Source organism: Grampus griseus (genome assembly GCF_964374135.1).
Source record: "Grampus griseus genome assembly, chromosome: 17".
In the NCBI taxonomy this organism is placed as follows: domain Eukaryota; kingdom Metazoa; phylum Chordata; class Mammalia; order Artiodactyla; family Delphinidae; genus Grampus; species Grampus griseus.
This window is the reverse complement of record NC_139011.1, coordinates 13,356,365-13,428,453: the sequence shown is the minus strand read 5'-3', so window position 1 is coordinate 13,428,453 and position 72,089 is coordinate 13,356,365. Positions and strand designations below refer to the sequence as shown.

Genomic DNA, 72,089 nt, shown 5'->3' with positions numbered 1-72,089 from the left:
ACCCAATGCAACCAAAAATAAATAGATAAATAAAAATTAAATTAAAATTAGAAATTAAAAAAAGAAGGCATCAATGGGCTCCCTTGCCATTTGGCTTCTAACTGGCTTTGGCCAATTTTAAACACCAGCAGAAGAAAGAGGGAGGGAGGAGAGTGAGGTGGGTGTTTATTCTCAGTCGCGCCTGGAACTGGCCACCTCTCTCCGCCTTGGGTCTGGCTCAGGTCACGCAGCTTTCCCCATACAGGCCCCCTCTGTCCCTGCTCCATATACCACAGACCTTGGGGTGAGAAAGGAACCTTGCTCTTAATAGCCCTGGTATTGCTTCTTCCATCAGGGTTTCCTTATACACACTCACAGCATCATAATCTCTCAACTGAACTCTCCTTGAGCATGACTAACCTGAAGGCGATGTCTTCTCCCAGGACCCTGACTGATCCTGGCTTCGTCACTCTGCCTTAGATGCTGCTTTCCCTGACAGAAGGTCAGGGTCCAATTCTGAAGCTCTTCTGGCTTGAGTCTCTGTAGAGAATGAAGTACTAGTTAAAATACATGATCCTGGAGTGGACAGCTCAGGCCCTGGAGGAATGGAGGGGAGTGTTGCAGAGACTTTAGCCCCAGAGATGAATAAAGCCTAAGGAAAGAGCCGATGATTGGAACTAGGAACAACCTACATCAATTCTCTTGCCTCCCAGAATCACCCACCACACCTTCCTCCCAGTCTGGCACCCCCAGGTTCCCTCCCAGGACTCCCAAGAGTAGATCCGGACCACACTGGATCTGGCAGGGGGGCGGGGTGCTACAAATGACCGATGAAGAGCAGAACAGAGGTTCAACTTCACTAGAAACCTGCGGAAAGGAAACTAAATAACAATAACTGTTTAAAACAAAGGAGGAAAGCTTTCTAAAGCAGGGCACATTTTTATTTTATTTATTTATTATTATTTTTTTTTTTGCGGTACGCAGGCCTCTCACTTTTGTGGCCTCTCCCGTTGCGGAGCACAGGCTCGGGACGCGCAGGCTCAGCGGCCATGGCTCACGGGCCCAGCCGCTCCGCGGCATGTGGGATCTTCCCGGACCGGGGCATGAACCCGTGTCCCCTGCATCGGCAGGCGGACTCTCAACCACTGCGAGCAGGGCACATTTTTAGATTCACAATTTTAATGCAAAGACTTCTGGTTTCAGCTCAGAGATAGAGAAAGCTGGAATGAACATTGCTCCAATCTTTACAACATGAAAAAAGATGGACAAGCTGCAAGTTAACAACTTTTCTTAAACCCATCAAAGAACTGAGGCTATGAAGCTAACCTGAAATCTGGGGAGAAATAGACATCTGTAGAGGAGACACAGGAACGAAGCATTTCCTCATTCACTAACCTGGGACAGATGCCATGTAAGCTGGTAGAAGATTCAGTTAAAATCATGTGTGTAAAAAATATATATATATATATATAAAATTATACATGATTATATATGTTATGTAAAAAGATATAGAGGGACATATACATATATGTATAGAAATCCACATGCATGCACAAGGTGTGTTTATATGAATTTGAGTTAAGGGTAGTATAAATTATACCATGCTTAGTTCATTCACAAAGTGAATTTAATCATTCTCATTTAATCCTTTGTTACCTTTACTCTTATGTTACTTTTCATTTTTAAATATTTCAAACTTCCAAAAAATTACAGAGAATAAGACAAACATCCATAGATCACCTGTTGCCCAGATTTAACCAATGCTGACATGAGCCACCTCCCACATTTGCTGCCCTTCCTCTGTCTGGATGAGGGTGACCCAGCTCCTGGGGCTCAGCAAACTCCAGGAGCCCAGGACAATGCCTGCTTCTCTTTGCTGTCCATGCCTATCTCTCCATGCCTGGAGAACTGTAACCCACCACGTTCTCCTCGGTTTAGCGATTCATCCCCTTCCTCTGCAAATGGGACTCAGTGTGGTGAGAAACAACATCAAAGTTCAGTTTTGGTTTACTTGCAGCTGGTGAGTGTTTGTTTGTTTTGTGCATGAAAAAGCATCTGCTCTCAGCCTCAGCTTTGAAACAAAAACTGGCCTGTAACCAGAATGAAATAGCATGCTCCCTGTTACACGAAGACCTTAATAATAAAAGAAAGCTCTGGGTTTTGTTAACCCATTTAATGTATCGTACCCTTTGTTTTTCCAGAAACACTGTGAGTGTGTGAAGTGACACTCGTATCACAGACAGGAAACAGAGCTGGAGAGGTTACAAGCTTACCCAGGCTCGCTTGCCCAGTACATGCAATAGGGGTCATTCATTTGTGTATCTGTCAGGCACCAAAACCTCACTTGTTTTCAATGATGAAAGTACAGACTGCCTTTCATTTTACAATATCTAAATCGGTTACATGTAGGCCTTTTCTATATTCGTGGCTGTATTCCAGATAACTGAGGTTGAGAGGTAAATGACCTCCATATTATTTAAATGGATGTTTCTGTAAGCAAAGCCTTTAATTCCTGGAGATGTATATATATATATATACATATATACACATACATACATATGTATTTTTTTTAACTTAGATATTGGAATGGTACAGCAGAACTTCTTTACTATCTGTCTTAGGTCACTGCCATCGAAGCAGCACCTGAGACAGTGATTTGGGTGAATGTGATTCACTGAATTATATTCAGTGAATGTGGAGGGCGCTCAGGAGACAGGAAGTACAGGAAGGATGGGCAGGGGAGGCAGCTAAGCAAATATGTGGTCCCAGCTGGATCCAGCCTCAGCCCGACCACACAGGGAGCTCTGGAGCATGAAAGCCACCCAAGTTACTGCCACTTTGAGGCAAGGGGGCTGGCCTTTCTAGAAGGTGAGAACCACCTTCTCCCAGCAGCTGGGGAATTGGTACAGGGCCCAGGTAAAAGGAATCTGGAGAGGGAACCAATATCCCTTCTCTGCTGCCCTCAGAAATTTGGAGAATTGATTAATGCAGTCTACAAACAGCCATGTGCATTGCTGTAGAAAGACACAGAATAATTAAAAGGGTTGAATTGGAACTAATGAAACCCCATCATCTTTTAAATGATTGGATATACTGAACCAGGAGATTAAGTATAGGAAGGTTGGAAAGCTGGTCTTAAATGGTTAATTTTTTCTACCACTTGCAAAATCATCAAATTCAAGTGAGAGTGAGTTTGTTCGATGTCTGGCTACCTTCAGAACCTTCTGCTGTTCCTTCTGATGACGTCTTCACTGAGGCCCCACTGCCAGCCTCGAGACTGCTGATTTCAAGGCCCTTTGAAGAAAAAAAAAATTCCATTTACTTTCTGCAGGAGACGACTGTCTGCTCCCCTTGAGCTGGGCCAGAGGGAGCATTCAGAATACATTGCTGGAAGTAAATGGAATTTTTCAGCTATTTAAATTGCAATTCACCCCTGAAAGCTCCATTTTATCAAAACTCCTGGTTTCTATGCTCAGGTATTCTTCCCAAATACACATGCAGGAGATACAGAAGCCGAGAGGGAGACTGTTTCAGAGACAAAGTCCCTTAAAGAAGCCTCAGGTACTAACATCCTCATTGCCATGTAACAAAACTCAAAGGACTGAACAGGCATGGGGTAGGGCAGAGGGCACTCTACCTAGAGTCTGAGGAATTAATTTGCCCCCCACTAGCTGTGTGTCCATGAGCAAATCATATAATCTCTCTGAGCCTTTTGGTTCACAGCTCTAAAATGGGATTAGGAACACCGTCCTTGCCTATCTCAGAGGGTTATTGTAAAGATTATATTAGATTAATTTATATGAAACAGTTCTAGACAAATGAAGTAGAGCTGGAAATGATATCTTTTGTAGCCAAATGCTTAAAAGCCCACAATTAAGCCTAACGAAGGCAGAATTCTAAGATGGCCCCCAAGAATCTCACCTCCTAGTAAATATACTTTATATACTCCCCTTTCTTTGAGAATGTCCTGTGAATATGATAGGATATTCACTCCCATGATTAGGTTATATAAGGCTCAAGCTTAACAGGCTGGAGAAATATTCTTCCTACTGGCTTTGAGAAAGTAAGCTTCTAGGTCATGGTTTAGACCTAAAGGTGGCTTCCAGGAGCTGAGATGAATCAGCCAGCAGCAAAACAGGGACCTCAGTCCTACAACAACAATTTAAATTCTGCCAACAACCTGAATGAGTGTGAAAGAAGACCCTGGGCTCAGGAAGAGAACATATAGTCCAACCAAAACACTGATTTCTGCCTTGTAAGACCCAGTTACTCTGTGCCAGGACTTCTAACCTACAAAAACTATAACATAATACCTGGGGGTTGTTTTAGCTGCTAAGTGTGTGATAATCTGACATATAGCTATAAAAACCAAACATACAATCAACTGATCTTAAAACGGCAGATTGAGGGCGACCTCTGAAATATACTCCTCCATAAAAGCAATGAGAACCCTGTATAACTGTCAAAATAAACTTCTTTACAACTCTGAAAAATCACCAAAGGCTTGCAACAATCCAAGGAGCATTTATTGAAGAAAAATGGCTGAATCTCAGCAAGGACAGTGAGCCTTATGGCATTTTAACCTGTGCCCATCACCCTCTCCCTAGCTCTTCAGCAGCACTGAAAGCCAACAGGCTCACAACTACAATAGATGTGAAAAACAGCAGCTAAATTGTTACCGAAGGAAGTAAAATGGGTTTGGAGCTCCCCAGAAGCCCCATTTCTAGAAAACTATCACTATTTGACCTGTCTGGCAGTTCACTAAAAAGCTCCATTTTCAGGGATTGTCTTTATTTGACCTAATCAGAGCTTGCTTTTTGTGAAGAGCCCTCTACCCACTGACTATTTGTCAAATACAATTAGTGGCAATTGTTTAATATCACAGCTACCTGAGGATACTTTAATAGTTGGCGCTAACAGTTGGGGCTAACCAGAAATTTTAAAAAGAACAACTGGATAATGAGATGTCCATAGGGGTCTTTGAAAAGCTCCAGCGTATTCCTGGAAATCCAGAAACCCATGTGCATTTTCAGAGCTGCATACATCTAGGGAAGACTCGATAAGGTCTACTCTCTCACCTATGGTTATCTTGAGTCTCTGTATGAGCAAGAAGTTTAGGATAAGTTGGAGTTGTAAACTGGCTGCTAGAGCACTTAAAACATAATACATTACACATACACACACACACACACACACACACACACACATACACAGAGGCCTTAAAAATGCTGGGAGAAAAATATACAAGCAGCTCATGCAGCTCAATATCAAAATAACAAACAACCCAATCCAAAAATGGGCAGAGGACCTAAATAGACATTTCTCCAAAGAAGATATACAGATTGCCAAAACACACATGAAAGGATGCTCAACATCACTAATCATTAGAGAAATGCAAATCAAAACTAAAGTAAGGTATCACCTCAAACCAGTCAAAATGGCTATCATCAAACAATCTACAAACAATAAATGCTGGAGAGGGTGGAGAAAAGGGAACCCTCTTGCACTGTTGGTGGGAATGTGAATTGGTACAGCCACTATGGAGAACAGTATGGAGGTTCCTTAAAATAACTAAAAATAGAACTACCATATGACCCAGCAATCCCACTACTGGGCATATACCCTGAGAAAACCATAATTCAAAAAGAGTCATATACCAAAATGTTCATTGCAGCACTATTTACAATAGCCAGGTCATGGAAGCAACCTAAGTGTCCATCGACAGATGAATGGATAAAGAAGATGTGGCACATATATACAATGGAATATTACTCAGCCATAAAAAGAAATGAAACTGAGTTATTTATAGTGAGGGGGATGGACCTAGAGTCTGTCATACAAAGTGAAGTAAGTCAGAAAGAGAAAAACAAATACCGTATGCTAATATATATATATATAATCTAAAAAAAAAGAACCTAGGGGCAGGACAGGAATAAAGATGCAGACATACAGAGTAGACTTAAGGACATGGAAGGGGGAAGGGTAAGCTGGGACAAAGTGAGAAAGTGGCATGGACGTATATACACTACCAAATGTAAAACCGATAGCTAGTGGGAAGCAGCCACATAGCACAGGGAGATCAGCTCGGTGTTTTGTGACCACCTAGAGGGGTGGGATAGGGAGGGTGGGCGGGAGACGCAAGAGGGAGGGGATATGGGGATATATGTATATGTATAGCTGATTCACTTTGTTATACAGCAGAAACTAACACAACATTGTAAAGCAATTATACCCCAATAAAGAAGTTAAAAAAACAAACGCTGGGAGATTATTAGTTCAAGGAATTTTAAGGAAATCTCTATCCAGTCGTTAGCTAAGCACTAAGCAAACTGAATAGAGACGTTGGTGGCCACAAATGACAAAAGAATACAGGTTTTACAGAATTAGTCGAAGAAAGTCACTAAAAAAAACCAAACAGCAGCAACAACAACAAAGCACAAAGGTGAGAGAGAATCTTACTTCCAGAGTTGACACATTGTGCTATTTAAAATATCCAATTTTCAGAGTTACCATATGATCCAGCAATCCCACCCCTGGACATATACCCAGAAAAGATGAAAACTAATTCAAAAAGATACAGGGGGGCTTCCCTGGTGGCGCAGTGGTTGAGAGTCCACCTGCCGATGCAGGGGACACGGGTTCGTGCCCCGGTCCGGGAAGATCCCACATGCCGCGGAGCGACTGGGCCCGTGAGCCATGGCCGCTGAGCCTGCGCGTCCGGAGCCTGTTGTTCCGCAACGGGAGAGGCCACAACAGTGAGAGGCCCGCGTACCGCAAAAAAAAAAAAAAAAAAAAAAAAAAAAAGATACAGGGACTTCCCTTGTGGTCCAGGGGCTAAGACTCCATGCTCCCAAGTCAGGGGGCCCACGTTCGATCCCTGGTCAGGGACCTATATCCTGCATGCCACAACTAAGACACGGCCCAGCCAAATAAATAAGTATTAAAAAAGAAAAAAAGATACATGTACCCCAGTGTTCATAGCAGCACTATTTACAATAGCCAAGACATGGAAGCAACCTAAATATCCATCAACAGAAGAATGGATAAAAAAGATGTGGTATATACATACAATGGAACATTACTCAGCCATAAAAAGAATGAAATAATGCCATTTTCAGCAACATGGATGGACCTGCAAATTATCATACTAAGTGAACTAAGACAGAAAAAGACAAATATCATATGATATCACTTACACATGGAATCTAAAAAAAATGATACAAATGAACTTATTTACAAAACAGAAATAGACTCACAGACATAGAAAACAAATTTATGGTTACCAAAAGGGAAAGGGGATGGAGGGATAAATTAGGAGTTTAGGATTAACAGATGCACACTACTATATATAAAACAGATAAACAACAAGGACCGACTGTATGGTACAGGGAACTATATTCAATATCTTGTAATAACCTATAATGGAAAAGAATCTGAAAAAGAACAGACATATGTATACAGAGAGATAGATGGATAGATGTATAACTGAATCATTTTGCTGTACACCTGAAACTAATAGAACATTGCTAATCAACTATACTTCAATAAAAAATTGTTTGTTTTGATAAAAAGTCCAATTTTCAATAACAATAGCAAAAAATATAAGAAATACAAAGAAACAGGAACATATGGCCCAAAGGGAAAAAAATAGTTTACAGAAACTGTCCCTGAGAAAGCCCAGACGTTACTAGAAAGAAAGACAGATTTACTAGATAAAGACTTAAATCAGTTATCATAAGTATATTCAAAGAACTCAAAGAAACCATTTCTAAGAATTAAAGTATGAGAAAAATGTGTCCTCAAACAGAGACCATCAACTAAAAGATATAAAGTATGCCCAAATGCAGACTTGAGCAGGTCAAAGAATTAGTAAGCTGAAAGACAGGTCAATTAAGATTACTTGGTATAAATAGAAAGTAATCAAAGGAAATAAACAGAGACCTGTGGGACACAATTCTATGAGGCTTGCATTATCCTGATACCAAATCAAAGACATCACAAAAAAAGGAAACTACAGATCAATATCCCATACGAACACAGACAAAAGAATCCTCAAAAATTACTAACAAACTGAATTCACCAACATATAAAAAGGATCATATACCATGAATAAGATCATCTCAGGAATGAAAGGCTGGTTCAACATACAGAAAGAAATTAATATAACACACTATATCAATAGAATAAAGTTTAAAAATCACAGTGTCATCTCAATAGCTGAAAAAATAATTTGACAAAATCCAACACTCTTTCATGGTAAAAACACTCAATCTAAGAACAGAAAGAAACTTCCTCAAATGATGAGAGGCATCTATGAAAAAAACACAGCTAACATCTTAGATAATAGTGAAAGACTGAAAGTTTTTCCCTCTAAGTTTAGGAACAAGACAAGGTACCTGCTCTTGCCATTTCTATTCAATATTGTTCTGGAGGTTCTTGCCAGAATATTTAAACAAGGAAAAGAGATAAAAGGCATCCAGACTGAAAAGGAAGAAGAAAACTATCTCTATTTGCAGATAGCATGACTTTGTTTATAGAAAAAAGTAAGGAGTTGACTAAAAAGATATTAAGACAAATAAATGAATTCAGCAAGATTACAAGATACAAAATCAGTATACAGAAATCAAATATATTTCTGTATACTTACAATGAACTATCTGAAACTATAATTAAGAAAACAGTTCCATTTATAATAGCATCAAGAAGAATAGAATACTTAGTAAATTTAAGAAGTACAACACTTCTACACTAAAATCTACAAAACACCATTGCAGTAAATTAATGAAGACACAAATAAATGGAAAGATATCTCATGTTCATGGATTAGAAAAATTAATATTGTTAAAATGGTAATACTCCCGAATTTTATTTGCAGATTCATTGCAATCTCTGTCAAAAGCCCAGCTGGCTTTTTTGAAGAAATTAACAAGGTGATCTTAAAATGTATATGGGAATCCAAGGGCCCTGAAAAGTGAAAACAATCTTGAAATGAAAGTACACAGCTGGAGGAGTCACACTTCTTGATTTCAAAACTTCTAACACAAAAACAGTAATCGAGACAGTGAGGAACTGGCTTAATGACAGGCATACAGATCAATGGAATAGAATTGAGAGTCCAGAAATAAACCCTTACATTTATGGTCAATTGACTTTTGACAAGAGTGCCAAGATAATACAGTGGGGAAAAGAACAGTGTTTTCAACAAACTGTGCTAGGACAACTGGATAACTACACGAAAAAGAATGAAACTAGTCAACATCATGTATAAAAGTTAACTCAAAATGGATGAGAAAAATATCAGACTAAAACTATACAACTCTTAGAAGGAAACCTAAGAGTAAGTCTTCATGGTCTCAGATTAAGCAATTCATTCTTAGGACACCAAAAGCATAAGAAATAAAAGAAAAAGATACATAATTTGAACTTCATCAAAATTTAAAAGTTTTGGGCTTTGAAAGACACTATCAAACAGCAACATTATTCATCATAATTGTCAAAATGTGGAGGCAACCCAATGTCCATCAACTGTTGAATAGATAAACCCTGTCTATTTGTAAATAATGTTTTACTGGAACACAGTCATGGTCATTTGCTTACATATTATCTTTGGCTAGCTCCATGCTACAATAGCAGAGTTCAGTAGTTGCAACAGAGACTGACCACATCACCTGCAAAAACTAAAACACTTACTGTCTGTCCCTTTTCAGAAAAAAAGTTTGCTTACCCTTACTCTGGGGTAATATGGTCATTTGTAAGGCATTTCAAAATAAAACAAATGAACAAACAAAAAGAGTAATAAACTCATATTTTTCTGAGTGCTTACTATGCCCCTAAACTCTAGTAGCCAAGAAGTAGTAGAGCACATACTTGCTTAGTCACTCTTCCTTGGACAAGTTATGTGAACTCTCTGAGCCTTCATGGCCTCATCTCTAAAACTAATGTAATAATATCTGCTTCATTGGGTTGCCATGGAGATTGAATGAGGTAAGATGTACTGTGATGGGATGAATTGTTCCCTTCAGAAAATATATGCTGAAGTCCTAACCTTCAATATCTCAGAACGGGATTTTATTTGGAAATAAGGTCACTGTATCAATAGATGTAATTAGTTAAGATGAGGTCATACTGGAGTAAGGTAGGCCCTCCCTCCAATAGGATTGATGTCTTTATAAGAAGATGGCCATATGAAAACACAAACACACAGGGAGAATGCCATTTGACAATGGAGGCAGAGACTGGAGTTATCCTACCACAAGCCAAGGAACGCCTGGGCTACCAGAAGCTAGGAAGAAGCAAGGAAGAATCCTCGCCCAGAGGCTTTTAAGGGACTTTGGCCCTGTCAACACCTTGATTTCAGATGTCTAACCTCCAAAACTGTGAAAGAATACATTTCCATTGTTTTCAGCCACCCAGTTTGTGATATTTTGTTATGGCAACACTAGGAAACTAATGCACATTTGAAGCTCTTAGAACAATACCTAGCATACAATAACTCCATAATTCATGCTAGAAATTATTCTTGATGGTTTACCTTGTTGTTTCTGTTAATCTTCAAAATAATTTTATAGGGGAGGTGTATTAATGTGCTCAGGGTAACATAATGAATGAAATATCATAGACTGGTGGTTTAAACAACAGAAATTTATTTATTTATTTATTTAGGCCATGCTGCACAGCTTGCGGGATCTTAGATCCCAGACCAGGGATTGAACCCAGGGCCACGGCAGTGAAAGTGCCAAGTCTTAACCACTGGACCACCCGGGAATTCCCAAACAACAGAAACTTATTTCTCACAGTTCTGGAAGCTAGAAGTCTATGATCAAGGTGCCAGTATGTCAGGTTCTGGTAAAGACCCACTTCCTGGTTTGCAGATGGACAACTTCTTGATGACTGCTCACATGGTGGAGAGAGACAGAGAGAGAGAGGGGAAGCAAGATTTCTGGTGTCTCTTCATATAAGGACACCAATCCCATCAAGGGGACTCACCCTCACGACCTCACCTAAACCTAATTATCTCTAAAAGGCTCCACTTCCAAATACCAACACATTGGGGTAATGGGAACACAATTCAGTCCATAGTAATAGGTATTATTAACTCTCTTTGATAGGTATGAAAACTGGCCTCAGTGAGATTAATACAGAAGAAAAAATATAAAAGGGTAATGTTATTAAAAGGAGATTCCTGTATATGTGTGAATTCCTCGTGGGCATTTTCACATACAACCGTGTAGTTTCCATAGCAACTGTGGTATTATAGACCCTGAAATCAGAGAGCCTGAGTTCATTTTCACCTTCTGCCATTTACCAACTCTGGGACCTTGGGCAAGTTACTTAATGACTAGGAGTCTCAATAGCCTTCCCTGCAAAATGAATGGCTCCTAACCTCATGGAGTGTGAGCATTAAATGACAAAATGCCTGTCAAGAGTGTCCCAGAGTGCCTGGCACAAAGTAGACATCAAATACGAGTTAAAACTTCAAAGATAAATACACTAAGATGTTTGGTGGAGCTGTGATTGTTAGAACAGGTTTGGACAACTTCGATATCCAACAATAAGTTAAATAAACTATCATTCATTCATACTGAGACGCTATACAAGCATAAAACAGAATAAGATAGATATACGTTGACTTCCTGGGTTCTTTTTCCTGTCCCTACCTACTGTGTGACTTTAGGCAAGTGCTTTAACCTCTCCGTGCCTCAGTTTCCCCAGCTAAAAAATGAAAATAAAAGCAGTACGTATTTCACAGAGTTTTCATGAAGGTTAAATAACATACAGTCTACATAAGATGCTTAAAATATTCTGAGGCACATAGCAAGCACATGCTAAATATTAACCATTATTATAATTCCATGTGTATGGAAGGAAGGAAGGCTAATGACTCATTTATAGAAAAAGATACAAGAATCTGCTACTAATTGTTATTTCTTGGGAGTAAGGATGGGAAGTAGGAAGGAGAAGGGCTTCAACCTTCTCTTTACCCCTTCTGTACCATTGGAAACAAACCAACCCCACAATTATTAGCCGTCTCTTGTCCTTCCCTCTTTCTCCAGTAATGAAGAGTGGACCTGATGGTGCCTGAGCACTTTCTTTTACTGCCAGGCAGGGCTGCTCCTCAGCTGGGACTTGTGAGCACAGCAGATAAAAGATTTCCATCCCGGTTGGTCAACAGTCTCATCCTTGCCCCCCTGATCCCGCAAGGTAAAGGTTCACTCCTGGCCTGCTGGGGCCCTCCAGGAGTCTTTGGGGTGCTGATTCACAGTGACCCTGGTTTCTTTAGGGTCCTGTAGTCTAGGTTAGGAGATATTTTGGCTCTCACTCCTGGTGCCAGGCACAGAGCTTGGGACTGTGCACCTACTGTATCTGCCTCTAAATAACTCTTCAAGGTACTTATTCTCATTTACCAAATGATGAAACCAAGGTTACCTAGTACGTGATCTGCCCAATAGCACACAGCTCATTAAGTGGCGTCTCTCTGGCTCCTTTCACTATGTGTCTTTGCTTTCATTGGCTCACATTCCCTCTCTAAAAGTATCTGTATGCTCTGCTTCAACAAGTTCCTTTCAAAAAGTTTATTTTACCAGCGTTGTAGTTCTGCTTTGTCGCAGCTGGTTTAGCAGTTTCAGGAACAGAGCAGAGTGATCAACTCTGTGAATAATTAACGAGTTGAGTTTGATCTCTGGCCTAAAATTGACTGCTCAACTTATTTGCCCTGAACAAAAAGACAAGGAAAATTCCCCTATATGGGCACTGTTCAATGCCTGGAGAGAAAGGGAAGCCAAAAGAATCATTCTCACTCTGGCCCCCTCTAAAAGATGTAGTCCCCTGTCCAAGGTCACAGGGGCTGAACCACACTTAGTGACTGGGATTTGACTCCATGGAGACTGGACATGGTTTTGGAAATTGAATAGTTTCAGTTTAAGTCATTATGTGTGACCCTGGGCAAAGTTACTCCTCTCCCCTGGCTTCCTTTGTCATTTGTAAACAGGAGTCATAGTATTTATAGGCAGTAAGCTAATATTCTACAGAAACTAATATTTTTCAGAAGTCATCAACCAATCACAATGCTGCACATAGAGCTGCAGCAGGGTGCTGGAGGCCCCAGCTCCACAGGCAGCTACCTGTTATTGGACTGTAGGAATATCCATGGTGGCCTCAGGGCAGTGGCCAGGTGGTCAGGAAGATGACAGTGCTACTGTGGTGAGGGGTGGGTTTCAGGGAAGCAGCTGTTTATCAACTGATATGAAAGTGTTTCAATATTTCAACAACAGGTACAGCTGTAGAATGAACATGGGTCCTTTGCAATGTGAGTATGCATTTCCAGGGGAATTTACTCTGTGCTTGGTACCATGGCTAAACTTACCAATGATTCCATATAATCTTCACAAACACTCTGGAAAGTGCTACTTCAAGCCCCTTTTTTCAGATAAGGAAATTCTAACACTCTATTATAAAGTGACAATGGTTGGTAAGTGGTAGAACAGTGATCCAAATTCAAGCTGACCTGTGGCAGAGCCAGACTTGTATGCACAATGGGAGAGAGAAGGAAATCCTGGGCAATAATCCACAACTGAACTTGAGAACATGGGTAGGAAAGGATGAATAAGAGAGCTGGGCTGTAGGACAATTCAAATGAGGAATAAAAACGCTGCAAGACACACAGAGTCCTTGGGCAAAAATGACATTAAAAAACATTTATCTGAGAAACAAGAAGAACTACAATCCTGCAACCTGTGGAATAAAAACCACATTCACAGAAACACAGACAAGATGAAAAGGCAGAGGGCTATGTACCAGATGAAGGAACAAGATAAAACCCCAGAAAAACAACTAAATGAAGTGGAGATAGGCAACCTTCCAGAAAAAGAATTCAGGATAATGATAGTGAAGATGATCCAGGACCTCGGAAAAAGAATGGAGGCAAAGATCGAGAAGATGCAAGAAATGTTTAACAAGCATCTAGAAGAATTAAAGAACAAACAAACAGAGATGAACAATACAATAACTGAAATGAAAAATACACTAGAAGGAATCAATAGCAGAATAACTGAGGCAGAAGAATGGATAAGTGATCTGGAAGACAGAATGGTGGAATTCACTGCTGTGGAACAAAATAAAGAAAAAAGGATGAAAAGAAATGAAGACAGCCTAAGAGACCTCTGGGACAACATTAAACACAAGAACATTCACGTTATAGGGGTCCCAGAAGGAGAAGAGAGAGAGAAAGGCCCAGAGAAAATATTTGAAGAGACTATAGTCAAAAACTTCCCTAACATGGGAAAGGAAATAGCCACCCAAGTCCAGGAAGTGCAGAGAGTTCCATACAGGATAAACCCAAGGATAAACACACCAAGACACATAGTAATCAAATTGGCAAAAATTAAAGACAAAAAAATTATTAAAAGCAGCAAGGGAAAAATGACAACATACAAGGGAACTCCCATAAGGTTAACAGCTGATTTCTCAGCAGAAACTCTACAAGCCAGAAGGGAGTGGCATGATATACTTAAAGTGATGAAAAGGAAGAACCTACAACCAAGATGACTCTACCTGGCAAGGATCTCATTCAGATTCGATGGAGAAATCAAAAGCTTTACAGACAAGCAAAAGCTAAGAGAATTCAGCACCACCAAACAACTCTACAACAAATGCTAAAGGAACTTCTCTAAGTGGGAAACACAAGAGAAGAAAAGGACCTACAAAAACAAACCCAAAACAATTTAACAAATGGTCATAGGAACATACATATCGATAATTACCTTAAATGTGAATGGATTAAATGCTCCAACCAAACGACACAGGCTTGCAGAATGGAAACAAAAACAAGACCCATCTATATGCTGTCTACAAGAGACCCACTTATGATTTAGGGACACATACATGCTGAAAGTGAGGGGACGGAAAAAGATACTCCATGCAAATGGAAATCAAAAGAAAGCTGGAGTAACAATACTTGTATCAGAGAAAATAGACTTGAAAATAAAGAATGTTACAAGAGACAAGGAAGGACACTACATAATGATAAAGAGACCAATCTAAGAAGAAGATATAACAATTATAAATATATATGCACCCAACATAGGAGCACCTCAATACATAAGGCAACTGCTGACAGCTCTAAAAGAGGAAATCGACAGTAACACAATAATAGTGGGGGACTTTAACACCTCACGTACACCAGTGGACAGATCATACAAACAGAAAATTAATAAGAAAACACAAGCTTTAAATGACACAATAGACCAGAGAAATTTAAGTGATATTTATAGGATATTCCATCCAAAAACAGCAGATTACACTTTCTTCTCAAGTGAGCATGGAACATTCCCCAGGATAGATCACATCTTGGGTCACAAATGAAGCCTCAGTAAATTTAAGAATATTGAAATCATATCAAGCACCTTTTCTGACCACAACACTAGGAGATTAGAAATCAATTACAGGGAAAACAACGTAAGAAACACAAACACATGGAGGTTAAACAATACGTTACTAAAAAACCAAGAGATCACTGAAGAAATCAAAGAGGAAATCAAAAAATACCTAGAGACAAATGACAATGAAAACACGATCCAAAACCTATGGGATGCAAGCAAAAGCAGTTCTAAGAGGGAAGTTTATAGCTATACAAGCCCACCTCAGGAAACAAGAAAAATCTCAAGTAAACAATCTAACCTTACACGTAAAGGAACTAGAGAAAGAAGAACAAACAAAACCCAAAGTTAGCAGAAGGAAAGAAATCATAAAGATCAGAGCAGAAATCAATGAAATAGAAACAAAGAAAACAATAGCAAAGATCAATAAAACTAAAAGCTGGTTCTATGAGAAGATAAAGAAAATTGATAAACCACTAGCCAGACTCATCAAGAAAAAGAGGGAGAGGACTCAAATCAATAAAATTAGAAATGAAAAAGGAGAAAGTACAACAGACACCACAGAAATACAAAGCATCCTAAGAGACTACTACAAGCAACTCTATGCCAATCAACTGGACAACCTGGAAGAAATGGGCAAATTCTTGGAAAGGTATTACCTTTGAAGACTGAACCAGGAAGAAATAGAAAATATGAACAGACCAATCACAAGTCATGAAATAGAAACTGTGATTAAAAATCTTCCAACAATCAAAAGTCCAGGACCAGGTGGCTTCACAGTTGAATTCTATCAAACATTTAGAGAAAAGCTAACACCCATCCTTCTCAAACTCTTCCAAAAACTTGCAGAGGAACACTTCCAAACTCATTCTATGTGGCCACCATCACCCTGATACCAAAACCAGACAAAGATACTACAAAAAAAGAAAATTACAGACCAATATCACTGATGAATATACATGCAAAAATCCTCAACAAAATACTAGCAAACAGAATCCAACAACACATTAAAAGGATCATACACCATGATCAAGTACGATTTATCCCAGGGATGCAAGGATTCTTCAAAATACGCAAATCAGTCAATGTGGTACACCATATTAACAAACTGAAGAATAAAAACCATATGATCATCTCAATAGATGCAGAAAAAGCTTCTGACAAAATTCAACACCCATTTATGATAAAAACTCTCCAGAAAGTGGGCATGGTAGGAACCTACTTCAACATAATAAAGGCCATATATGACAAACCCACAGCAAGCATCATTCTCAATGGTGAAAAACTGAAAGCATTTCCTCTAAGATCAGGAACAAGACAAGGATGTCCACTCTCACCACTGTTCTTCAACATAGTTTTGGAAATCCAAGCCATGGCAATCAGAGAAGAAAAAGAAATAAAAGGAATACAAATTGGAAAAGAAGAAGTAAAACTGTCACTGTTTGCAGATGACATGATACTATACATAGAGAATCCTAAAGATGCTCCCAGAAAACTACCAGAGCTAATCAATGAATTTGGTAACATTGCAGGATACAAAATTAATGCACAGAAATCTCTTGCATTCCTATACACGAATGATGAAAAATCTGAAAGAGAAATTAAGGAAACACTCCCATTTACCATTGCAACAAAAAGAATAAAATACCTAGGAATAAACCTACCTAGGGAGACAAAAGACCTGTATGCAGAAAACTATAAGACACTGATGAAAGAAATTAAAGATGATACCAACAGATGCAGAGATATACCATGATCTTGGATTGGAAGAATCAACATTGTGAAAGTGACTATACTACCCAAAGCAATCTACAGATTCAATGCAATCCCTATCAAATTACCAATGGCAGTTTTTACAGAACTAGAACAAAAAAAAATCTTAAAATTTGCATGGAGACCCAAACGACCCCGAATAGCCAAAGCAGTCTTGAGGTAAAAAAAACAGAGCTGCAGGAATCAGACTCTCTGACTTCAGACTATACTACAAAGCTACAGTAATCAAGACAGTATGGTACCGGCACAAAAACAGAAGTACAGATCAATTAATGGAACAAGATAGAAAGCCCAGAGATAAACCCACGCACCTATGGTCAACTAATCTATGACAAAGGAGGCAAGGATATACAATGGAGAATAGATAGTCTCTTCAATAAGTGGTGCTGGGAAAACTGGATAGCTACATGTAAAAGAATGAAATGAGAACACTCCCTAACACCATACATAAAAATGAACTCAAAATGGATTAGAGACCTAAATGTAAGACCAGACACTATAAAACTCTTAGAGGAAAACATAGGAAGAACACTCTTTGCGATAAATCACAGAAAGATCTTTTTTGATCCACCTCCCAGAATAATGGAAATAAAAACAGAAATAAACAAATAGAACCTAATGAAACTTTAAAGCTTTTGCACAGCAAAGGAAACCATAACAAGATGAAAAGACAACCCTCGGAATGGGAGAAAATATTTGCAAATGAACTAACGGACAAAGGATTAATCTCCAAAATATATAAACAGTTCATGCAGCTCAATATTAAAAAATCAAACAATCCAATCCAAAAATGGGCAGAAGATCTAAATAGATCTTTCTCCAAAGAATACATACAGATGGCCAAGAAGCACATGAAAAGCTGCTCGACATCAATAATTATTAGAGAAATGCAAATCAAAACTACAATGAGGTATCACCTCACACCAGTTAGGATGGGCATCATCAGAAAATCTACAAACAACAAATGTTGGAGAGGGTGTGGAGAAAGGGAAACCCTCTTGCACTGTTGGTGGGAATGTAAAATGATACAGCTACTATGGAGAACAGTATGGAGGTTCCCTAAAAAACTAAAAATAGAGTTACCATATGACCCAGGAATCCCACTACTGGACATATACCCAGAGAAAACCATAATTCAAAAAGACACATGCACCACAATGTTCACTGCAGCACTATTTACAATAGCCAGGGCATGGAAGCAACCTAGATGCCCATCGACAGAAGAATGGATAAAGAAGAAATGGTACATATATACAACGGAATATTACTCAGCCATAAAAAGGAACGAAATTGGGTCATTTGTTGAGACGTGGATGCATCTGTCATACAGAGTGAAGTAAGTCAGAAAGAGAAAAACAAATATTGTATATTAATGCATATATGTGGAACCTAGAAAATGGTGCAGATGAACCGGTTTGCAAGGCAGAAATTGACACACAGAAGTAGAGAAAAAAACATATGGATACCGAGGGGGAAAGCGGCAGGGGGTGGGGGTCATGGGGGGATGAATTGGGAGATTGGGATTGACATGTATACACAGATGTGTATAAAATAGATGACTAATAAGAACCTGCTGTATAAAAAATAAATAAAATTAAATTTAAAAAAAACTGGGAGAATATATGCAGATAAACATAAATGAATGTTTACAAAAAAAAGTCTAGAAGGAACACACAATACACTTAATACCAATAACCCTTGGTTAGAGGTGGAACAGGGTGAGAAAAGGCAGTGGAGGATATCCTTCACTTTCACTATGTACACTTTGGTATTTGAACTTCTTTTATATTAAGCACATATTTTTTGTTTTGTTTTGTTTTGTTTTTTGTGGTACGCAGGCCTCTCGCTGTTGTGGCCTCTCCCGTTGCGAAGCACAGACTCCAGACGCGCAGGCTCAGTGGCCATGGCTCACCAGCCCAGCCGCTCCGCGGCATGTGGGATCTTCCCGGAGCGGGGCACGAACCTGTGTGCCCTGCATCGGCAGGCGGACTCTCAACCACTGCGCCATCAGGGAAGCCCTAAGCACATATTTTTTAAAATATTAAGTTGGGAATTCCCTGGTGGTCCAGTGGTTAGGACTCAGTGCCTCTACTGCCAGGGGCCCATGGTTCGATCCCAGGTTGGGGAACTAAGATCCTGCAAGCCGTGTGGCACAGCTAATAAAGTAAAATAAGATATAAAGTGATAAAATTACATTAATAAAAATACCCATAGGCTTAAAGGGCAGGTAGAGAGAGACATTAACTATGGAGGTAAGAAAGTGATCATCATAGTTTTGTGATGATACCAAAGTCCAGAGCTTCAATTCTTTGGTTGTCAGGTTGGGTAGAAACCAGAGTCAAATGCACTTGGGTTGTTGATATGTGTGTGTGTGTGTGTGTGTGTGTGTGTGTGTGTACACACATATTTATGATTTTCTCCCAAATACCTGGGGCCAGATGGTGTTAACCATTACGAAACCAGATGTTGCACCACCTCTGACCATCTTAACTCTGATTAAATTTGTTTGGCTTAACCTGCTCCAATCTGAAATTCATCTGTGAGATTTTGGGATTGAGTCATGAACACTGGGCGAAACAGAAAAAGAGAAAATAGATAATGACAGCAACCAATCCCTGAGCATACACCTTCCTGCCAGGACCACTTCTGGGTGATTTATGTATATTACCACTTACTCCATAACCCTGCTTGGTAGGTGACATATTATACCCACTTTACCAATGAATACAATGCAGCCTCCAAAGCCAGGGGAAGTCATCTGTCCAGGTGGTGTAGCAAGGGAGGTGCTCGGGTCTCAGCCCAGGCTTAATTCCAACCATAGGCAATGTTTTCCCCAGTGCCTCTCAGCTCCCTCAAAACACAGAGAAAGCAGCCTCAATCCTCACCATGTTGGAACGGCTTGGCTATGCCCGAAGTCAGCTGGATAACGGTGCTAAAGATAAGAGAACACTTGGACTTAATATCCTTTCAGAGTTTTCAATAATGTTCCCTAGTTAGCTGAAATCTATATCAGCACTATGAAAAAGAAAAAAGGAATTGCTAAGCAATTTATAGTATTTGTCCTCAAAACCCTCTCACCCCATCACCCACCCCAGCCACATACAAAGACAGATGTGTGTCTTACTCCTAAAATACAGGATTGATGAGATGGGAGCAGGATTATGTCAGAATTTTTCTCTGATAATACCTCCCCTTACCTGCTTAAGTCTACCCAGGAAGCCTATCCTGGACCCTTCCCCACCCCACTATGTGGGGTTAGCCACCAGACCCCCTGCCCCTCCAGTGCCACCATAATTCCTGATGCCTACCTATCCTCCAACCATCACACTTTAATCACAAGGTATTGCATTCATTGTTTGCCTGTTTTCCTCAGCGGAATGTGGGCAGGCACGCGTAGCGTAGGGACCCTGCGGCATTCCTATTTCTAGCCCTAGCAAGTACCAATAAATACTTAAAGAATGAATGAACACAGTTCTAGCCAGGAATGTCCATTGGGAGGGCAAAGAAAGCAGAAGGACCCAGCAGAGAAGTGTCTCTTAAGGTTTGATAAGAGAAGCTGAAAATAGTCCAATTCTTAGCTTGGGAAGGGAAAGAAGTAAAGAACATGTCTTGTGTAAAACTCCTTTGTATGATCCTATAATGGTGGATGCATTTCTCAAAACCAATGAATGTACAACGCAAAGAGTGAAAACTAGTGTAAACTATGGTTGATAATGACGAGTCAATGTTGGTTCATCCATTGTAACAAAGGTACCACTCTGATACCCATGCTGATGGAAGGGGAGGCTGTGTGGTTAGGAGGGGGGTTATATGGGAATTCTGTGCTTTCCACTCAATTTTTCTGTAAATCTAAAACTACTCTAAAAAAATTAAGTCTATTAGTATTTTTTAAAGTAGTAAAATAGATGTCAGCGCAAAGAACTGTCACCATGTGATGTTTTATGGCTTTATGAACAACCTTGCTCTTTCTCAAATACAAAAAGAAATAGACCCCATTAAAGTAAAGTAAAATAAATCACGCTTATCTACTGAAGATAAAGGAGAATTCTCTCATGGGTATGATGTATTGACCAAGAGTAGAGCCAGGTAGCAAAGAGAAATGTACTCGAGTGTGTGTGGGAGGGGGGAATGGGGGGAGGAATCAGTGTTCGAAAAGCAAAATTAAAAACAAAAATTCTAAGCACTTTTTCCAAAATAAAGGAGACATGGATTAATTTATTTCTATCATCATCTTTTTCCTTATCCATGGCCCAGATTTGGACTTCTAATATGCAAGATCATAAAAAAATTTGCCAATTCTCAAAAAAAAGTTTTGTGTACAGTTCCTACTTTTCATAATAAAAGCACTCCCTGAAATTCCATCATATTATTACTATCACTAACTTTTTTACATTTTACATATTAATTTTTTATATGAATGAGGCAAGGTTTAGGGTTATGGCCAAGGAATCAGTATTAATTAGTATTAATTAATTATAAGTAGAGCAACTAATATAACCATCTCAAAGTTGCACTTGGAATTTTGTCATAGACTCCAGCTCGAGTTGGGTGCTCCACACACAGAAACGTAGATCCAGGGTCCTAGAGGGTAAAGGGACTTCCTCAAGGTCATAAATTCTCTTTTTTTTTTAATATAAATTTATTTATTTATTTTTGGCTGCGCTGGGTCTTCATTGCTGCCCGCAGGCTTTCTCTAGTTGCGGCGAGCGGGGGCTACTCTTTGTTGCAGTGCACAGGTTTCTCATTGTGGTGGCTTTTCTTGTTGTGGAGCATGGGCTCCAGGTGTGCAGGCTTCAGTATTTGTGACACGCGGGCTCAGTAGTTGTGGCTCGCGGGCTCTAGAGCGCAGGCTTAGTAGTTGTGGCACACGGGCTTAGTTGCGCCACAGCATGTGGGATCTTCCTGGACCAGGGCTCGAACCCATGTCCCCTGCATTGGCAGGCGGATTCTTAACCACTGCGCCACCAGGGAAGTCCAGGGTCATATATTCTTAACAGAGCCATTTGTGGCAGAGCCAACCAATATGGCCACCATGCCACACCTAAGTGTCCCATGTGTGCTTGATTTACTTTGTCTCGTGTAAGCCAGTGAACGCCTCTATGTTGGAGGCACTAATTTTTAAATAAGTCAAGGTGGCTTAAAAAAGTTACTAACTTGGCAAGGTCACATAGCAGGTCAGCTGGAGGCAGGCCTGTGTGACCTGACCTCAGCCTGGAGAGGTAAAAAGAGTCACAAAAGGGGGCACAGAGAAGAGGGGCAGTTTGAGGAGGGATTGTCACAGTGCCCAGCCACAGGGAGGGGGGCATAAGTATGGGTTGGCCAATTTTACCCTAGTCCTGACACTATTACACAGGATGGATAAGGACGTAAAATTCCTCATGGCTGAGAGTTGCCTTTCCTCTTTTTCCTGCCTCTTTTTGCATCCCAGAGTCACTAGCTCCAGAGTTGCTGCAACAAGAGTGAAAATATGTGTGTTACTCAGATCGTGCTGCATGCCAAAAGCTGGAGCAGAATAAGGTGCTATGCATTCTCCCAGGGTAAGGAGAAGCGGGGAGGAGCCAAAGGGTGGAAGTGGTCAGATGATTTCTCAGTGGAGGAACCATGGCCTAGGGCTTGGAAGGCCAGCATTCCTGCTCCTGGCCAGAAGCAGTCAATTATTAGCTACGTGTCCATGTACAAATCACCTCATTTCTCTAAACTTGTTTCCTCAACTCTTAAATGAAGATATTAGTATCTGTCCAGAAAGGCTATTGTGATGATTAAAATAGGACAGCGTAGGCAAGGTGACCTCATCATTGTCAATATTACTATCTATTGCAGTAATCCCTTCTTATCCCCTCTTGGCTCTCCAGCACCTAGCACCTTAGAAGTTCACAGGAAATAACTTGTTGAATTAATGAGTAAACATATAAAATGTAGAAACAAGTTAAATGGTTCTTCTACTAAAGATCAAAGCTCAAGAAACATTTCAAACACTACAGCAGGAACTCAACAACTTACGTATTAACTAGAGTTATTTAGCTAAGAAATTCTCTAAGACTAAAGGGAAGACTTCTCTCTCCCAGACAGTAACTTTATTTTGAATAAGGCTTTTGAACACCTATAATATCCCAGATTTTCTTTAGTTAATCTCAGTAGCTAATGATCTGGGCTTTATGTGCATTGTTTCATTTTGGACTCAAAAACAACCATGTGAAGTTGATACTATTACTATGTTATATTACATGTATCATATATTATGTTATTTTAGAAATATAACTGATATTCAGAATTGAATTGACCAATGCAATAAGCCACATTGCACATAGGAAGAAATAAAGTTTCCAAGCAGGTATCTACCTTCTCCCAATGTTACCAGCAGGGCCAGAGTAGAGAAACCCAGGTAGTTTGACTGTCAAGCCTTAACTGCTATTTGATTCTGTGGGCCTAGGACCAGACTCTCTACCTCCAGTTTAGCCCAACAACTGAGAATCCTCAAAGTTATGAGGTTAAAAAGGCGGCACGGAATGTTGATAATCAAACCTTGGGAGTTAATTACATTGTTGCACAAGTTTTCCAAAAGAGCAGTGAGCTAATCTTTTGAGTCATTTATGGCCACACTAGACAAGGCATGAGAGACTGTATCATAGCAGCGGCTTGTGTTAGCCAACTGTATAAAAGAACCTCTGTTTCAATCATGGCTCCAAGGCTATGGCGCGCAGGCTATAAAACCTGTTGCTCCCGCTTACCTCTGTCCCTATCAAGCCTAGCCTGGCCACTTCTCCTTTCACTTGCACTGGGCAAAGGCCCGAATTCACACACATCATTACCTGGCTGGCAATATAAGCCATCAATAGCATGAGCAGTACAGCCTCTAGCTCTGGAAGAGGGGAGGGCAGTCACATTTGCTCTCCCTGTTCAATCCATCCTAAAAACCACTGTGACTTCACCTCTTCAAACCACAGTCCTGACATCACCTTGAGTTAATAGGGCTTTCTAGACCAACAAATCCCAACCTCCAATTTCATTCACTCACTCAAACTTTGAGAGTATCTCTGCCTGTTCCTGTGTTAAATGTCAGATACACTGAATTAGACAACAGTTTGCAGAAAGGAACCCCAAGGAGAAATGGCTACCACTGGAGCATTAAGCAAAGACATTCTGAGAGCACTCAACGTTCATTCATTCACTCCCCAGCCTTCCTCCCTGAATTAATGTAATCAGTATCCACTCTGAAGCACGTGGCTTTCTCCTCTACCTCTTCCGAAGTTCAGCATAAATGCATCTTCAGGGAAGCCTACTGACTCAGTGATGGCGAGAGAGCCTCTCCCTACACCCTGTGCATTTCTTTCACTGCACCTATCACATCTCTAAATTCCTTCTTGTGAAGATTTTGGTAGTAAGCAGTTATCTGTCTTATCAATTAGAAAGTAAGTCACATGAGGACGGACACTGTGGATCTGGTTTACCTTACGCAATGGAATTTAGGAGACTCCCCATTAAATACTTCATGAATATTAGTTATATTAGTTACATCCTTTCCTCTATCATCGTTGTACCTTCAGGGCTTTGATCTGATTTCTCCAATTTCTCTGAGTTCTCCAATTAAACCTACACATATCTGCTTTATTGAATACCGATCAACCATCAGCACTTCACAGGACCACCTTTCATTACATTTGTTCTACATGTATGAGTGAAATTTGATTTCCCCTTAGAAACAAGCTCAGGGGTAGAGATTATCTAAGGTTTTTGCTCGTCTCTAAACTTTTTATGTTCTAGTATCTCGTCTAGGGCTCAGCATCCTCTAGCCCTTCATACTCAGTACCTTGCTGTGATTGCAAATCACAGACACTAACCTTTCTTGCATCTACTGTGCAGATAAAATTGTGTTTAATAAGCAGTTTTTCCAGGAAACTCAGTAAAGGGAAATAAAAGCCCTTTTGCACACATTTTGGGCCTGTTCATTTTGGAGGTCCTTTTAAACACTTCCAAACATGTCATTTTCCTACATTAAGCAAACTCACTCCATTTAGGAGAAAGAGGAACAGCGGCCTCCACCAAAATCACCCCAAAATATATGCACATTCTATATTAGGCTCCCTTCCCTCTACTTTCCTGTGCAATGAGAACCATGGTAAATTAAGGACAACCACTCTAGGGAAAAATGGTCTCACTGCTGCTTGAGCTCTGGATAACCTTCAGCATTCAACACTCTTCCTATTTAAAATCCTCACGGGAGCCTGCTGATGGAGCCCAAGTTTTTGAGCCTCACAGGACTGTGGCAGTGACTTCAGGTGCTGGTCTAAGGAGTGCTGGTGGCCTCCCACACGCCAGTCCCAGAGGCCACATCTGCTCCTGTACCTACTGCTGGCACCTGCATCCTTTATCATGTCAGCAGTGCCACTTGATCACATGGGCCTGTTTTCTGTAATTAAATCACTCAGGGAGCCCATTCCCTTTGTCTGGGATTCTGAAACCACCTAACACGCAACATGGGTTACTGATCTTATTACCAAACCTCCCCAGTACAGACTCCAAAATGTGAGTGTGGCTTCTGGCAACGTTTGCACTGATCCTGAAAAAAATCAATGTGTATTGAAAATGTATGTTCACAAGATGTTCTTCATGAACATGGAGCCTAGAAGCAATAGGTGATTAATTCCCACACAGTAAATGCAGGGAGGGTTTCCAGTCACTAAATGAATTCATCAAAATGTTTACTGAGTAATGTAAAGATGAAACACACTTAATATTTCAGAAAAATTGCAGTTAAGCTGAGGAGCTTGGATTTGGGCCAAAACTGGCAGAAGTATACAAATGGAAAAAACCCATGTATAAATAGAGTTAATTCTAATGAATGGTTTATTGGAAACCCTCAGAGCATTTGTCAAAAGGATTTGACAGATTCTATTGTAATAAGACATAGTGAAGAGGAAATGGTTTAAAAGATGTCATCAATCTTTTATTTAACTAAGCACTTGCCCTTCATTTTGAAGGAAATGATACAATTTCAAATCTGAACCTCCTTCTCAAGAAGTGGTGTGAGAACATAACATTGATTTAACATATAATCTTCAACAAAAATAAAGTTTACACAATTCACTAGGAAATAAAATACATGAAATTTATCAAGTTAGTCAATGTAATTCTCCATGGGTCACAAGTATCGCTAAGAACAAAACATAATGAAAAGCTGAATAAACCAGTCAAGTTTATAGTTACCCTGATTAAAAAAAAAAATTCACAAATAAAATGTAACTTTCCAAACAAATCCTTTCAATGATGATCACACTAGATTTTATTTTGATTTACAAAAAAACAATGGTTAGACAATCACATAATATCAAGAGTCTTCAACACAGTGGATTCCATTTGTTAAGAGAAAAAAAATAGAAAACAAGTAATCCTTAAATTTTCTTCACTCTCCATAGCATATGTTGTAGAAAATTAAAGTTTTGCTTCCAAAAATATGTTTCCATGTGGTTATGGTGTTGTCGACTGGTGCTCTTAGGGCCAGAAGCAGCAAAGACATGAGAAATTTAACTACTGAAGTGTCATTTTTCATAAAAACTAAAAATTTCCTTAAAGGTCTGGAGTAAAGTCTTCTGCTAGGCTTGTTAGTGCTATAAAGTCATTTTTAATGAAATGTAGAATAAAACTACAAAAACTATGAGTTCTTTCAATATAAAAAGTTGTGTAGCTGAAGTTGTAGGCTCCTTTGCCATACATAAGCAGTCTCAATAAAATATTTGCTCAAGTAAGAAAATATAATTTGTCTGATTACATTTAGCATCCGTTCCAGTTGGGTGTCCTGCTTATCCCTGCCAGAGCTTCTAAAGAACATTAGAATCAATATTCCTTGCCTTCAAAGAGCATCCGTAATTCACAGTACAAAACAGTTCTAGAATCTTAGTCCTAAGGAGAAACAAAAATTATTAAATATATATATATATTTTGTAAAGTGCCAGATGTAGCCATTGCCTGGACATTAAAAACTCTTATCCACAACACTGCCATCTTTGAGAAAGATGCCAACAGTTGATTCAGTACCCTTTCCTTGCAACCTTCAGTGGCTGATTGGTGCTTTACTTTAAGCATGATGACCCTAATAAAACTTCCAACAGAATCACTGTTCCGAAGCATTACGTACTTCACATCTCTGGTACCCTGTAAAAACACGTGATAAAGCAGCATCTGGAGTAGATCTTTCCTCTTCTAGATCATGTTCAAGCCCTGTTATCAAAAACCTCTTCTCTTAGAGGGAGAATGCTACTACTGATATGGATTTTATAGGAGTTCTTCCTTCAAGTTGAGGTTTCTCACAAAGCTGTTTGTAACAGAGTCACTGCTGTCCCTCGGTGTGACCAATGACATTCACTTTCCATTGAGGGGTGAAGGAGGGAGACCGAGCAGTGGAAAAGAGAGCTGGCTGGCTAGCCCAGAGCTGCTAGACAGTGCCGCTCTGTTCTTCTCTCTTGCTGTCTGCACAATGTCATTACATTTAACTTTCCCTTGATGGTGTTAAACATAAAAGACAATCCAAATCTAGAAGGCTCTCCTAAATGTCTTTACCCACGTTTACCTTGCTCCACTTTTCCATGAGCAAAAGAATACAAACGCAAAGCTGCGAGATTATTAAACAAGAAAACTAGATCAACATTTCCAACAGGAGACTGACGCTTCTCCAAATTCCTGGACCAGGGCTGAGTGTGGTTCATCTTTAACATTGACAGGACCTGTTTGGGGATTCCTGTTAAAACAGGGAACATAGCTAATGCCCTTGTAATGAAATAATTTCATGTTGAGGTGCTATAAAGGTCTAGGCTTTTAAAAATTATGGCCTCAAATTCCCAAGTTTAAAAAAAGTACGTGTACAAGGAAATCCTTCAAGTTTTGTTGCCTTGATTTAAAGATCTCCAGCCAGGAGGCCTGAGGATGGCCACCACTGTGGAACACTCAAGTATGAGTCTACTCCAGCTGTAAGAATTGGGTCACAAAATGACTTGTTCAGCGTAATCTATAATGATTCCCAAGAGAAAAAAAAGAAACTTCACTCAACTTTTGAGACAGCATTAGCAATGCCCATGTGCGGCAGAGGATTCTGAAATCAAGGGCACATATCATTAAAGAGCTCACATGAAAACAAAGGACAGATTGTACACATTTTTTAAAGCCTCAGAGTAAAGCAAACACAGCAGCAGATTCAAATAGTATCAGCCATCCTGCTTCGGACAGATCCCACCATCACCAATCCATGCTTTAGGACTGTCACCAGATCTGGCGCTGACTACACCAGGTTGCATTTATTTATGATTGCTGTCACCCCTCTTCATTGAGAAAGCATTCTGAAGGGGTGTTCTCCAAACGACAAGAAGACTGTAGCAATATAACAAGACTTTACACCTTGAATTAAACTGCATCGAGTGTGGCTACCAAAATAAACAACTATCACTGAAATATGCCCCAAGCCTAAGATTTTACCACCAGCAAAACAAAACTGAGTGAGGGGGATGAGGCAATGAAGGAAAAAAAAAAAATTCACAGGACCACCACACCAAAGCCTTAAATTTAAAAAAAAAAAAGTTACCTTCACTATTCAGGAAGAGAGTCAGGTGGGGGAATGGACAGGAAACTGACTGATTCCTGCCAGGGCAACCCTGTTTGGCTGTTTCTGTAGTGGATACCTTATGGGGTGGCAGCAGCCAACCTCCCGTGTGACCTGGGGATGAACATGGCCAAGCAGGCTTAATTAGATCAGAGACACAAAGGGCTATTCCCTCCTTTGATAACAAATACCACAGCTGTAAGTGCCTACAATAGCAAGCAAGAAACAAAGGCAGCAAAACAGAACCAAAATTGAATCCTTCCTTTAGCTGGCCCCTGACAATGATTTACATGTAACCTGGGAAGTGGCGATGGCCCAGGAGACTCAGCTGGAAGCCAGCTCCAGAAGACAAATCGCTTGGGGATGGGGAGGGGGCATGCAGCAAAATCTTTGTTTTGTAGCCCAAGTTTACTCAACTACTTCTTGCACTTCACAGGGGGCTGCTTGATTTCAGTCTGTGGCTCCCAGACCTGGTCCTGGTTTTACCAGCCTTGCACCCCAGAAAAACCACAAGATAAATCACCCCAGCTTCCCGAATCCCTCACACTGCTCTTTGGAGGTAGCACCACCACAAACCTGCTCTGGCTTTACTACAGGGCATCCTCCAAGGCCATGGTAGGAGGGGAAGCGGTCGGAAGGCAACAGCAGGCATTGGTACTCTGAACTTTTCTCCACCCCTAAGTGCATAAGAGGCGTCGATTTTTGGACCCAAGTCCAGCAGGGATTAAGTGTCTGGCAAGTCCACAGTGTGCCTCACCTCGGGAAAGGAAGACAGATTGAGCCGGCGGGCAAGAAGCCCAGAAGCGCCCCCGGCCAAAGTGCTCCTACCTGCTCCCTCTTCCTCCTCCGTCCAAGATAACAAACTCAAGCCACAGCTGGCTGCGCTTTTCGCCAACTCTCCGTTTTCCAAATGGCCCAGGAGCCCAGATGGGGCCCAGAAGGTGGTGGAGGAGGGAGTGAGAGAAGGGAGGGAGCAGCGGCTGCTACAAACAGCTCCCTCACACAGCTCCGCTCTCAGCTCGCCGGTCAGCGAACCACCGCCTCTCGGGCCCCCTCCTCCCGGGCGGGCGCGGGGGGGCGCCCGGGAGGCGGCGTAGTCCGCGCGGCGTCGCTGTCGCTTACGTCCGGCTCAGCGGGGTGCAGGTGCGTGGCGAGCTCCTGCAGCACCGCGGCGCGCCCGATCTGGTCGTTGCGCCGCTTCTCCATGATCAGGTCCTCCAAGCTCTGGAACTCGAGCGTGTGGCTACGCTGCGCAGAGAGCTGGATCTGCAGCCGGTAGGGCTGCTTACCGATGCGCAGCTCGCCGCCGATCTTGAATTCGCGCTTGCCGTAGCGGCACCAGGCGGCGAAGCTCTCCGAGTTGCGCCAGCTCAGCTCGCGCTCCTTGGCGCCCACGTGCGCCAGCGCGTTGCGTACCACGGCGCTGGGGCTCAGCGGCTTGTAGCGGTACAGCTCGTTTACCACGCGGCCGCGCCGGCCCTGGCTCGCGTCCGTCAGGAAGCTGTTGCTCACCTCCAGCCGGTGCAAGTGCACCACCTGGAAGTTGCCCACGTAGACAGCCCAGTGCGGGTACTGCGCCTGCGACACGAACTCCACCAGGTCGCCAGGCCTGCACTTGTTGAGCAGGTTCTCGGGCGTGTAGGTGCTCAGCGCCGCGGAGCCCGGCGCGAAGCTTTTCTGGTAGATGCACTCGTCGCGGTAGAACACGGAGCACTCCACCTCGTGCAGCCGCGGGTCATAGGGCTGCGGCGAGGGCAGCGGCAGCCCGTCCCCGCCGTCAGGCAAACCGCCGCCACCGCCATCCGGCCCCTGGGGCGGCGGCTGCGGCTCCACGTCCTCGTCGTCATTGGAGAAGATGTAGGAGACCCCGATGCGGGGCCCGTCGTCCCGGTCCACGCCCGTCGGGTCGGCAGTGGGAACTTCCTTATAACTTAGGTGGGTCAGTTTCTCCACCTGGTTGCCCATCACGCTGCGGACACACGTTCACACCGCCGTGAGAGGAGAAAGCGAAACCACCACTAGGGTCATTGGCACAGGTCCCCGGACAGGGGCTCAGACCACCTGTTGGGAGAGGAAGGCAAGGAAGCCATGTAGGAGCCCTTCCGTGAAACGTGCGATTTGTTCTTAAGAGGAGGAAGAAAGGTTGGGTGTCGGGCACTTGGAGCCATTTTACGGGGAGTCTCAGATGTGGCGAGCTTTTCCTCACTCTTCCGCCTCCAGGGTCACGGTCGCAGGAGGCCGGGCAACTCCAGCTCTCCCCCGCCCCCAGCCCTTCACCTCGCCCGGGCAAAAGCCCATTGCATCAGCGACTCCTACCGCTTCCGCCAGCGCCCTACCTGCCAATCCCAAGCAGGAGGGAGAAAGGAAAAGAAACTTTAATTCCCCTCTCCTAGCCCCCTCCTTTCACCTCAGGGTCCTAAGTTACCCCAGAGACGCCCCCATATCAATCGCTGAGGAAACCGGCTAGGACCCCGCAGCGCGGCCCGGGCAGGTGAGCCGCCCTACCTGGCTCACCTGCGGTGCTTTCTCCTTCCGTCTTGCCCGCCCCTCCCCCCGCCCTCTAGCTCGGGTTACCTGCGCAAACTCACCCGCCTAGAGGTGGAGGCCGTGGGGAGTTGGGAGGGGCCCCCCGCCGCACCCTGAGACTTCTAGTGCGAGTTTGCAGGTGTGGGCTCCGCAGTCTCTCCTCTCTGGGCGCCAGCGGCTGCGAGGCTGGTCATGGGGGAGCAGCGCATGTCTTGCCCCCGCGGCTACGCAGCGCCTCAAGACTTGAAGGTGGGGAGCGGCGCCTCTTCACACAGCACCCCTTCCCTCTGCCTGGGGCCGCTTCTCCCCTTCAACCTACTCTTGGGGGAGGTGGGGCTCCTTAGAAGGAGGTGAAGGAAGCAGCCTTGGTGCCCCGTGGCGGCAGCTCCCGCTCGGTTCGGGCGAGCAACAAGCGCCGGGAGAGACGGGATTGTAGATCCGGCTCCGGGCTCCCAGGGCGGGAGAGCAGCCGCTGGCATTTAAAGAGACAGGCGCTCGCTCCCGGAGCCCGGGTCTTTCCTGCACGGCGCTGAGCCTCAGGCATCCCCGCCTCCGCCCCGCCCACACGGGCCACGGGGCTCCGCCCAGGCCACGCCCCCGCTCCGGAGCCGGTTTAAATCCCGCCGGTAAATAACCGATGGGTCGATTGGACTGGCGGTCTTCGCGCCTAACCGGTAGGATCTTTGCTTACCTTCTTAGAGCAAGACCTTGTTGTGAAGTCCTCGCTGCTTGCTCAGGTCGTATTTTTTGGAGCTGTGAGCTTCAAAATGGAGTTGGAAAGCAAACGCCACCTGCCAGTGTAGAAAGGAGAGAGGGATTAAGAGTTTGGTGTTTGTTCCGTTTCCCCTTCGTCTCTTCATCCCCAGAGTACCTGGAGAGGGAGGAACAGTCATTAGAAAGCAAACAAACTTTTGCTTCTTTCTTTTCTTTCCTAGAACCGATTTCTTGCCAAAGGTCACAGAAGAGAATTTTGTACTAGGACAGCTGGAGAAGTGCTTCCGTTTAGAGGTATTACCAGAATAAGCCCTGTGAAACTTTCAGATAGGAAAAAAATTCACAGAAAGGAAACAGTATAAAACAGAATGAAGACTTAGTTGCTGACTTGGTTCCAAGACCCGGGCTCTTAATAATGTCCCTCGAAGTTAGTACAAAGTTGATTTCATAACCTCCATTGTTGTTTTGAGAGTTACAAGTTCATACACGGGATAGTGAAAGAAAGCATTCACCTCTGCTTGTTTATTTTGGGGGTAGAGGATGTAGGAATTGCCTAATTGTCTTTAAGAACATATTAGCAGAGGCCCTCAGTGGATATATTTCCTTCCTGCTGACTTACAGAAGTGACAGGAGACTAGTATTGCCTATTAACCTCCACTACAAGAGGACAGTTCCTGCCTCTCCCCTCTTTGTTGTTTCTTGTACCTAAGATGGAAGCTACCAAAGTGGTTTTTCTTTTCTTTTTTTTTTTTCTTTTTTTATGTTTTTTTTTTTTTTTTTTTTTTTGCGGTATGCGGGCCTCTCACCGCCGCGGCCTCTCCCATCGCAGAGCACAGGCTCCGGACGCACAGGCTCAGCGGCCATGGCTCACGAGCCCAGCCGCTCCGCGGCACGTGGGATCCTCCCGGACCGGGGCACGAACCCGCGTCCCCCGCATCGGCAGGCGGACTCTCAACCACTGCGCCACCAGGGAAGCCCTTTTTTCTTTTTTTAAATAATGGATTGGAGTCGGGGTGGAGGGATGACAATAAACAAGCTTAGACTTTCACTGGAACACTGGAACACCCAAAGTAATTCTTGGTGGAATTAAGAATGCAACTCAAGACCTCCTCTACCCTGTTTTCCATCACTGTTTCTTTTCACTCCGTTTTTCCAGGTAACACTATTATTCAGTGTGTATACTGACCAGTGGAAACAGGAATATACTAACACCACTGTGATCCTTTTTAGTTTGAGGGGGAAAAAAAAATTAATCTACTTACGTACTTTTGAGCCCCAACAATCAATATTGGCAGGGCTGTGATGGAAGTTAGTCCTTCAACAAGTCTAAGATCACAGTATAAGTTAGACCAAAAGAGACTTCTGTATGTCTGCTGTATAGATTAAGTATTTTCTGACCAGCCTCAGGCATGTGTGACCAGATGAGTCTCCTCCCTGGACTTTTTGATAACACGTGCTCTGGGAGCTGCTGTTTAACCTGACTAGTATTTGCCACTAGCATGTGAACTCATGTAGACGCCCATTTTACAGGGAGGGAGGGGGTTTAGACTGAAAGAGGCAATGGCAAGTCATCCCATGTCTGTCAGGCTGGGGAACCTCTGCTACCATCAGCTGTGGTAGGCCACTTTGCCCCTAGGTGGTACTGGGTAGTTTGCCTGGTGATGGGAGAATCCACAGAAGGACACAGTAGTATGACAGTTTGCTGCCAGCACTCTGAGGCACAGATCTAATGAGTAAGGAAACAACACCTTGTTGTCCAGGTGTCTAGCCTATTGCCTTTATGAGCTCTGTTCAGGTACCCGGTTGTGGCTCAACAACAGTTCTTGAACTGACCAACTATAAAGTCTCGGAGGGAGCAGGCTCTGAGTCATTTTTATATCCCAATGCCTGGCACTCAGTAAGTACTCAATAAATGCTTGATGGACGCCTTAGGGGAATTCTTGGACATTTCAATAACCTGTCTCCTGTGTAACTTCTTCCATGAATGCCTGTTTAGGGCCCAGCCTCCATCTGATCCCCCAGGGCTCTTGGTCATAGTTTACAGAATGGCTCCCAAACATGCTTTGCTCATCTCAATGCTTGTTTAATAAATTTAAATTAACTGTCAGTAATTTGGAGACTTGGGAAATCTCACATAAAAATTCAGATTCACTTGAAAGTGCTAATGTATGAGACCACTGGGCCCACATTCCAGGATGGCAACAAAAAGCTAGAGCTGAGCAGTGGTTGCCTTGGAGATGAGATGTAGCCTCCAGTTGGCCCCAGTCCCTGTCCTACCCACCTCACTTACTAGTTCCTTGACTGGCCCTGGGAGACTCTGTGTTGGCCACCTCTGCCATCAAATTTCTACATTATACATTGTATCACTTGATTATATGTAAGTCAGCACTTGATCACATAGCATCTGGTATTATTCTTTAATTCATATATTTAAAATGTCTTCTAAAGAGAGCTTGATTCACAACTTCTTTATCCATTCATCTGTCAATGGACATTTTGGTTGTTTCCATGACCTGGCTATCGTAAATAGTGCTGCAATGAACAGTGGGGTGCATGTGTCTCTTTAAATTACGGTTTTCTCAGGGTATATGCCCAGTAGTGGGATTGCTGGGTCATATGGTAGTTCTGTTTTTAGTTTTTTAAGTAACCTCTATACTGTTCTCCAAAGTGGTTGTATTAATTTACATTCCCACCAACAGTGCAAGAGGGTTCCCTTCTCTCCACACCCTCTCCAGCATTTATTGTTTGTAGATTTTTTTTGATGATGGCCATTCTGACCGGTGTGAGGTGATACCTCATGGTGGTACATATATACAATGGAATATTACTCAGCCATAAAAAGGAACGAAATTGGGTCAGTTGTAGAGATGTGGATGGACCTAGAGTCTGTCATACAGAGTGAAGTAAGTCAGAAAGAGAAAAACAAATATTATCAAGTAATATTCCACTGTGTATATGTACCACATTTTCTTTATCCATTTGCCTGTCGATGGGCATTTAGGTTGCTTCCATGACCTGGCTATTGTAAATAGTGCTGCAATGAACATTGCGGTGCATGTGTCTTTCTGAATTATGGTTTTCTCAGGGTATATGCCCAGTAGTGGGATTGCTGGGCCATATGGTAGTTCTATTTTTAGCTTTTTAAGAAACCTCCATACTGTTCTCCGAAGTGGTTGTATCAGTTTACATTCCCACCAATAGTGTAAGAGGGTTTTCTTTTCTCCACACCCTCTCCAGCATTTATTGTTTGTAAATTTTTTTTTGATGATGGCCATTCTGACTGGTGTGAGGTGATACCTCATGGTGGTACATATATACAATGGAATATTACTCAGCCATAAAAAGGAACGAAATTGGGTCAGTTGTAGAGACATGGATGGACCTAGAGACTACCATACATAGTGAAGTAAGTCAGAAAGAGAAAAATACCATATGCTAACACATATATATATATGGAATCTTAAAAAGCAGTACTGATGAACCTAGTGGTAGGGCAGAAATAAAGACGCAAACGTAGAGAACGGACTTGAGGACACAGCGGGGGAAAGGGAAGCTGAGATGAAGTAAGAGAGTAGCATTGACATATATACACTACCAAATGTAAAATGGATGGCTATTGGGAAGCTGCTGCATAGCACAGGGAGATCAGTTGGATGTTTTGTGAAGACCTAGAGGGGTGGGATAGGGAGGGTGGGAGGGAGGCTCAACAGGGAGGAGATATGGGGATATATGTATATGTATAGCTGATTCACTTTGTTGTACAGCAGAAACGAACACAACATTGTAAAGCAATTATACTCCAGTAAAGATGGGGAAAAAAAAGAAAAACAAATATTGTATATTAACACATATATGTGGAATCTAGAAAAATAGTACAGATGAACCTATTTCCAGGGCAGGAATAGAGACGCAGATGTAGAGAACAGATGTGTGGACTCCTGGGGCGGGGAGGGGAGGGGGGGATGAATTGCAAGATTAGGTTTGACATAAATACACTACCATGTGTAAAATAGCTAACTAGTGGGAACCTGCGGTATAGCGCAGGGAGCTCAGTTCGGTGTTCTGTGATGACCTAGATGGGCGGATTGGGGGGTATGCGAGGGAGGTCCAAGAGGGAGGGGATATATGTACACATATAGCTGATTCACCTCGTTGTACAGCAGAAACTAACACAACATTGTAAAACAATTACACTCCAATAAAAAAAATAATAGTAAAGAGAGCTTGATTCAAAATATATTTCTTGAAGACCTGCTAGGTACCTGTTAGTCTTAAACACCACACATTTATTCTACAACAGGCACTGTGTTAGGTTTTGTAGGTATTCATGTCCCCATGAAATATATAGACTCCTTTAAGACAGTGTGACATGTCCTACAGGAAGGGAAAGTAGAGGATGCGGAGGGGAAGTTTCAAGACATGTTGATACAAAGGTGAATGTTAAAGTGCCTGCCATCAGGGGCTTGGACTAGTGGGGGTGACACAACTCTAAAATTAACAATGACATCTACCATTGAGTGAGCTTCTAATTCTGTTATAAAAGACAATTAAGTTTAGAGAGGCTAAGTGACTTCTTCCAGCTGGTAAGATCTCACAGGTCTGCTTGACTTCAAGGCCTGTGCTCATAACCACTTTGTTTTAAATAGAGACAAATACATTCTTCAATATTTAACAAATATTTGAGTGTCTGGCTTTACTGGGCTCCAGAGATAAAAAGCCACAGACTCAGTAGACAAAGTCCTTTCTCTTAATGGCTTTTATGTGTTGACAGGAGGAGACAATTGACAAGTTTAAGTAACTGTATATTCCTTTCTGAGAGCGATAAGGGCCATAAAGAAATAGACTAGGGTAATGGGGTTGAATAACTGTGGCTACAGAGAGGGTGGCAGGGGTGAGGTGGCCTACTTTGGATAAAATGGTCAGAGATGGGCTCCTAAAGAAGTGAAACTTGGGCTGAGACTTGAAGGAGGTGGCCTTGGCATTCCCTCCACAGGGAACACCAAGAGCAAAGGCCTGAGGTGAGAAGGAATTGGAGTGTTTAGGAAAAAGGGGGGATAAAAGGTTGCGACTAGAGCACAGTCAGTGAGAAGGTATGTGATAAGGGGGTGCAGTTAGAGCCATGGGAAAGCTTTGGGGGTTTAGGGTTGTCACTCTGGCTGCCCTATGGGAAATGGACTGTAAAGGGATGAGAGAGGAAGCAGGTCCTATAAATGACCAGGCCATAGGGCGGAAAGGCCTTCCCTGCAGATGGAGCCTCGTGAACAAGGGATAAAGCCACCAAGGCACCTTCCCCAAGAGCAGCCATTAGATTCAATTCAAACGTTAGATTTGAATTCCCAGCCATACTGTAGCTTCATCCTCCCCCAGCAGTGACCCAAGTGTCACATTCCACACACCTCCTTGGAGGAGGCACTCAATAAAAACAAGCTGTGTTGAATGCCAGTTAATTGCTCTCACAGCATTCCTGTCCAGAGCAGAGGGGAATAATCGAGAAGAGATGTTTCTACCTGACAAGGCATTGGCCCCCGACTCTGCAGGTGTAGTGGAGATCTCGGTTTAAATGGCTCGACCCAAGAATGTACAAAAGAGAATCAGGAGAGCAGAGTTGCCTGCTTCGGCAGTCTAACTCTGCCTGTTCCCAGGGCTTGGGCCCCAGGCTCACGGCAATGGCAGATAGCTGACTGAGTTTGCTGGAAAACAGGTTCCTCCACAACTTCCTTATGTTGGGAAACTTCCAGACTTCCCCATGCCTGTTACCCACAGCTGGGGTTCTGTTGAGACATAGAAAGTGAGTGGTAGCAGAATGAAAACACATGACCTGGGTCGGCGTCTTGTTTGCCAGGTTCATGACCTCGGAGCCATCTCTTACTTGCTCTGGGCCTCCTTTTCCAAACTCTAAAGTGGGGCTCGTGATACTATTTGCCTCGCTTGGGAATCGTCATGTGAGACAGTGTATGTGGAAGCACCTCGAAAATCCTGAAGACTGTGTAGATGCCACGTGTTATTCACACCTACCAAACCCTAGGTTAGGCCCATGTTAGAGCCAGATGATGATTTTAATATGGGAAGCCAAAGAATAACCATTTGTTCCAGGCGTCAGCTTACTAAATGTCCATACCGATCCCGTTTCTTTACACTTCCCAGATAAGGACACAAAGGCTCAGGAGTATGAATCTTACGGATTATGAGTGGGAGAAGCTGGATTCAAATCCAAATCTGGCTGGCTCCAAGCCCATACTTTTCACGCCATGTCACGCGGCCTCAGGAGCACCAGCATGTGTGTTGTTCATCCAGACACTGGCCAGTCTGAGGACCAGGGGGCTGCTTTGTCTTCTGGATGTAGAGTGACCAACTTGTCACAGTTCGCCCAGGACGATCTTGGTTTCACACTGAAAGTCCCATGTCCTAGGCAAACTGGGACACTTGGCTGCCTTACCTTGGTGGCTCCCTAACCTGGTCCTTGCTTTTTCTGCCCCTGAGCGGACTGGGGATATTGCTGGGGGTGGAGCAGGGAAGGGGGAGGGGAGAAAGGAGAGTCAGGTGTTCTAGTCCAGACCTCACTCTCATAAAGGGTTGCCATCTCCAGGCGAGGTTATGCAAACAGCAGCAGCTAGGCAAACTGGGTTATCCAGTAAAAGAGACAATAAATATTACATGCTTTTGGCATTCATTCTTTTTTTTTTTCTTTTTTTACTTGGATTCTTTCCAGGAGGTGAGGGCTGGGCCTGTCTCTCCTTTGAGAGGACTGGCCTGCAGCTGCGCCCTCTCTCTTCACCCTCCCAGCCTGTCTTGGGCTTTAAAACCTGCAGAAACAGTTTTGCACTTTGGCTGAATGATTTCTCCATCTTCAGATTAAGGAAGGGAGCACAGAGGCTTTTGAGTGTCCTTTTCCTTGGCTTCTGCATTTTATTTCCTTTTCCCCTCAGATCCCCAGAACAGGCTCTCTCAAGCAGGCTGGGCAAGAGCTGGTCTGCCCTGTGGTTTGGTATGTGGAGGAGATGCCCTGAGAAGTGGTCTGGGGCTGTCACGCACCCCAGACCTTCAGCTCTCCATGCATTAATCCTGTGCCTAAATTGTGAGGAAGCTTTTAACCCTTTCCTGGAAGAGGGATCACCAGTTGGAAAACACCGAGGCTTGTGGCTCCTGGAAACTGGCTGTTTTAGGAGACCCCTGACATTATATTGTTGGTGTTGAACCAGAGCCTGATTTGTGCCGGGGAGTCTGAGCTTGTAGCTGGACTCCTGCAGAAGCCTCATGAAAGATGCATTTCACCAGGTGGTTCCAGGGGAGAGACTAGCTTAAATTACAGCTCTACAAATCCAAATATTGGCATATCTGCAAATCCAAATGTAGGGATTTCAAAAAAAATCTAAATTCTAAGCATCTTATTTTGCACTTCTTGTGCAAGAAGGGGAGGATGAGCTATTCAGAGAAGAGACAAGGCTGTCAATAACGAGAGAGAAGCTTCGGCAGAGCAAACCCAACCTCCTTTTCTTTCCTTGGCCATTCTTCATGCTTCCAGGGAAGAAGAGCTCCGACAAGAGAGAGGAAGACGGTGTTCAGCGCAGCCTTCTGCAGGACAGATTAGGGGGACCCCCCACCCAGTAACTGGGGCATTGGGCTCACTACATCTTGTTGGTCGATTTCTGTCTGCTTTCCCCAAACCACTTCTAGGCCTGGGGCCAAGGGATCCTGATGAAGGACTCACCCTCCTATAGTCTATTCACAACACAGCAGCCCCCAGCAATCCTCTGAGACAGCGAGCCTAGCCAGGTCTGCTCAAAACTCTATGGCTCCCTGTCTCCCTTGGAGAAAAGCCAAAGTCCTGAAGCTAAATCCAGCCTCTTACCCCAACACCAAATTAAATCTCGGAGACAGAGTTTTGGGTGAAGTAGAGAAGAATTAGCTTTATTGCTTTGCCAGGCAAAGGGGGTCACAGCAGACTAATGCCCTTGAAACTGTGTGTCCCAACCCAGAGGGGGTAGTGAGGAGTTTTATAGGAGTGGTTCAAAGAGGGCGTGATCAGCTGGTGGACATTCTCCTGATGGTTTGGTGGGGAGGTTTGGAGGGAGTCGGCATCATCAACCTTCTGGTTCCAGCCAGTCTGGGGTCTCCGTGCTTGTGGGCAGCAGACTGTCCTTAACCATTAACTGTTAACTTCTCCCACCTGGTGGGGGTTTCAGTATCCGCAAAACAGCTCAAAGATGTTGTTGTGTGCATCCCTTGATGGGGAACCAGGACCTCGTCCCAAGGCTGCACTATGGTTTCTCTTGACTGTTTGTTCCTCCCCTGTCTCTGCATCCCCTCCTTTCCCTAATTAACAACTACTTGAACCTGCCCATTGGAACTCAGGGAGGCTCATGGAGGCTGAATAAAGCCTGTTTCCTGTCATCAGAGAAATGGGGGACACAGAAAGGCTTTGTGCCCAGGAGCCGCACAGGGTCCTGCTCAGTATCAGTCCCTAAAATAGCCCCACAGCCCTGCCTGCCTCCTTCATTCCCTGTCTGATGCCCCATCGCTCACACCTCCAGATGCACTGTCCCCTTGCTCTGCCTCCCCCGTGGTTGGCATGCTTCTCCCCCACATCCTCAACATTTGCTGTTCCTTCTGTCTGGAACGCTTTTCCCCAGATATCTTCATGGTGTGCTCTTTAGTCTTGACTCAGATGTTAGCTTCTTGGTGAGCTTTCCCCAAGAGCCCTATTCAGAATTTCAAATGTCCTCCCATACATACTGTCAACTGAAAAAGAAAAACGCACAACCTGAAAGTTGAGAATTATGTTTTATTCCTCAGGCTTGCTGAGAACTTAAGTCTGGGAGGCAGCCACTCAGATAGCTCTGAGGGATGGCTACAAAAATGGTAAAGGAAGAACCAAGATAGATAGGAGCTTTTGCAACAGAAACCAGGTAGTCAGAACATCAAAAGATTACTGTTAAAGAAAAACCAGACATCTCAAGTTAATGAATTTAGCATTTTTCTATATATGGGAAGATGCAAGAGTCTGGGCTCATTGAAATCATTCCTTTGATGTGCACCTTAACTATCCAGGGCCAGTATCTTTTTTCTTTTTTTTCCATCCCGAATCCCCTCAGGGTGCAGAGTCAGGGTGACTGCAGTGGCTGATGGCTTGATGGCTGAAACACCCTTTGTTTACCGATATGGCAGGTGACATTTGTCATCCACAATACCCTTTATCCTCTTTCCTGCTCTATTTCTCTATCACTTATTCAACTCACTTATCACCTTTTAGTGTTCTATACTTTATTAATTTATTTTAGTTTATTATCTCTCCCAGTTAGACGATACACGCTATGAAATCAGGGATCCTTGTCTTGTTTACTGGGTTCTCCCGACCTCCTAGAACAGTGCTAGGCTCAATACATTGTAGTTAAATTAATAAGCGAAAAGGCTTTCTGTGGGTCATCTCTAGTCATCCTCACAACAGCTTTAATGGTGCGGGAATATTGTCAATTTACAGATGAGAAAATGAATTCTAAAATGTACTAAATGCTTAGGGTACACCAGGTACTGTACTAAGCAGTTGAGTTTCAGGGGGGTTAAGAAGTTGGGCCCAGGTAACACAGCTAAGTTCACCATGAAATTCTATCTCTGTACTGTCCAACATGGTAGCCAGCACTCACATGTGGCTATTAAGCATCTGAACTGAAATGTGTCATAAATGTAAAATGCACATCGATTTCCAAGAATGAGTACAAAAAAGGTAAAAGATCTTACTAATGTTTCCATACTGATTACATATTGAAATTATAACATCTTAAATCTATTGGGCTGAACAAAATATATTATTAAAATTAATATCTCCTGTTTCTTTTTACTTTTTTTAATGTGGCCACTTTACAAATTTAAATTACATGTGTGGCTTGCATTTGGCTCTTCTAGCTGTTTCCATGACACCTTATGTCTCTGTCTTCAGTATATTACCTCTTGGACCCTTGAGGGCAAGAGTGAAATGAGTTTGTCTTTCCTATGAGGATAAGAGCAAAGATATGCAGAAGGCATCAACAAGTCTCAAAAGGATTAACATACCTGTTATATACTGCTTGTGTCCCCCCCAAATTTATATGTAAAAGCCCTAACCCCAAATGTGATGGTATTTGGAGGTGTAGGGCCTTTGGGAGATAATTGGGATTAGAATGAGGTCATGAGGATGAAGCCTCCGTGGTGGGATTAGTGCCCTTATAAGAAGAGGAACAGATACCAGAGCTTCCTTTCTCTGACTGAGGACACAGTGAGAAGGTGGCCATCTACAAGCCAGGAAGGAGGCCTTACCAGAACCTGATATAACCAGCACCCTGATCTTGGAATCCTAGTCTCTAGAACTGTAGGAAAATAAATTTCTGTTGTTTAAGCCACCAGTTTGTGGTATTTAGTTATGGTAGCCCAAGCTGCCCGAGACAGTACCTAAAGATGAATGCCTGTCTCTGGAGGACAGTAAATCTCCAGAGGAAGAAATGGGCTAAAGTAGGCTCCAGGGTTACGTGTTTTAAGCAACTTCTGTTAAAGCAGATAGCCCCCTGCACAAAATTGAGAGTGGGGTCTGTGAAGAAGGAATTCCCAGTCTGATGGAGGTGGACGAGGCTGGCTGTCACAGAGCCAGAACTCCAGCCCTAGCATTACTGAGCATCTTCTACTCCCTTTTACTCCCTGCCAAGCGAGCGACCTTCTAAGAGGCTTTCTTCTGCCCCTATAGACGTGCTTACAAAGATGACATATTGACCTAGTAATTACAGTTCTTTTTGCCATTCAGTAAGCTGCGGGGGCTGGTTTTATGTGTCTGACTCTGTGGGCTGAGTCCATTTTCAGTGGGTTGGCAGAGTTGGGTTTCTGAACCTTTGATATTGAGGATCTCACCTCAGGTGACAGAGAATTCATAAAGGTGGTACTAAACAAAGAAACAAGATAGTAGCAGCTAACATTTATTGAATGCTTACTGTATCCAGCACCACCCTAAGAGCTTTATATGTATTCACTCCTGTAATCCCTACCTGTGAGGTAGGCATTATTATCATTATCCTCATTTTACAGGCGAGAAAGCAGAGGTATAGTAAATTTAAGGATCTTGCCCATGGCAACACCACTAGTGATTTGCAGAGCCAAGATTCATATACGGGACAGTGCCATGGAGTAGGGGTAACCTCCTGCTATCCACCTTGCCCAGACAGGAACCCATGTGGCTGAGTTCCTCTGTCTTCATGCTCCACACTCCTCCTGGTCCCATCTGTGGGTGACGAAGCCATCGCCCTCGCATGCGTTCGTAAGTCTGAGTCTTCACCATCTTTCTAGGCTTATCTGCCAGTTTCCCAATCGCCCTGTATGCCTCGGCCACACCAGTCCTTGGTTTCTGTTATCTCACTCTTCACAAAGCTAAATTCCTCACATTCTTTCTGCTTCCAATCAAGTCAAGTCCTTAGAGAGCGAGCTTTGTTAACTAGCCTTTTACCCACCTCACTCTTCCTCAGCCCCTGCTTGCTTCCTACAAACGCCTATTACAGTAGTGATGGTATTTGCTTATTTGCTTGTCATTGCCTGCCTGTCTCTTCAGGAGTCCAGACTTTGACATGTCACTGTCACACCCTCAGTGTCCAGTGTCATATCCTACACACAGTAGATGCTTAACAAATATGTGCTGAGTAAGTAAGTCCTTCTTTGGATTAGCCTGACATTCCTCATTCTGTATGTGTCAAGAGAAACAGCTCTTCAAAGAGTGATTTTTGAGTTTCAGGTATGTGCTCAGGTTTGCAAAGCTAAGCTGCTAAGTGGAACCAGGAGGAAGCTTGATGGAGTAAAAGTGGGTCAAGGAAGAGAAATGAAAAAACAAAACACAAGAGGAGGAAAGCAGAAAGGGCCTGTTACGCCTAGTAAGGAGAACAAATAAGGTTCGCTAAAGTTCATTGCGTGACCGGTTGATTTCCAGTTGACTGAATGAGTTATCTGACTGGAGTGGAGTAAAGAGTGGGATGGAGCTCTGTCTTTACATGGTGAGGACTTACCTTCCATCTAGCCCTGCCCTGGGCCCTGTGGCTGGAGCTGAATGTGCACCAGTACACCTGGCAGTCAGCTGCTGTGCCTGGCAGTCCAGTTCCAGGAATCCTTACTGAACACCTACTACGTTACGTCACGCACCCTTCCTACTTGCTGAACAAAGGGACTGAAACCTGATCTTTGCCCTCTGGGAGCTCACAGACCCATCACCCCAACTAGCACCTCCTGAACAACTTAGTAGATGATCAGTAAACATTTTTGAAGTATTTGGATTAATGAGTGCATAGAATAGGGCCTTTGCCTTAAGAGTCTTAAAAGCAGTTGGGAATGTCAGGCAAGGGATATTTATTTAGAGACTGAGCCAACAATATAACTACAGAAGCTATGTTGACCTAGCTTTTGCAAATCGGAGGGGCTATAACCACTCTGCACATACCTATTGTAGGGGAGGAAAAAAAGTTTTTGCTCTATGTATCTTAGGTTCATTGGCTGGGGCCCTCAAATCAGACTGACAAAAGACAGATTAACAAGAGAAAAACAAATAGAAGTTTATTAATGTGTGTATCATGTACACATGGGAGCACTCTTGTGATAAGTAGATAAAGGGATATTAGAGCTTGGGCTTGTATAGCATCTTAGCCAAGAACGATAATTTTGTAGAGAAGTGACAAGACAAAGGAAAAGGACTTTGAACTTCTAGGGGCAGAAAATTGTGAGAATGCAAATATGTGGGGAAACTAATGGGGGATAAAAGCTAGTTGCTAAGGTTTGTTCATGTTGACCCTTTCTGGGTGCCATCTTGTCTCCAATGATAAGGTTGTTATGCCCCTCTTGGTACAGAAGTGGGGAAGGAGAGGGAATTCCCTGGTGGTCCAGTGGTTAGGACTCGGTGCTTTCACTGCCAGGGCCCGGGTTCAATCCCTAGTCTGGGAACTAAGATCCCACAAGCCAAAAAAAAAAAAAGAAGTGGGGAAGGGGACACCTTAACAAGGGAAATTTATGTTCTGTTTTTAGGTAACTAGGGGGAAGGTGCAGAGCTTTTCTTATATCTTCTTCTCAATTGCCTTCAATTCAAAATAACCGTTGTACCAAAGTGGCCTATTTTGGGGTAGCATATTCTGCTACTCTTCACTACGAACCAGTAAAAAGATGAGGTCCTATCTCTGAGACGGCAGGAGGATTTATTCTGTGCCTGGCACTGTGCTAACTACTTGTAATCATTACCTGGTTAACATTCCTCACAACTTCACAGGGCAGGTACTATTATTATCCTAATACCCATTTTAGAGCTGGGGAACGTGAAGTGTCAGAAGTGACTTGTTCCTATCACAGAGCTGGCCAGTCATCCCACCAACTGGATGTGGACCCAGGCAGGTCTGAATCGAAACCCCACTGGACATGGCTCCTTTGCACTCTGACCATCGACGTCACAAACAATAGGACAGAGCTTCTTGGTGAGGCAAAATGCAGCCATTAACTCACTGTTTCCTTTTCCTCTTCCTCCTCCTTTAAGTGGGGCATGCTTCACCCAGAGCAGTTAGTCCAAGGGTTTCAAACAGGTTTCTTAGGATTTAGCATGCCCATACTGATTGCAGAAACAGACTGATGGAAGATGTCCCCACTGGGAAGAGGAACCTGAACTTCCCATGTAAGGATGGCCCAGGGAGAAGGAAAAAGAAACAACCTGGGGACCCTGACTAATTTGACCAATGTATTACCGTGGGAGGGCCTGGGTCATTAGAGCTTTGGGGACGTGCCAACGAAGATAAATAAATTGGATTTCAGTGTGCTGTACCAAATCACTACGTCCCTGCAGACACTTAAACACAACAGTAACCTGGGCATGAAGTTTGCCATTTTGGCAAGGTCACAAAGATTCTGTTTCCCACCAGGGCAATTTTCCCTCACCTAGGGATTTACAAATTCCTGTCCCCATTGTCAGGGACTAGATCAACTCTTACCAATACAGTCCTCAGCCCTTTTCCTTCCTTATCCTCAAGCCCCAGGGGCTTTTGCCTCCTGAGTCATTATGTAAATGACTTACAGGCAGAATCTAAAGCCATTAACCAGGAACCCTCCCACCTTGACCATCTCTAGTTAACTGGATTCCTGCTTAACTGAAGGTTAAATAAAACGCGCCTTGTTTAAGGGCTTGTTATTGAAAATCTTTTTAAACTGTGTTAGTTCACGCACCTGCCTAAGTTTCTGGAGCAGAATGAAAATAATCACATTTTTGCTTGATGCTCAGACATCTTGCAGCGCCTTGGGGCATTATTCTGCCTAAACGTTAGGATTAAAATTTCACTGTAGTTGTCGACTTTTGTGAGAAATGGGGCTCTAACTGTTCTAAGTTGAAGAAGAAATTTTAATTTAATTTTGTTGAGAGAAGTACAGCATCTTGCTTACCCCGTGCTTAGCAGAGTATCAGGGCATTTTCTCAAAAATTCTGATAAGTCGATGAATGTCTGATATGAATTTATTTCTTGCTGTTGTTTCTTTCCCCCCTAATAATAATTGTATCTGCTCTTTATTGATTGCTAGGGATGGTTCCAGGTGTTGTGCTAAGCACTTTGTGTGCTTTGTATCATTGCATCCCTGCCACACAGTGGGTGGGTTTTACCTCACAGATCTGCCTCAGAGAGGTTGAATGACTTGGCCGAGATTCCAAAACTAGGAAGGGGAGCTTCCCCGGTGGCGCAGTGGTTGAGAGTCCGCCTGCCAATGCAGGGGACGTGGGTTCGTGCCCCTGTCCGGGAAGATCCCACATGCCGCGGAGCGACTGGGCCCGTGAGCCACGGCCACTGGGCCTGCGCGTCCGGAGCCTGTGCTCCACAATGGGATAGGCCACAACAATGAGAGGCCCGCGTACCGCAAAAAAAAACAAAAACAAACAAACAAAAAAACCTAGGAAGGGACGAACCAGAATCCACATTACTTGCGGAGTTTTATGGATGGTAGTCTCCATCTGCATATGAGGCTAGATAGGCAGGAATGCCCCTAAAACCATAAGGAAATGGAACCTACGTGAAATGAGCATTGAGGGGGGACAGACAGATATACACAGATATCCTCACCCACACCCACAGACACACACACAGACACACATGTACCCTGGTCCCAGACACCCCATCGGTTAGGAAGCCAGGACAGTGTAGTAGTTTAGAGAAGTAATTTTCAAATTATCTGCAAAAAAGGGCCAGGCTGTTTGTTTTGTTTGTTTTGTTTATAACTTCCAACTTTTTGTGAGCTGATACCTTTGTAAAATAACAGATATAAATTATTAGACGAATGAAGAATATAATACAATGATATAGAAGCCCAATTTTTAAATTATTATTACACTCAGCAGACATAAAATAACCGCCAAATAGTTATAAAATTTCTACCAGCTCACTCCCAATTTCCATTCTTCCTCTGTGGACAGGTAACAAGCAGTTGGGGGACCAGCAGAGATACTCACGTTTCACTTTTCAGGGCTGGATCAGGCCAACCCTTGCTTCTCCAAGAGTGGTTACCAACAGGCAGTATGGGCCTCACGCTGGAGGGAGCTGAGCTTGCTGGAAATGCAGGATCTCAGACGCCACCCCTGATTGGCTGAACGAGGATCTGCAGTTTAACAAGATCACCAGGAGATTCTGGTGAGTGTTAAGGCTTGGGAAGCCCTGATTTAGAACAAAGGCTCTGAAGTCAGACCACCCACGCTAATCAAGCGCTATCTCTTACACCTGTGTGCCCTTGAGCACCTCACTTAACCCTGAGCTTCAGTTCCCTAGTTTTAACAGTATACTCCTCTTCTGGGCAGTGGTGATCCCTGCAATGTAATGCACCTGGAGGGTTAAGGGCAAATGAGAGAGCGCTCAGTGGAGCTTAGCCCTCTGGAAGGTAAGGGCGCCATAGCTACTGTTGTTATTGCTAACGTTTTTTTTTTTTTTTTTCCCTTGCGGTACGCGGGCTTCTCACTGTTGTGGCCTCTCCTGTTGCGGAGCACAGGCTCCAGACGCGCAGGCTCAGCGGCCATGGCTCACGGGCCTAGTGCACGAACCCGCTTCCCCTGCATTGGCAGGCGGACTCTCAACCACTGCGCCACCAGGGAAGCCCCCATTGCTAACAATTTTTTGTTTGTTTTTTGCGGTTCGCGGGCTTCTCACTGTTGTGGCCTCTTCCGTTGCGGAGCACAGGCTCCGGACGCGCAGGCTCAGCGGCCATGGCTCACGGGCCTAGTGCACGAACCCGCTTCCCCTGCATTGGCAGGTGGACTCTCAACCACTGCACCACCAGGGAAGCCGCCATTGCTAACAATTTTTTGTTTGTTTGTTTTTTGCGGTACGCGGGCCTCTCACTGCTGTGGCCTCTCCCATTGCGGAGCACAGGCTCCGGACGCACAGGCTCAGTGGCCATGGCTCACGGGCCTAGCCGCTCCGCAGCATGCAGGATCTTCCCGGACCGGGGCACGAACCCGCGTCCCCTGCATTGGCAGGCGGACTCTCAACCAGTGCGCCCCCAGGGAAGCCCCCATTGCTAACAATTTGTTAAAATCATTTTCTTAGGCCATACTGTTGTCCTTGAGACATGAGCACCCAGGCCAAGGATATTTACTTTAGTGTTTGATGTTCAATTAGCAGTCAGCTGTATGGAAAGTTTCCCCTCCCCCTTCCTGATCCTGGTCATTTGGCTTTGGGACCTACTGATGCTACTTAAGCCCCTTGGACAGGTTCCCCACCCCACTCATGATCATCTATTGGTACTAACCATCCTGAACGGGGTGAGTCTACAGGAGGACCTGGAAGCTGGTAAGTTCTGGTTTCCCAGTCTGTTAAGGACTTTTCTTACCAGGGCTTGGTGGAGAGGAGGGGAGGGAGCTACTGCAGTTCAGCTGGGAGAGAAGACACATGCCCTTGTTGATGTGGTTTGGGTGACAGCAGTGACTCTGTCAACCCAGGTATCAGAAGTCCAGTCTAAGACTGATGAGTGCTCTCTTTCTTTTCTTCTGTCTACAGATAAAAGCCAGCATGTCCTCTAGTGAGACTGACAATTTTGTGAGCACAGAGCCGGGAAAAGGCAGCAAACCAAAGTGAACAGTCAGCTAAGTAGAGTTTGCTGGAGATTTACGCAGAAACCTACCCACAGAAGCAGGGCTGATGGATTTATAACAGGGGCGGGATAATTTGTTCTTGTGTGCGAAGATAAGGGTAAACATATTTCATGCTGTGATGTAAGCCCCTATCTGCAGAAGTCAGGAGAGATTCCCTGCCCTGTTGCTGAATCGTGTGCTTGACAAATTATCCTCAGAAGCTTATTTTATCTGGAGGTGTCACTGGGGCCCAAATGTGAAAGGTGGAAGGACATGCCTGGGGGCAGAGGAGGGGGACTCTTCTGTCCCTGCACATCTGGAAGCTCAGAAATGAAAGTGGCACGGGTCTATAGTATTTGGAAAATCCTGGAGAGGAGCTGGGATGGAAGCGAGTAACTGTGTGATCCCTGGGCCTGATTGAGGAAATATGCCAGGAAACATGTGTTCCCATTTCAGCCCATCTTGGCCTTGGTCCAGCAGTCGTACCCACCCTAGACCTGCCTCTGCCCTTTATTTTGTCAACAGCAGGTAGATAAAGTGCTCTCAGTTTCCAGAGCTTCTCATCACACTTCCTGGGAAGGAAGCCCTTACTGAGCTCTAGGAACTGGCTGGCTGTCTCCACCACACCTCTAGAGGACAAAGGCGGAGTCTTGATAATCTTTGTATCCCTTATGTGTAAATTTTCTATATGTGCTAAAAATGTTTACAGAAATAAGAAAGAAAGCTGGAGCTCTGAGGGTGAACCTCTTTAAGAAATACAGGAATGTAACTTAAATTTTGCAAAATTATCATTATCCTATAATATTTACTATTTGGTGTTCTGCCATTTTAAAAATAATTCTAATTAATCTGTAAGTAATTATTATTATCCCACTTTACAGATATTGAAACTGAGGGTCCAGAGCCAAGAAAACACAGATCTCATGTAATGAAGCCAGGACTCAAACCTACTACTGTTAGATGTCCAACCCCACTTTGTCCAAGCTGATGCTAGACTCATGATCCCAGGCCCTCCATGTTCCTTTGGGGACTTCCCTGAGCCTAGGCCTGGGCCCCATGTTTCCCATTTGTAAAACTGGGGGAGGGATGGACTAGGATCCCACAGGCTGCTTGTCAGTGGGTGTCAGAAGTGCAGGAGAAGAAGGTGAGCAGCCCGGGACGCTGGGCTTTAAGGCTTGAGCAATGTCAAGTGGGAGTCCCCAGTAAATTGAGATGTTGCCACACAGACTTGGGCATGAGAAAAACTAACAGAGAGCCAGTCACTATCACAAGGGCTTCAAGGGGCAAATTCAACCCAGGTATCAGAAGTCCAGTCTAAGACTGATGAGTGACCAGGCTGGCGGGAGAGAAAACAGGTTGATCCCCAAAGATGTGTGTGGCCACAGTTGTGTGGAGAGTAAGGCCAGACACACATGCACGCACATATGCACACCCACACATGGATACAGCCATCAAGAGAGCATCTGTGTGCAGCCAGAGATACAAGAGACAGGATAAGATTCTTTTATGTTGCAGGTAACATCGCCCCGACTCTCAGGCTTCCCCTACGTAGGACTTGGCAGGTGATTAAAGTCTCTTATTAGTCTTATTCGTCATACTTTCCATATTCCTGGTGCAGACAGGATGTATAATATATTACATTTTATGGAAAACAAAGGATGAGATAGGTAATATATATATATATATTCATGTTTTTTTTCCATGATTTTTCCACATATAGACTATTTCTGTAAGTTTACCCGAAAAGCTTATAAGCATGGTTGCCTCTGAGTAGGGATCTAAGGACCAGAGTTGGGAAAGAGAGTAACTTTGCATTACATTCCCTTTTATAATATTTGAACCTTTTAATCATAGATATGGATTCCTTATTCAAAACAATAAACTGTTAAAAAATACACACACACACAAAAACAATATTCCCGTGTCTGTCTTACACTCCGATGTTTCTGAATTGGTTCCTGTGAGTGAATGATTGTTTCTGAATGTGATTAATTCTGAGAGTATTTATCATACGGTTGGAGGCTGTTTATGGTTCAATGGAGAAGAGGGGATTGATGGAAGACCCTTGGAGGTGAAGAGGATGGAAACGCCCTAGAGGAGGGAAATTCCTCCAGCCCCAGCCAGGAAAGGCCATATTAACCACCAGGGAGTGATGAGTGTCAGTAATTCCAGTAAATCAGTTAAGAAATAAGCTGGACTCTTTGTCTCGACACCTAGCTGAAGTGGGAGTAGCTAGGAGTATGGGGAGGTTTGAACTGAATTTAGGGAACTTATATATATATATATATTTTTTTTTTTTTGAAAATAAGATGACTGTACACACCAGACATTTCTTGCTGGACTGACCTGTGGCTGCATAACTGAGATGCAGACTTTAAAAGAACTAGCTGACTTTGTTTAGTCCTGCATGGAGCCAGACAGTGAGTAGGCATTTTGCTGGTCTCATCTCATTTAATCTTTAAATAATCCTAACAAGTAATATCCCATTTTACCTGTGAAGGAATTAAGACCCCAGGCAGTTAGGGGTTATTCAACCGGCCCAAGATGTCACAGCTGTTGATAACAGGGCAGAGTCACAATGTGGCTACAAGTACTCTTTGATTCCAAACCTTTGGCTCTACCCAACGCCGCTGGAAGAAAAGGAGACAGGGCTTAATTACCTACAAGAAACTGGCAAATAATTCTGCTAAGGTAGCAGGCTCTCAGACACTGGCTACATCAGAATCTCCTGCAGAGCTTGTTAAAACACTTATTGCTAACCCCACCCCCATGGTTCAGAGTCAGTAGGTTTGGGCTAAGGCCTGTGAATTTGTGTTTCTAACAAGTTCTCAGGATGCTGATACTCTGGTCTGGGGGCTCCACTTTGAGAACTACTGCCATAAAGTAAAGAGATTAGAAAAGGGGCTCTTAAAGCTTATTTGGTGATTTTAGTGTCAAACGTGGGAATAGGGCAATTACGTGCTGTTTATATTTCTTGTAATTATTTCCTTTGTGTTTTTGTTTGGATTTTAATAAAATACTTTTTGGAAATATCCACCTATCTCATCTATTTTAAGGGGAAAAAGGGAAATGACTTTGTGTCTACAGGCAAATCAGAGAGTAAGGGGGAGAATTTACCTTAAGGTTTGGAGTTCAGACATGGCCAGAGGACTCCCCAGAGGAAAGGCCCAATCACTAGTCAGGACTCTTCTGGTCACAAGTGACAAAAATCTAACTTCACTCATTTAAAATTGTATTTGGTTGTGTGTAACAGAAGCGCACTTTACACAGATGTCTTGGAACCAAGTTTCTGATTTTGTTGTACAATAACACTTCTGGAGTTAGGTGGTCACTGGCATTGCTTTAGAAGGTCAACAGTATCAGGTCTGACATCTCTTTTTTTATTTTCTTTTTTTACTCATGACTCATTTGCTCAATTTTTTTTTACTCGCTTACTCAAAGTGGCTGCTGTGGCCCCAGTCATCACATCTGTGTTCTAGCGAGAAAGAAGGTGGAGGGCTTCCCTGGTGGCGCAGTGGTTGAGAGTCCGCCTGCCAATGCAGGGGATACGGGTTCGTGCCTCGGTCCGGGAAGATCCCACATGCTGCGGAGCGGCTAGGCCCGTGAGCCATGGCCACTGAGCCTGCGCGTCTGGAGCCTGTGCTCCACAACGGGAGAGGCCACAACAGTGAGAGGCCTGCGTACCGCAAAAAAAAAAAAAAAAGAAGGAAGGTGGAGAATGGAAGGGGTGTGGTCCATCTCATCAGTTGTTCATATCCTTCTTTAAGGCTTCAACTGTGTCACATAACCATATCTAGCTGCAAGAGAAATGGATAGAGTGAATGGTTAGTTGGGTACATTGCCTCCCTACACAAAATGAGGATTTTGTAGTCAAAGGAAAAGAAGTGATTGGATATTAGGAAAGCACTTAATAATCATGCACAGCAAATTGGGCAGAATGGGGAATAAATTGCCTTTATGAGAAAAGCAAGAATGGAGTGGCTTCAAGAAGGCTGTATGAGTTAGCTTTTGCTTCATAACAAACCACTCCAAAACCTAGTGACTTTTTAAATTTAAAGTTTAAGTTCAGACAAATATCTATTTGATGATGAATCTGTGGATTGACGGGGAAACTCATCTCTGCTCCATGTGGTGTCACCTGGATACAGTGTTACTGCTGTGACCTTAGCTAGATGGCTGGGATGTTTGGGACACCTGGGATTTTCTTTCTATGTGGTTTCTTGCCCTACATTCACCTTCTTCACGTGGTGGTAGAACAGTTTCAGAGAGCAGCAAATTATTTTTTTTTGAGAAACAAACCCTCAAAAACTTGGTGAAATAAGTCACCACCACTGCATTTGCTCGTCTGTGAGCTATGAGTCATCGTTTTGGACTGGGCTGAGCTTGATGATTCTTCTGATGATCTCTGGTGTCTCACATGTGGCGTGACTGGGACCAAATGGTTTATGATGGTCTTCTTTATGGCTGGCAATTGTTTCTGGCTATTGGCTGGGCCATCTGTCTCCAGCAGGCTAGCCTGGGCTTCTTCACATGGTGACTGAGTTCTGAAAGCTGCAAGAGAAAGGGTGGGTCCCAACGTATAGGTGCTTTTTAAGCCTGTGCTTGCATTGCATTTGCTGATGTCCTACTGGCCAAAGCAAGTCACTTGGTCAAGACCTGAATCAGTGTGGAATGGGACTGTGCAAGGTTGTGTATACAAGGAGGCAAGGCTTACTGGGGCCCATTACTGTATCACAATCTACCACATATACCCTAGACCAAGGACTTGAATGTCTGCAGGGTACTCCTTATCATGTCTTTGCCTTTCTCTGCATGTCATCTTCATTCCTTTACACAAACTACTTCCCCTAAGTCTGGAATCCGGGAATCACTTCTTCAGCTTCCCACCTAAAGGGAAACAGGTCTCTTCCTCTTTAATTCTATTCTGAAAATAGCTAGGAAGAACTTTGATTGGTCTGCTGTGGGTCAGATGCTCACCCCAAGGCTAAGCAATTGGGATACGATCATTGGCAGCTCCCAACAGACCCTCATATTTGGAGAGAGGTTGCAGAAGGAGCAATTTTAGAGACACCATTCTAAAAGTGAATTGAGATCCCTTCTGGAATAATGGAGATATAGTGGCCAGAAAAGACAAATAGATGTGCAGTGTTGGGGACCATTGAACAGAAAACCTCACAGGCTCTCTTTTTAGAAGTTTTTTTTTTTTTTTTTGATTTATTTGTTTTGTTAGGTGGTTGGGAGAGTCTGGATTTAATAAGAACTTAAGCTAGTTTAAAAATCAGTTTCTATTGTTTTCCAAAACATTACCTTATTAAACCAATCTACACATTTTCCTTACTTTCTTTGAAAAAATGCAGATTAACATCCATGGCTGGCCCCCCATGGGAAGGTTTCTAACTGAGTGTTCTTTGTGGCAAATATACAATAGAGATTACATTACTTGTCACTCACCTCCGTCTGAGATTGTGTTGGGAAAACAGCACACAGAAAGCAAAAGAAGAAAGACTTGCGTCCTTAATTGGCACATCAGTCACATCAATGAGGGTCTATTTTTTTCCTCCAATCCTGTTAGGAATTTAAGAGCATATGCTAACAAAGTTCCACATCGGGATCTGTGAATATATGGGATTTGGGGCAAACAGAAATCACTGGGATCACCTCCGCCGTGCAGGGGTCTCTGATGGAGGCATTCCACCTGAGTGTCACTGAGGGTCCCCAGCATGAGCGGAGTGTAAGGGCCCACTCTCGCTTTTTAATTGGATTGAAGGAAAGTTAAGAGAGGCAACCACTGAAAGTGCAGGAGAGTGGAGGAATGCTGGCCTTTGGGGAATGCTACCCAGTTTCCACAAATAGTAGAGATTCCTGAAAGGCTTTGAGGGAGGCTCTGCTGGGTAGCCACGGCGATGCTGTGCTTCTCGCCTCCCTGCTGCCAAGGAGCGAGTTTGTTCCTCTTTCCCAGGAGCCTTAGCTGGTGCAGCCGTGGCTTATTTCAGAAACCTTCTAGACACAGCTCCTTCTCGGAAGCACTTCATTACTTGGTGGAACCTGCTCCTCCCTGTCTTGGTGCCCTGCGGTGTTTCACAGGCACCCCTTCTGCACAGCAAACATTTGCCAGTAATTGTGGTACCACCGCTTTTATTTAACCTGCTCTGGTTTGCTTCAAGGGGTTATTTAGTTCTCTTTTCGATTCTTTGCTGGCAGTTAGGGTGTGTTTATCAGCAGGATTGCTGAGGAGTCTCGGCTGTGACTTTGGAATATGAAAACAGTCTGGCTTCACATATAGCCAGTTCAAAATTAATGTTCCCTTCTCCCTGCATTCCTTGGCTATCTCATCTCCCCTACGCACTGGTCCTGAATGGGAATTTATGGGAGATGGTTGGGCCCAAACAGGGATTTCTCATTGAATGCAGTGGACAAGCCAAAATGAGAAAAGTTTAAATCAGGTATGTTGTGCAGAGGTCCATGAGAAGACTCAAGAAGAATCCATGGGTTTCAAGGTTGGGCTACAGAGCCAGGAGCTAGTTCAAGCTACTCAGGGTACATTTATGGTGCCAGGAGTGGAGGTGGGAGCTGGGGGGTGGGGAAGGGAAACGAGAAGTTTTCAAATGACTCACGGACCCAAGAGAAGGAAAATGAGACCTGAGATGTGTTTGTGGATATAAAGTGGAGGGGGGCTACACCCCCTACTTGAGCCAATGCCCCTCTATTCTTATATTTTCCATATTGAGTGACCAGCTAAGATGCATAATTTTTTAAATTAGCAAACTCTACATTTTTAGGGCAGCTTTCGATACACAGAAACATTAAGAACAAAGTACAGAGTTCCCATAAACCCCCTTTCCTCCCCCTCCTCAGCTTCCTCTATGATTAACATCTTGCATTAGTGATACATTTGTTGCAATTGATGGACCAATATTGATACATTAACTAAAGTCCATAGTTTCCCTTAGAGTTTACTCCTTGTTGTACACTCTATGGTTTTGCCAAACTCATAATGTCATGTATCCACCATCACAGTATCACGAATAGAATAGTTTTACCGCCCTAAAAATGCTCTGTGTTCCGTCTATTCATCCCTCCCCTGAAACTCTGGAAAACAATGAGCTTTTTACTGACTCCATATTTTTGTCTTTTCCAGAATGTCATATAATTGCAACCATTTAGCCCATAGACACCAACCCAAGGAGCTGGACAAGTATCTCCAAGGAACGCAGGAAGGTAAGTGTTAATGAAGCTGTATTTCTTGCTTGCTACATCTGTTTTACCAACTTTTCTGCAAAACATGTTTTGAGCAGTCATGTTGCTCCAAACATAGGAGGTATAAAATTAAATGAAATATGGTGTCTGCCTTTGTGGGTGAGGCTGATGAGTCAACATATAATTGGATAATACACTCTGATGACAGTCCTTGCAGGGTGCCCTGGGGGCATCCATGTGTCTCTTCATCCCACAATATATATTGAGTGCCTGCTGTGTTCCAGGTGTTGTGCTGGGCTGGAGACACAGAGATGAAACAGGCACATGATCTGCCTACAAGGATCTCACTTTCCGCTGCAGGGGGTGACCTGTAAACACGATTCAGGGCAGCGAGGGCCAAGATGGAGACAAGAGATAACAGAACTCCTTGGAAGAAGGCATGGTTGAGAGTCTTTGCTTAAACTCTTTTTTTTTTTTTTTTATGCTTTAGGCAGAGGAAGTAGACTTCTTATTTTATCATAAAACCATTTATGGAAATGTGTATACGTAACTACTTTAGCTAAAAAATTCTCTCTGTTTAATCTGAAGCCTGAGATGATAAATTCCTCACTCTGCAGAGGAAGCCTCAGTATTGCAGCATTAAATATAGATCATTGAGCTTCCTGAGGTGGAAGATGGAAGCCAGCATGCGGAGGGCAGTCCTGCTTAGATGAAAATGACATCCTCAGTTAGTTCCCGCTATGAATTCTCCTGGGGTCTAGTGAATGAATTTGATGCTCAGGGGCAAAAGTAGCCTTGCTTTTTCTTTTGGATGAAGAATCAATCATTGCCTGTCCTGGTCTGGTTGGCTGTTTTATTTATTTATTTATTTAAAATACATTTATTTATTTATTTTTGGCCGTGTTGGGTCTTCATTGCTGCGCGCGGGCTTTCTCTAGTTGCGGCGAGCGGGGGCTACTCTTCGTTGCGGTGCACGGGCTTCTCATTGTGGTGGCTTCTCTTGTTGCGGAGCACGGGCTCTAGGCACACGGCCTTCAGTAGTTGTGGCACATGGGCTCAGTAGTTGTGGCTCGTGGGCTCTAGAGCGCAGGCTCAGTAGTTGTGGCGCACGGGCTTAGTTGCTCCGCGGCATGTGGGTCTTCCCAGACCAGGGCTCGAACCCGTGTCCCCTGCATTGGCAGGCGGGTTCTTAACCACTGCGCCACCAGGCAAGTCCCTGGTTGGCTCTTTTAAATAAGACTCTGCCCCAATGGGAGCCTCTCACGGTTTGGCCAGGACAATTAGAGAAAGGCCAAAGATGCCCTGGAGTGTGATTCCCAGCCGAGAGTTGAATGTGAGTGAGATCTGACAGCTCCACACGGCCTCTCTGCACCAGCAGATGTTTTCTGCCCAGGACAAGGAGACCTAACGAGTATGTTCATCTTTCACCCCCAGTTCACATGTGCTAGCCCCTGCCTGATAAAGAAGTTGACAGGTATTCAATCTGCCTGTACTATGTAGTTCTGCCTACTGCAGGTTTCCATGAGGTGTTGCTTGAGGCTGCATCTCCCAGGCTTCCCAGCTGGGCTGCCTTGTCCAGAACTGTTTGTCGCTGCTACAGTACAGCAGTTAAGAACATGGGCTCTGGATTTAGACAGTTTTGGTTTTGAAATCCAATTCTGCCACTGACTAGCTATGAGGTGGACAAGTTGCTTTACCCCTCTAGACCTACCTGTAAAATGAGAATAATAATAGTATCTGTGTATCAGGATCCCAAAAGGAAATAGGTACTGTACTCAGATAAGGATCATTCAAACAGGACTTGTTCACAAAAGGAGAAATCATAGATGTGTGAAAGGTTTAGGGAACCACCCTAGATAATGAGGGAACCCAGGTTAACAGCACAGAGCTAAGCCACTCCTAAGCCACTAGGAAAGAGGGGAGAAAGAAGGAACAGGAACCAAAATGGGGCAGTGGTTCTTAATAAAGGTCTCTGAGGGCTCCCCCAGTGGCGCAGTGGTTGAGAGTCTGCCTGCCGATGCAAGGGACGTGGGTTCGATCCCCAGTCCGGGAGGATCTCACGTGCTGCGGAGTGGCTGGGCCCGTGAGCCATGGCCGCTGAGCCTGCGCGTCCGGAGCCTGTGCTCAGCAACGGGAGAGGCCACAACAATGAGAGGCCCACGTACCACAAAAAAAAAAAAAAAGGTCTCTGAGAAAAGTTATGACCTTAGTCCACCGGAAATGACTTTACGGGAGGCAGCGGGCAATCTGACTTGACTTTCCTTCCTTTCTCCAAAATTCCGCTCTCCTAAGGCTCCCTGCTGGCCAAACCCAGCTAGAAGCTGGAGGACATGAGAGGAGGCAATATAATCTGTACAGACCAGCCTGCCAGGGCAGAGAGCAAAATGGAGGAGAGTGGGGATGGCTGTGTAGGTCAAACATCCTGCACAAACTCGTTCACGGCGTGGCTCAGCTGATTAAACAATGAAATGGCATTAAGGGCTATCACAGTTCTGGGCATCAAGTGTTTAATGAAAGTTAGCTAAGATTATTAGTATTTCTCTTTTCTAGGTCAAAAGTGAAATAGTTGTCAATGATTGAGGGCTGAGCACATGAAGTAGGACCTGTCTGGAGTAATAGAGGGTTATACACATGGTCCCCACCCAAGCCCACGTAGTAAGTCTGTGCTTCCTTTGGTATAAAAGGAAAGTTAAGTTTTTTGTTTGTTTGTTTGTTTGTTTTGTGGTACGAGGGCCTCTCACTGTTGTGGCCTCTCCCGTCACGGAGCACAGGCTCCGGACGCGCAGGCTCAGCGGCCATGGCTCATGGGCCCAGCCGCTCCGCGGCATGTGGGATCTTCCCGGACCGCGGCACGAACCCGTGTCCCCTGCATCGGCAGGCGGACTCTCAACCACTGCGCCACCAGGGAAGCCCGAAAGTTAAGTTTTGTTTCTCCTCTCTGAGGAATGCTCAAATACTTCTTGCACCCTGTTCCACTTTCTGCACTCCTATCATCTTGTCTTCGCCATTTCTGGTAGTATATGGCCATGCTATTATGAAGAAAATGTGATTTAAGCTACTAGTCACTAAAGTAGTGGTTCTTGAAAGAGTAAGCGTTCTTTGGGTTATTGGAGGGGTGGGAAATGGGGCCTCGACTTGCCAAGATGCTCCCTGTCAGGGGGTGCCCTCTCTGCAGGTAGCATCTGAGATTTAATACCAGCAAACACTTGCGAAGAATTTTGGATTCCAGACACTGTTTTACTATGCGTCCTACATGCATCTTCATGAACCCTCACAGTCGCCCTTTGAGGCATTGTTACCCTCACTTTACAGATGAAGAAACTGAGGCACCAAAAGTTTCAACTTTTTAACCTAAGTTCTCAAAGGTCCAAGTAGCAGAGCCAGAAATTGAATCCAGTCTGACTGCAGAGTCTCTGTTTTTCTCTACACTGGCTGTGTTGGCATTCCTGCCTCATAGTACGTGTTCAGGAAGTACTTATTGAATTAACTGGAGTAAATGCACAGAGCTATAGAAAGTTTAGAAAGTTTTAACTCCATGGACTATACACCCTTGTTTGAAGGAAAGGCTGATGTAATGAATTTATGTCCATGAGGCACAGGAAAAAGCCAGATTTAGCACTTTAAAGTCATTCTGTTCTTATACATAAAATTATTTATGTAGGATTCATTTTGGCATGCAGATCATTACCTAACATGGTATAAATACACACACTCACACACAAACTACACACACCATGTCTTTCCCAGGTGGGGACAAGCTGGGGTAACTTAGAGAGCGAGATTCCGACTCATCGACTCATCGCTCTGGAAATTCCAAGAGCTCACATTTAGAATGATGCCTTTGGTGGGAAGCAGCTCATAGCCGCATAGAGGAGTGAGATACATGTTATCATGGCCGTTGGGCTTGACTGTAGTTTAACCTCAAGGTCATTGGGAGGCCAGAGCGGAACAAAGGAAAGAATGTTGGCCCCTGAGTCAGCTGAGCCTCCAGGCACACTGGCCTCCCTCTGCTGGCCTGCCCATCGGCACCATGGCAGTCTGTACCAGCCTTTAGCAACGCAGCCACATTCTTCCCACAGGAAGGGAACCCACCCCCTCCCGGGCAGGAAAGCAGGGCCCCTCCCTGCCTGGCCCTCGTTCCTTCTTGCCCTCACAGCCCATCTCCCCACTCATACAAAAGACTTTTTCAGAAACTGGTTACCTAGACTTGAACTTTTCAACAAGGCTTTTTGTTTTGTTTTGTTTTTTTCTTTAAGCTCCACAGCTAAAATACCAGATCCTGCTGTTGCTAAGATTAAGGATTTTCTTCCCGTTTTCTCCCTCAGCTCAGTTTCCGTTGACTGGGAAGGACCAAGAGATGGATTACTGTTCCCTTGCCAAAGGCAGAGAGGGTGCTTGAGCTCCTGGGGCTTACACTGGGATTTGACGTTACTCGGACCTGTGCTAATCATTCTTAGTTATTCCTCATGCCCTCCTAAAAGTGACACGCAATTGTGTCAGTAACTAAGCCCTCCCGAACAAAACCACTCAGCCCTAAGTGTACACAGGAGAACCAGGAATTGGAGTAAAAGGTCATTTAACATGAATATTTATATATTGTACATAGTGTGTTCCATGATTCATTCAGCTTATTTTCATTTTATGCATTTTCTTCCCACTTGCAGTCTTTATTTATTACAAAGTTGAGGCTGTTAGCAAAATAACACTTAGGGGTGGGTTTTCTTTTTCCCTTAAAAATTTTTTTTTCCTGCTTTCTACTTTATCTCTGGGAAGGTATGCCAGTATAGCAACAAAACTGGTAACTGCTGCCAAACCCCAAGAGACTGATGGCATATTGTTCTGAGCTGAGCATCTTTGCCAGGCTTTTACCACGGAGGGCTGAGCACGGTGGCTGTGTGAGCCCTGTGGTTACTGAGCTGCAGCAGCTCACGTCAGTCACCATCTAGGGACAGGAATCACCCATTCCTCTGACTTTTGATGTGGAATTGCAGGTACCAAGATGGCTTGAGGGTTCACTGGGTGCCTGTAGTCTGGAGCTGGAAAGACTTGGGTTTATGGCCCAGCACTGCCACTCACCTGCTCTGTGACACTGGGCAAATCACTTTAACATTCTGAGCCTCCGTTTCCTCTTCTACAAAATGAGCATAATAACAGAACCTTCTTGGTAAAGGTAGGCACATGTTAAAATGTATAAAATGTGTGTACACACTCGGCTTGACATATGACAAGTTCCAAACAAATGTTAGCTCTAATTACACACACATGATCCTAACAGTAGCCCAGGAGGTGATGAGGAAATGCAAACCCTAGGGGATTAACTCCCTTTCCTAACACAGGCATCTAAAGCATTTTGTTATCCAGTCCATGTTTGTTTCCTTCCGAAGCTTGTGATCTATTCATGATGGAACACACCTCAACACCCCTTCCCTCTTTTTATCAGAGGTATTTGAAGTCTGGAAAATTTGGCCTTTTGGGGCCTTGACCTGGATACGAATGATAAGAACAAGTAAAAAACATTCAGGTTTTCCTCCTGCCAGTGCCTGTGTTGAGTTAGAAATGTCATCCTAATGTTTTGGTTCAGGGCTGAGTTCCATCCTTGTGGGAGCTACAATTCCCAGCACTCCTAAACTTCGTGGCTGCCATCATGGTCTTGACAAATGGTTTACCAAGAGGTGCATTCCCCAGTTCCAGGGGAATATCCTGTCCAGTTCTGAATGTCATTTTCCAGGAAAAACAGACACACACTTGGGCATGCCAGGAGGAAGGCCACCAGGATGGTGAGGGTTGTGAGAATATACTAAGAGCAACAGTTGCTAGATCTCAGATGAAGAGGCCTGATGCATGGGAAACAGATTACCTTTACCTTTGAGGCTTCGGATGGAAGGTCTTGGGCAACAGGTAGGAGTTACTGGGAGATAGATTTGGGTTCAACTAGAGAGAAAAAGTTTCAAGCCTGAAAACAGTTCAGCAATAGAATTATCTGTGATGAAGAGCTGAGTTTCTCATCCCTTAGAAGGGATGTGCCCAGTGGACTTAGAAGCAGTTTTTAACAATGTTATTCTAAGGATTTATGCATAGACAGGAAGATAGCTAAGGTCCCTTCCAGCCCAAAGATTCCATCATTGTGAAGTAACTGTCTGCAGATTTGCAAAAGGCTTTCCTACATCTATTTTCTTTCATTCATATGCAGTTGATCAGTTGACCAACAAATAGCTTTGTGCTTCCTACTGTATGACACTAGGTACCAAGTATGCATCAGAAAACATCTTGCTCTCAAGTACCTTATAGTCTTGTGGGGTAAATGGACAAGAAAACAGACATTTGTAACAAAGTGTGGTAAGGGTTATAAGAGGAAGCACAGGGAGCTGGAGATGAGAGAAGGCTTCCTGTTGGAAAGGACCACCAGGATGGGACCTGCAGGAGCTGCCTAGGTGAATAGTGGGAAGACAGAGCAGGAAAGGCATTAGCATGAGCAAAAGCCTAAAAAACAAGGCAGGGTGAGGGAGTTGTGAACAGTTCCGTTTGCCTGGAACAGAGTCCATAGAGATGAAAGTAGGGACAAAAAGAGACAAGACTCGAGAAAGAGGTGGTAGATGGTAAAAATGGCCACAGATTCTTTTCCTCCTATTAACAGGGGAAGTCTATTCCCATCTCTGAGTTGACTGTGGGACTTGCTTTGGCCCATGAAAAATGAACAAATGTGACACAAGAAGAGGCTTGAAAAATGTTTGTACATGGAAGCTTTTTGCTACTCTTGGAACCTTACAATGACTTTTTTTTTTTTTTTTTGCGGTATGCGGGCCTCTCACTGTTGTGGCCTCTCCCATTGCGGAGCACAGGCTCCGGACGCGCAGGTTCAGTGGCCATGGCTCACAGGCCCAGCCGCTCCGCGGCATGTGGGATCTTCCCGGACCGGGGCATGAACCCGCGTCCCCTACATTGGCAGGCAGACTCTCAACCACTGTGCCACCAGGGAAGCCCAACAATGACATTCTATTAGGTCCAGGGTATCCTCATGGATGATGAGAGATGCTTGCCACAGTTTCTTGGTCACCCCAGTCTACAGCCAGCTATCTTCAGAAACAGAGTCACACAGCTGACCTGCAGTTGCCCATGGATGGATAAGTGAGCCCTGCTGATACTGGCTCAAAGCACCACAGAATCACAAGCTAAATAAATGGCTTTTGTTTTCATCCATTAAGTTATTATTATTATTAGGTAAAAGCTAATTGATGTGTCAGTCAGAGAGATTTATAAATCATGTTAAGGAATTTAGATTTGAATCGGAGAATGCCAAGGGTTCTTCAAAGAGTTTAAGCCATGAAAGTGGTAGTATCAGATTTGTGTTTCAGAAAAATCACTGTTGGACCCAGCCAATGAGATCATGTGTAGTTAAGCGTCTTGCAAATTGTGAAGCAGGGTGCAAATACAGTTGATGAGTAAAAATAGTAAGGATGCACGGGACACAATTTCAAGGTAAACCCTTCAAATCAAACCCTCTGAAAACATCTAGCAATGGCACATCTGGCTACAAATTATCTCCCAAGTAAGTAGCTTGCTGCTGGTAGCCAGCCCTGGGCCTAGAAGAAGAGCTGGACAAAGCAAGGTGGCATGGGGGAAGGGCAGAATGTGCTAAGACCATAGGAAACTCACTTTTCTCAAAGATGACCTGGATCAGCAGTTCTTCAGGCTAATTTGGTCCCTGGATCAAAGACCTGGGTCAAGGGGCCTCAGGAAAACCTTTCAGGAGATTATCATAAGGAGATAATCAGAGAATTGCACAAAGATTGGTGAGTTTTTTCTTTGTAGCATTACTTCTAATGTCAAAAGTTTAACACTATAAATGTCTAACAAGAGGAAAATAATGATGTTATTATAAAACTATGTGGTTGAAAACTATGCAAATGTTAAAATAAAATTTTCAAAAATTATGGCACAGAAGTTCACAATATAAAAAAACATGTATAAAGAATGCAACAGACAGTTTTTCACTAATATTCATTCTAGCCTTTTACCTTAATAATAGAACTCCTGATTTTTAACCGGACACATGGCCACCCAGCTAGAAACCGTTTCTCAGCATCCCTGGATTCTGAGTGTGACCATGTAGCTGATTCTGGACGATGGAATGTGACCAGGAGTGATGCATGCCATTTCCATATTGTCCCCTAAGTATTTTTGGACTAGAGTTCCTTTTGCCTATTCCCTTTCCTAAAGGATCAGTTGCAGATGTGACAATGGGAGCTAGAAAATATACCTGAGACCCAGAGCCTGTCTAGGGAGTAACCTGTCTGCTGTGCTGATGAAACTCCTGCCCAGCGTGAATGCCTGACCAAAGCTTAAGTGACTCACGAGCTGCTGTATGTTTGAGGGACACTCATCTGAAGGTCACTGATCAGGTGCACAGGTGGGCAACTTGGAAAAGTCACACACTCAGCCAGAGGCAGAGTCCTGCCAAGCCAAATCTTCATCCTTGCAGCCTGGCACCTTATCTCTTAGATTAACTGTAGTGTTGTGAGGACTGCAAGGGACGTGAGGAGCTAAGGGAAGAAGGACTGTCACGGGGGTGCAGGTGGGTGTATATAAAGTGTGAATCACCTTGGGGTATTCATTTTGGGTCATTTCTCCATTGGCCTATTTCTACTGACTCTGGGCCCTACTCCCTTTCCGCTATGGGTTGAACTGTGCCCCTACCCCACCACATTCTCCTGCAGAGATCCTAACCCCCAATACCTCAGGATGTGACCTTACATCTTTTTTTTGCAGATGTAATCCAGATGTAATCCAGTTAAGATGAGGTCATTAGGGTGGGCTCCACTCCAATATGACCGGTGTCCTTATTAGAAGGCACATAGACACATACAGGGAAAATGGCCATGTGACAATGAAGGCAGGGGTTGAAGTGCTACAGCTGGCAGTCAGGAATCACTCAAGATTGCCAGAAAACCACCAGAAGCCAGCAAGAGTCAAGGAATGATCCCCCTACACAAGACTTCAGAGAGAGCACGGCTCTCCTGACATCCTGATTTCAGACTCTAGACTCCAGAACTATAAGATAATATATTTCTGTGGTTTTAAGTTACCCAGTTTACGGTATTTTGTCATGGCAGCTCTAGGAAGCAAATATACTCTTTTTGGCCAGCCCGACTCTCAGGAATGGTCAAAGCCGGCAGAGCTGTCCAAACAGCAGGGCACCTATAGGATTCTAATCCCTTACACAGAGTTCTGGGAGGGAGCAGCTGGGCAGGCTGGGGCCCTGATTTACAGGGTTTCCTTTAGATTAAAACCAGAATGCACCAGACATGAAAAAGTGCAAGCCTTATTACTTAACACTGACTCCTACCAGCGTTATGAGGGAAAGAAACAGATCGGGGTATCTGGAAGATCTTCCTGGGAGGCTGAGCCCCAGATCATGAGTCATATTCTCCTAGTTTCCTTTTTTGGTATAATTCTTTTTCTGGGACAAAACTCTGCCCAAATTTTACTCAGACCTCCTAAGAAGGTGAAGGTAACTAGACACATGTGAGTATCATGCACTTTTCTCATTTAAATATCATTACAATAAGGTGGGGATCCTATTGCCAGGGCAACTAGTAACAGAAAATGAGCAGTGTAGTTTTGATAGAGACTCTTACTCCACTTGGACTGATTCCTACTGTGTCCCTGGCTACCCTCTCATTTGCTATTAAAAGCATATAACCATTTTTGGGTATTTTTTTTTGAATTTTATTTATTTATATTATTTTTCTCACCTTGTTTTGCTTTCCTCTTTGCCAAAGTTCTCATTCCTTACCCTCAAGTTCAACCTGACCTGCAGACTTGCTACTGACGTTGCTAATTTAGCTCCTTCCATTCTAACCACAGAACTTGATGATGTTTCCCCTTCTCCTGTTCAGGAGCCTCTCCCTCTGATCAACACTTCACTCACCAGTTTCCATGACTGTGTCCCCAGGGCCTGACATGTAGTCATATGACCTACATAACCTATCCTGAGTATAAAGCCCAGCAGGGCTGTGGACCAGCTCCCATGACCATGTGATAAATTCTTCAATAATTCCAGGCAGCAGGCTCCTCATCTGTAAAATGAGATGTTCTACTTTATGAGAATTAAATAGGATAATGTATGTGAAGTCTGATGCCTATAGGCTTTGCATTAGTTATCTAATGCTGCGTAACTTAGTGGCTTAGAGCAGCAATAATTATGTACTAACCTTTACGGTTTCTGTGACTTCAGAATTCAGGAGCAGCTTGGCTGGGCTGTTCTGGCGTGGGGTTTCTCATGAGGCTGCAATAAGATGTTGGCTGGACCTCTGAAGGTTTGGCCGTGGCTGGAGAATTCACCTTGGAGGTGGCCATCACAGGGGTCTGCTTACCCAGCTGCTGGCTGTTGATGGGACGCCTCAGTCCCTCTCCAGGAGGGCCTCTCCTCAGGGCTGCTCGAAAAGCCTCAGGGCATGTGGCTGTCTTCCCCTGGTTAGAACAGTAGGGGTGCAGACCGGGGGGAGGGCACAGGGTGTATATATATATATATTTTTATTTTTTTGCGGTACGCGGGCCTCTCACTGCTGTGGCCTCTCCCGTTGCGGAGCACAGGCTCCGGACGCGCAGGCTCAGCGGCCATGGCTCACGGGCCCAGCTGCTCCGCGGCATGTGGGATCTTCCCGGACCAGGGCACGAACCCGTGTCCCCTGCATCGGCAGGGGGACTCTCAACCACTGCGCCACCAGGGAAGCACGAATGTCAACTTTTATCGTAATTTTAATTACATATATATTTTTCTTTTAACTAAAAATATTTTTATTTATACAAACGATGATAACGTGCTATTTGCTCATCCTTGCAAGTAGATCTCCACCCCTGCTAGCCAGAATCTCAAGTTTATAGAAAGGCTTTAATGGGGTCCAGTCACCTACACCACCCAAAGGGTCTCAGTGGCACCCCACTCTCTCAAAGCTGTGTCCTTGAAAACGGCTCCCTCTGTGGGAAGGAACTGTGGGCGGGCATTCCAAGGCCAGGGGAGGGCGAGGAGCCTCACTTCCTGGTCCACCTCCGGGTCAACCTGAGGTCATGACCTCTGGATGATCCCGCCTCAAGGTACCGCGAGAAGCTGACGGTCTGCGGGATCGACTCCATTTTCCCAGGACTTTGCTCTGTCTTCCGGGTTCCGGCCGTTGGCTGTTCCTGCGGCGACGTCGACTTAGACAGCAACCCCTGTCACAAAATGCACGCTTCTGTCAGATTCTCCGCTCGAGCCCTCAAGGACCTACCAGACTGTGGGCTGGACCACGACCCCCAGACCGCGTCCTAAGAACCTTCTCGCCCGAATGATTAGCTGCTTCTTCCCAAGTGTCTGCTCACACCTTGAAACAGCCGCTGCGGAAGGCGCCTCCCCTAAGATCCCCGGGACAGGTAGGCCCTGCGTGTGCTTCCCGCGCTTCTGCTCGCGGCCAGGCCCTGTCGTCCTCACCCATGTGGCACATAAGATGTATATTATGTACAGTGTGTGTGCATATATATGTGTGTGTACGTATATATGCATATATATGTTTACACAGATGTGGAAAACAGTGTTATTTCTAGGATTTACCATAACTCCTCACGTTTGTGTTCTCCCAAAATACATATGTTGAGGTCCTAACTACACCTAATATATATACATATTATGCATGTATATGTGTATATGTATATATATGTTTATGTATCTGAGGTTAAAAAAAGGATTATTTCTAGAATTTACCATAACTACTGTTGCTGGTGGCCCCGCCAAATTCATATGTTGAACTCCTAACTGCACATAATATATGTATTATGTGTCTGTGTGCATATATATGTTTATATATCTGAGATAAAAAACATTATCTCTAGAATTTACCATAACTGCTGAAGTTTATGTTTCCCCCAAATTCATGTTGAAATCCTACCCGTGGAGATGATGGTATTAGGAGCTGGGCCTTTGGGAAGTGATTAGGTCATGATGGCAGGGCCCTCACGAATGGATTAGTGGCCTTAGAAGGAGACTCCAGAGAGCTCCCTCACCCCTTCCGCCAGGTGAAAACACAGTGAGGTGTCCTGCATGCACCAGGAAGCAGGCTCTCAGCAGACACTGAGTCTACTGGAGCCTTGATCTCGGACTTCCCAGCCTCTAGAGCTGTGAGAAATACATTTCTGTTGTTTAGAAGCCACCCAGTCTGTGGTGTTCTGTGATAGCAGCCTGAACTGGCTAAAACAGGTGGGGGAGAGTAGTCAAGCTATCATAAAATGTGACTGAAAAGATCAGTCTCTTTCTTTCTGCAACATTCTCCTCAGGCGCTTTCAGGTAAATGAGCCACTAATTGAAAGCTCAAACTCCCTTCAGGTCTGATGTATTCCCTCTGAGGAAGTCTCTCCTTTCTTCCTGGAGGACCCACACCCGCTCACTTTGTTTGGTTAGCTCTTCTGGCACCACTCTCTCTGCGTACCTTCATCTTAGTCTTCACTTGGCCCTCATCTTGCTTCTCTGCCTTCTGAATTGAAGTTATCCTTCATTGTCAAGGAATGATGGAAACTCGAAATATGTTTTTCCCTAAAACTAGTGTGATAAGTTGTGTTTAGATTTTCTAGGCTAGTTGACAAAGGCTCATTTTTCCAACAATGTAACTGATAACTGGCAATACAAATTTTGGAAAAGTAATAATGTTACCAAATGAATAGCTAAATAAAACAGAAGAGTATACTTTTCATTGATTGATTTCATTTCTTAAATTACCGTAGAGGAAAATTGACTGTCAGGTATATAGTTCTTTGAATTTTAACATGTATGATTTATGTAACCCCCTCTATAATCAGGATACAGGACAGTTGCAGTGCTCCCCCAAACTACCTTGTGATATTCCTTTAAAATAACAGCCCTGTCCCTAACCCTGACAACCACTGATCTGTTTTATTCTTTATCACTGTAATTCCGTCACTTCAAGACGGTTACATAAATGGAATCTTTGGGGACTGGTTTTTTCCACCCAGCATAATTCTGTTGAGATCTATCCATATTGTTGCCTGTATCAATAGTTTGTTTCTTTTTAATGTTATGTAGTATTTCATCGTGTGAATATACTAAAGTTTGTTTATCCAGTTTACGGTTGAAGAACATTTGGGTTTCCAGTTTTTGGTAATTGAGAATAAACATTCATATACAGATTTTTCTGTGAATACAAGATTTTATTTCTCAAGGGGAAATGTCCAGGAGTAACTACTGAGTCATACAATATATATATGCTTAATTTTATAAGAAACTGCCAAACTGTCTTCCGGTGTGGCTGTGCCATTTTCCATTCCTACCAGCAATGTTCAAGAGTTTCAGTTGCTCCACATACTCACAAGTGCTTATTATTAATTAAAATTAAAAAAAATTATTTTAGCCATTCTAATAAGTATGTAGTGTGGCATCTTATACTTTAAATTTGCATTTCTCTACTGCCTCATTATGTTGAACATCTTCTCATATGCATATTTGCCACAACTGTATCTTCTTTAAGGAAGTATCTGTTCTTTTGTCTATTTTTTTTAAAAATGGGGTTTTTAAAATTAACATTGAGTTTAGAGAGTTCTTTATATCTATATCTACATAGCTCTTGTCAGATATCTAATTTGAAAATACTTTTTTCTAGTTTGTAACTTGTTTCTTCAATCATTTAATAATGTCTTTTGCAGAGCAAAGTTTTTAATTTTAATGAAGTTCACCTTATAATTTTTTTATGAGTCATGCTTTTGGTATCATTTCCAAGAACTCCAGTTCTTCTATCTTCTGTGGTTTCTGTTAAGAAATCTGTCATTTGAATTTCTCCTATAGGTAAGGCATCATTTCTCTGTGGCTGCATTAAAGATATTTTTCTTTATTAGTTTGCAAAAGTTTAATTATGATGTGCCTGTGTATGGATTTCTTTGAGTTTCTCCTATAAGAGTTTTGCTTAGCTTATTGAATCTGTAGGTTTAAGTCGTTATTATTAAGTCTTTAGCCATTATTTCCTCAATTTTTTTTTTTTTTTAAGCACCATCTTGCTTCTCTTCTTTTTTGGGACTCAAGTGACCTTAATTTTAGGACTTTTTTTTTTTTTTTTTCTCACAGGTCCCTGTGACTGTTAATTTTTGTTCAGTCTCTTTTCCTTTTGTTGTTTAGATTGGATGAGTTTTATTGATCTATTTTTAGATTCACTGTTTTCCCTGTCATCTCAGAGTCCATTTAGTGAGTTTATTTATATATATATATATTTTTGGTTATTGTACTTTATATTTCTAAAATTTCCACTCAATTTTTTTATTTCTTTGCTGAGATTTTCTACTTTTCCAGTTGTTTCAAGAATACTTGCTATTGCTTATTGTGGCATTTTAAAAACAGCTGTTTTAAAGTCTTTGCCAGAAAATTATAATATCAGTGTGTATTACTTTGCTTAGTTTGCCCTAACAAAATACCGTAGACTGGGTGGTTTAAACAACAGAAGTTTATTTTCTCACAGTTCTGGAGGCTGGAAGTCCAAGATTAAGGTGCTAGCAGGTTTGATGTCTCCCAAGGCCCCTCTCCTTGGCTTGCAGACAGACAGCTGTTTTCCTACTGTGTCTCATGTGGTCTTTCTCTGTACAGAGGCATCCATGGTGTCTCTCTGTATGTCTAAGTTTCCTCTTCTTATAAGGACAGCTATTAGATTGAACTAGAGCCAACCCTAATGGCCTTATTTTAACTTATTCTCCTTTTTAAAGGCTCTGTCTCCAAATATAGTCACATCCTGAGGTACTGGTGGTTAGGGCTTCAGCTATGAATTTTGCGGGAACACAATTGAGATCATAACCCTGTGTCATCTTGAGGTTGCTGTCTGTTGATTGTCATTGAGGATTTCCTGGTTCTTCATATGCTGAGTAATCTTGAATTGTATCCTGCACATTTCATATGTTACATTGGGAGACCCTTGACCTCATTTAAATCCTATTTGAAAACATAGATATTCTTGTTTTACTAGGCAATTGACCTGGTTAGGTTCAGGCTCTAAGTTCCAATCTGCCTTCTGCGGGCTATAGTTCCAACGTCAGTTCAGATTTTAAAGACTTTGCAGTTCCAATTAGATCTGTCACATGTGTGCCACCCAGGGGTCAGCCTGTGATGTACGCAGTTGCCTTTCTGGATGTTTGGTTCTTAAATTCTTTGAAATGCTGATTAAGATCACATCCAGGCATGGACAGTTAGGGGTGACATCTAGGAGTTCATGAGTAACTTTATGGGGTCACTTTCTTGGTCTCCTTCCTTTGCAATCTACAGATACTTGTTCCCTGGGTGTCCCCCTTTTGCTTCGTTAGCTAGAAAGCTAAGGCTTTCATTAATCCTGCCCTGCTGCACATATTTGTGACTATGTACATACACATCCAGGGCCAACTGCTTGGAGGACAGAGAGAGAGTAAAAATCAAGCGGGAGTCACCCCACCTTCTTGGAATTACAGCTCCACTGATTAGAGGAGAAGGACCCCCAACACTCTACCCACTCAGTGGTCTCCCAAAGGTGCTGCTGCTACCACAACCATTGCATTGCTTGGGGTCTGAAGTGTGAGAAGACAGAAAAGAAAAAAAAAAGATGAGGAAAATTTACACACTCTCTTATTTCAGTGTTAGAGTTCTCTTTTCACTGCTTGAGGCAGATCTAAGGGCTTCTTCTGGAGCTCTCTGTTTGTGCTGATACTAATTTCTGGGTTTCAGGCTGCACTGTGCTCAGGCTGGGAGATACCAGAGGAAAAAAGAATGAAAAAATTGCCACTTGGTAATTTTTGGTTTGGTGGTACTTCAGATGGTGTCTGCTTTTCCAATCTTCCCATTACTGTTTACATCTCAGGGTTCTCAAGTAGCTGT

General features: G+C 43.5%; 1 protein-coding gene across 1 annotated transcript; it reads right to left on the bottom strand.

Annotated features, from left to right (window-relative positions):
• Positions 1-29,739: 29,739 nt before the first annotated feature.
• Positions 29,740-31,474, bottom strand: LRATD2 (LRAT domain containing 2; the record flags this gene model as incomplete). Its single annotated transcript, XM_082675316.1, has 2 exons — positions 31,302-31,474; positions 29,740-30,774 (listed from the first exon to the last, which is right to left on the bottom strand). The coding sequence occupies exon 2, from the start codon at positions 30,676-30,678 to the stop codon at positions 29,740-29,742; it is 939 nt and encodes a 312-aa protein (XP_082531442.1). The 5' UTR covers positions 30,679-30,774; positions 31,302-31,474.
• Between the last annotated feature and the right edge of the window lie 40,615 nt (positions 31,475-72,089).